The following is a 72089-nucleotide window of genomic DNA, read 5'->3' as shown; positions in this document are numbered from 1 at the left end:
TCCTGCCCCAAAATAGATTTTTATTTGAGACTCTTCAATTCAAACACTCYGGAGTATTGAAATTAAAAAGAGAAATTAAAAAATCCAAAAGACTTTGCAGGAGAAGGGAGGGATGAGTAATACATGAGCCGGCGTTACATGGGATGGCACCAAAAATATAAACTGCAAAATAAACTGCCAAGTTATGTTTCTTGACCCAATAAAACAAAATAACTWGTTCAATCAAGTTTTAATTCCATAATTCAATCATCATGAAAATTAAAATCAACCACTCATTCCCCAGTGAATATATATTAACTAAATATTTTAAAGTGAAGTTATCTAAAATCTAAATGAGATTAGAAACTCTTTCAAGAAAGATTGCCTTTCATCTAAGTTCATTCCATACCAGCATAGAGTCAAGTTCAGAAATCTCAACTGCAGACACCTAAAATTAAAGTACTGAAAAAATATATTAAAACCCTCAAAGCACATGATGCTGTGCTCAGGGAGTGACACCCATTATGAAAGGTTCAGTGAAATCCACAATGTATTTTTTTTGTATGGAATGAGCATCTCTTTTTCTTTCCACACTACTTAYTTCATTTTCTATTTGAACTGCATGACCAAAGTAGCTTTGCAGGACATTCAGAGCTTGGGATTGGCTTTGCTTAGAGAGCCTCAGCTGAGAAATTCCCTGGAAATCATCTGTGGCACCGGCCAAGCTGTAACCCCAGCACAGAGATGTTTGCCTGGTCAGAACATACACAAAATATCGAGTATTTAAAAGTTCAGGTGGAAGAGATTCACACTCTTGGACAGAGCCAGGATGGAAACTTTTCTAATCTCTGCTTATCCTTTCAGGCACACGGCACCTTTCTGGGAAGAGCTGGAGCAGAATCAATGGATTGACAGGCGGAGGAAGAGAAGCAGGGCTGAGGTCACTCAAGTGCTGGCCTCAGGCAGATGGATATGCCAGCCCAGGGGAGCAGTGGCATTGATCTGATTTGCAGTAATCACACAGCAAGGTTAAAACACCTCCACGGAACCCGGCTCCTGAGCAGGGAAAACATCCCACAGAGTTCAACTAAATCTTCATTTGCAGCTCCAGAAAACCCCGAGCACGTCACACTGCTGCCAGCGTCAACTGTACTGTGTTTCAGGATTTTGAGATCATAAGAGRAAACTCTCCAACTCCCAAACACATCCAATTTTGCAATGAATTGATAGAATTAGGGCAATACCGATTTACTTCCCTGCTTTAAGGAATAAAGGCTCTCTGGACTGTTTAGGACTTGCTAACATGCAGTGCTAGGATTACCATGTCAGCTTAAGCCTATGCTTCAAATCCAAAACTAACAAGAAAATACAAAGTATAAAGGTATTAATAACTGGAGTTTAAAATACATTAAAGGCTTTGTTGGCTTTCTTCTTTGCCTTATGAAATAGTAAGAAAATTTTTTTAAACTCAATATTTTATATGTAAAATGAGGCAGTGCCTTATAGATGAGCACTCTTCTTAAAGGTCTTCATAAAAATAACATTTTCTCTTCCTAGAGAGTACTGTGATCCAGCCACAGACTCAGGCAACTGAAGTACATGTTCATATTTAAAAAAATAATAAAATCAWATCCTCTTCATGCTCAAGAACACTCTAAAGCACTTACTCTATAAAAAGAAATCTGAGAGAGTACATACACCTGATTTATTTCAGGAACCAAACAAAAATAACAAGAGTGCCACCTATCCTTCATTAGGAATAACAGAACTTCTTGTGGACTGACCTTGCTGTTAAAARCCCTGCACAATAAAACCTGACAGTTCAGAACATATAAAACTCTCCATCTGGGCAGAAACTTGGGGGAAAAAATAAAAATGCAAAGGAGTGTTGCATGGAAGAGCAGGATTAAAAAGAAACACAGGAGGAGGACTTGGGAAAAAAAATAACTGCTAGGTATCAAGAGAATAAAATCCAAAAGATTAAAACCCAGGAAAACTAAAGGTATTTTAAAGCTTGAGGCCACATTTTGGGCTTCAGTAATGATTTTCTGAAAATAAGTTTATGTGTAACATGCAAACTTGATCCAGAAGAAGCAGCTGCCACTGAACAGGACACAGGGAATATTTATGCAATGCAGACAACTGGAACATAAGAGAGAAGAGTGGAAGGGTCATTATTTTCTCATTTTTTAAGATTATAGCAGACACAGCATTAATAGAGATGAGCAATCCTGGCATCTAATCCAGGGAAACGAAAAGAAATTATTGCACCTAGCAATAAACACATAGATAAATGCATTTTGTGAATTTAAAAAAGGAGGAAAGTCAGTTTTCCTTTTTGGTAAAGTGAAGCCATAGCTCATGACCTGCTACAAGTACGTGGATGAAGGAAAATCCATATATTTGCATATATTGAAATCCAATAGATATTTGTAGACTTTCCAAACAGCTCCGCACAAAGGGAGTCAAACCAAGCCACAAAGGGAGTTTGAAAACCAAGCCACTAAAGAAGGCCTTTGCTTTTCTGAAAAATCTGGTGAAAATCTAGGAAGCAGAAGTGAGTTGTCCCTGCAGTGGGCACCGGCAGAGCTGCCCAGGGAATGTGAAATGGCAAAGGGAGCAGCAGCCCACGGCAGAGCTGAGGGAATGTGCAGTGATCTCCCTGGTGGATGAAGAGTGGCAGCCAGGGAGAAGGTGAAGAGACCTTGCTGTGAAAAGACCTTTCCAGATGCAGCTGATCTTAAAGGCAGGAGGTGAAGTTCAACACAGCTTCCCACAAGACAACACACCCCTGAAGAAACAAACCCTAAAGTTACTGCTCAAATGGGGGACCCCTGAGCTGATTTCCTCCTCAGGGAAATGAGCCTGGATAAAACTGGTATCAAACATGGCCTTACATGGGACAGCAGCCCACAGAGCAAAAACCAGCCAAATGCTTGTCACTGCCCCTATGGAGAGAGGCTGGGAGTTGCTCAGCCTGGASAAGTCTCCAGGGAGACCTTAGAACCCCTTCCAGGGCCGAAACAGCCTCCAAGAGATCTGGGGACAAAGGATGGAGGGACAGGAGACAGGGAATGGCTTCCCASTGCCAGAGGGCAGGGATGGATGGGATATTGGGAAGGAATTGTTCCCTGGGAGGGTGGGCAGGCCCTGGCACAGGGTGCCCAGAGCAGCTGTGGCTGTCCCTGGATCCCTGGAAATGTTCCAGGCCTGGCTGGACATTGGGGCTGGAATGGTGGGAGGGGTCCCTGCCATGGCAGAGTGTGGAGTGAGATGATCTTTAAGGTCCCTCCCAACCCAAACCGTTCCTAATCCACAATCACTGCTGCTTGTAGGTTGGACAAAAATCTCTTGATGATGAAGCAATATTTTTTTAATCAAGTGGACAGCCAATGCTGACAGCTAAACAATCATTCACACTAAATTATCCATCCACACAGAAAATTGAGGTGTGAGACACCAAGCACCAGGAAGTATTGCTTGCCAAGCAGATCTTCCTCAGAGACATGATTTACAGGATAAACAAAATGCAGTGTCGTGTTGGAAAGTAATGGAGGTTACCTCAAACCTGTCAAAATTCACAACTTCAACCTCCCCAAAAGTATTACAACTGCTTTACTGTAGGAAAAAGGTGGGAAAGAGTCCAAATGAGCACTGCAACCTCTCCAAAGAACACAATGTGAACTCAAATAAAGATCATTTTGTCAAGTTCCCCAGCAGAAGCTCCACAGTGAGAGGCCCTTATGGATTGATTTACACATAAAACAGTGAATGGCAGTTTATCTACTGAGGGAGCTCTGCTCCAGTGGTTTATATAATATCAGTCCCTAAGCATAATTATAGCTATATAATCAATCAGGGACTACATGTTATTTTATTCTTGTACAGCACAGTTTGGAATCACATCCAAGACATTTTAAATTGTACTCCAGTTACAGCTTAAAAAATCTGCTGTATGGTCTCATCAGAGAAGTTTCAGAAGGATGCTATTAATAAGTATTGAGACAAATACAAAGAATGGCAAAAAAGCAGAAGTGTGAAAAATATTTCCCATTAACGTGCATATGGTTTCACTCAAAACAAATTTTCTTGCAAGAAACATGTTTATATAATATTATTAAGTTGTTACATTWCCAAACTGACTGTAAGTTTATAATGGGGCCATTTTGATTTAGGCACTGTAAAAATTTCAGCTGGAAGGCAGAAATTTCAAATGTATATGGAAATAATGGAAGTAAAGTCCTGGAGAAAAACTATTTGAGAGAAAAATGATACAGATAAAAGAAACAAAGAATCATTTTGAAGCTTCTAACGAATGSCAAAAGCCCAAGGAAAGAGGAGGGGAAATGGGATCCATCCTCTACCTCAAACACAGATGTGTAAGACAGATCCATAAATCCTGCATTGTACCAAGACTGAATGTCCTTTGACACTTCCAGGSATGGTGCAGCAAAGCTTCTCTGAGCACTYTATGTCAGTGCACTTGATCTTTAATTCTTTACGCAAGCTGGCAATTTTGAGTGATTTTAAGAAGCCCATCAAGCAGCAGGGGCCACCTGGCCCCAGGCATTGTTTGAGCACCCAGGTCCTTGTCAACATTACCAAAGCATTATTTGAGTAGCCAGCTGCAACAGGATTTTTAAACAATTTTTAATCCAGCTCCATGCTTGGATGAAATAAACAGTTTGTATAGAAGGTTCTGTTGTAAATGTCAATTTTTCTCTTGGCATTTACTCACTTTTGGGATCTGGATTAGCCTTCATGCTTGGCAGGACTGGAGCAGAACTGATACGTGATAAAGCTAAAAATGTAATAATGCAGGAATTTCTATGCATGAGCATTAACAGACRAGACAAACCCAAGGAAATGACCCAAACTCTGGGAGTKTAACACTTCTCACTGAGACCAACAYAGGCCTGTTATRAATCTCTCTAKTGAGGGCTGGGAGTTCTTCTGTTGGAGCACCCACAGCAGGCAGGAGATAATGGGGTTTGTTGGGTGCAGAGCTCTGGTACAGGGTGCCCAGAGAAGCTGTGKCTGCCCCTGGACACCTGGAAATGTCCAAGGCCAGGTTGGCCAGGGCTGGGAGCACCCTGGGACAGTGGGAGGTGTCCCTGCCCATGGYGCAGGGTGGCACTGGATGAGCTTTAAGGTCCYTCCCAACCCAGGGCAGCTCTGGGGTTTCTAAAGGCACTTCCGTGCTTAAACAGAACCATGCACACAGGCTGGCGTTTAAAGCCCTRCTAACCCAGCCTGGCTCGATGTAATTCTGGGATTTATGGCAATCAGGAGAGAGCAGGCRGGAAAATAAGACAAGGGCTCAGTAGCAAGAAGGTTCCTGCAGCTGTGAATAGGAGGGAGCACAATGGCACACCCACGCTCCTCGGGACACAGGGACACGCGGCTTTTGGGAGGCGGCGACGCTGCATGTTGGAGAGAAGGGAAAGAGAAAAAAATCTTCAGGAGGAAACGCTGAGGCGTGAACCCTCCCAGCAGGTGTTCAGCGCTGGGAGAAAGACAGGAACTCGCAGCACTGTCTCCTGCCACAGGTAAATCAGATTGYAAGAGGATTTGTCCTTATTTTCAGAGATGGGGAGGATCAACATGAAACCAATGTAACAACTTATTACTCTGGGAAACTAAAAGGGTACATTTGTCAGCAGCTATACACATACATTATTTCAGAAATGAGACATTAAAACGTGTGTTATTATGCTGGGAAGGAGCAGCACCATCCTGCAGCATCATCATCCAYATTGAAGCCTTCCAGGAGGGTGTCTGAGTAACTGCAGTCAAAAAATTGTAAGGAAAAATCCAAACCCATTATATTCAGTATTTATACTTGTTTATAACATTAAATATTTACTCTCTGCTTTCTGATTTGAAAATCAAAAATGCAACACTTTTTACTTCTTATCTAGCAAATACATAATAAAATAGATAAGATAAATCCCTCAATAGCACCCAGAGCAGCTAAAGGAAGAGCACAGACTCTCCATATTTATATAAGAACAAACAGGCACCAAGTTCAAACTGCTCATCTCCCTCCAACTTCAGCCAAGTTAATTTAAAAGAACCCTTGGAGGAGGAAGGAGTAGCACATGAGTAGATTTGCCCTGCGGATTTTTGGAAGTTTGGCACCATTTCCCTGGAAAAGCAGGGCTGTTTCCCAGCCCTGAGCAGCAGCAYCCACCCAAGGAGCCGAGAGCTCACTCACCCTCACAAGATTAGTCCAGAATCACCATGGTTGTGGTGCCTTCTCCAGGCTTTGTCACTGGGAGTGTCTAAAGCAGTGCTTCACTTCCAGCTCCAGTCTGGAAATAAACATGATGGATGAGGAGTTTCAAAGGTTCTCAGCACAACTGCATTGTGACCAAGGCAGTTTTCATCATCTCCTCCTTCTTTACAGCCATTTCTGTGTGCTCTGCAACCCTCCTTTATCTCACACCATAACCCAAAATCACCAATAAAGCACAAACTGCTCAGTGGGCTGCTGCAGATTGCCAAATGATGGCCTTGCAGAGCTCATCAGCCTGACTTGGATATTGTAATCACCAATAATAATTTAGATAGTTCATGCAAAATGCCATCCTGTTCCCCTCTCAGAATTACCAACCTTCAAAATCGCCCTTCCTAAGCCCATCTGAATCAGTCAGAAATAACAGGTTCATTTCTTTCCAATTAATTCAACCTGGCTCAGGAAAAAAGGCAAATTTTATTTGCCTTTGAAAGGCAGAGACTGTTCCAGGCTTCTAGTACTTGAAAGAGTATCTGTACAAGTAATAATACTTGCCCCAATGTCGATTCCTTTAAAATTAGCACCTAAAATTAAAAAACCAGCTTCCATATCCTGCAGGATTTCCTTATGTGCTTAACTCCTCAAGGGTTGGCTGTAAATGAGGCGAAGAAATCTCATAATGGGACATATGAAAAAATAACCCAGGAGGAAAAGATTTTCCAAAGGTACATGGCAGCAGTGAGAGCAGCAGTGTGAGGTGTCTCAGTTCCCCCAGGCAGGAGCCCAGAGTGGTGCTCTACGTGCAGGGAGCAGAGAAGATCCCCAGACTATCAGGTTGTGTTTATTTCCAGCTGGCACGTGGAATATCCTGTCACTAACAGGCTGTGGCTTTCCCCTCTCACTTCCATCTTCCTGGGAAGTGCAGCTGATGGCCAGCTCTCTGAGCACTAGGGTTGCTGTGTTTATCAGGTCAGCGTGGCTGGAGTGCAGGGGGAACATGACACACCAGCTCAAGGTGGTACAAATGTGACTCCCTGCTTTCTCCAAGGTGTCCATCGCTGTCACACAGCAGGGAATATCAAATCTCTCACAGGCAATTCCAAAAGCAATTCAAGGACTCACTCCTAATTCTCTAAGCAACCCCATTTCCTTGCAGAGAAGGTTTTGTCTGGGAGTTGTCAGGCCTGCATTTCTCYGCAAAGGATTTATACCTGGGAAGAAAAGACAGGAAGGTCATGAAGAAAGCATTCTCTGGTGAAGGTATCCAGGCACCASGCAGCCATTTGGGTACCAGAGAAAACAGAAAGGAAACTGAAACTGTTCCCTGTGAGGGTGGGGAGGCCCTGGCACAGGGACCCAGAGCTGTGGCTGCCCCTGGATCCCTGGCAGTGCCCAAGGCCAGGCTGGACAGGGTTTGGAGCACCCTGGGACAGTGATCTCTGGGAGGTGCTCCACCCCATTCTAGCATTCTGTGATACCACAAACTTCCCTCCTGAGCAGGAACATCTCAATGCCRAGATTTGCCCTTGGAACCAAAATTCTGTTCACTAGCAACCTTCTCTCATCACCGTTTATTGCCCCTCACTCCATTCTGCTCTCACAGTTTTGACCCAGAGAAGATGGATTTCACATAAGAGTGAAAGCTGGAATGGAAATAGCCCTTTGCAAATGATGGATCTGCATCACACCCTGACAATTCTTGGAAAATGAAGACAGCTATGGCTACAGGCTGAGGCACTGGATGGATTGAGTGAATGCTGCCAGAGTGCAGAGGACTCAAAAGGACAGGACAAATAGCTAAAAAGAATATGAGACAATCACGTTACTACTCAATTTTCAACAAAATGAGAATTTCTAATGTACAGATTGTGTATTATTAATTTCCAACTTAAAGATTAAGCAAATGCTCAGGAAAACAGGTCCAGTAATAAAAACCACTTTGCTCTTCAGACCAATAAAGCAACCAAACACTGGAGTCCTCCATCACCGCYGCCCCCAAGGAGCTTTGGGCTCAGCTTTGCTGGCAGAGCTGTGGGCAGTTACAGCCCTGACTGCTCACACCCMGCTCAGCCAAATGCAGCCCAACAGCCTCGTGCTGCCAGCTCTGAGCAGCCAGAACCACAAGCCAGGCTCTGTCCTAGCCCTAACATTCATCAGAACAGCAATCTAAAACATTCCTATTTTTATTCTGAAGATTGTCTTAAAATCGTTGTTAAACTAACTTAACGCAAGTATTATTTTTTAATGCACTCCTAATTTTTCCTTATCAAGGTCCAAGAGAATTATTTCAAACAACTCTACAAATACAAGCCTGGCTTATTTAAAACCAGAACAAAATTGACAAATCATTCCCATCTAATTGCAAGTGGCAGTAATAACCATCAKGGAAAGAAAGCAAGGCTTGGTTTGCTTATCAGGAAATAAAGCAATTCACCAAACATCTGAAAACGCAAAAATGTGTCGGGAACGATACAAAAAAATGATCTTAATTGAAAAATAATGGCTTGTCTGAATTTTATTTTCTTTGCATCTTTTAAAAGAAAATTTAGACAGCTTTGCACTCATATTGAATCTAAACATAATTGCAACACATCATTATGGTTCTCACAGGACAGAGGACATATCAGTAGCAAGCAGACYCTGATGTGGATTAGGATAATGGGGAAGACAGAGGGGGAAGAACAGAGCTCTCTCCTGCACAGCATTTTTCATGCACACTGTACATCGCCACAATCACACACCACAGTCACCTTGTTGAATAATGAATAGCAAAATGAAAAGAAAATTAAGGAGCGGCAAGCAGGGGAGAGAAGATTCAAGCTGACATTTGCAATGAGAGGAAGTCACCGAGAGGTTCACAGGGACTGCTCCAGATGGCAGCAGCTATTTTGGCCAGACTACCTGGCTAGGACAGAGCTGCACTTAGGTAAGCAGAAGGGGGMAGGAAGAAGGAAAAGAACAAAGGGAAAAAAACAAGCACTGAAAATGGGATTTGTAGCCTGCAGGMCTCCTAATTCGGAACCTTGTGAATAAGAGAAAGTTACAAAATAAAATAGTAACTCCCAATGACCATTTAGGAGAAGGAACCCAATTACCACTCGGGATTAGACACAGAAATTCCTTTTGGCCACTGTATGGATTCATTATCTCTCCCATGCCTGGCTTTCTACAAACATAATTAAACTGACTATTTCTTATGAGTAAATCTTACATGTGCTTTAGGCCAGAGAAAGCATCTTGCCATCTAATTGTATTTTTCATCTGTACTTTCCCCCATCAACATCCCTTACAGTACTGGGGGAAAAGGAAAAGCCCTTCTATATACATTCATCTTTTTTTGTTTGTTTGCCTTAAGGCTCAATGCATATTCTAGCTGTCAAAATGATTCCCCTGCTCACTGAGCAAATATTCTCAACAAAGACTTTTTTTTATTTACTACTATTAAACAATGATTTTACAGACACAGGTAATAGAAATGCAGGCAGGTCGGAGTGCATCAAAGATTTATCTCTGGGCAGGAAGTCAAGTTTCATTAAATATAAAAATGAAGTTTACATAAGCAGAACACAGGGTTGCAGCAAGTTTGCTTTGGGACATAGGTGACAAAGTTGCAGCTAAATTCTGAAAAACATAACAAAAGGCAGTAAGAACCTTACATGACCCTAAGCCTGTATGGTAGGTGAATATTCCCCTTCCAGAAGACTGTTCTAAACAGTATATCAAAACAGACTTAAAGACCTGAAACTGGATTGAGTTTTGTGTCCTGATGCCTGATCAAACCAAATTGTTTGTATTCTCTAGCACTGGGCATAGGATGAGAAACAAAGCACAGAGTAAGACAACGTGAATCAAGTGTAGAAGTGTAAGGCAGGTTTGTGTCTGACTGAGGTGTGAACCGCGTGCCAACACGAATAGAAACCCCAGCAGAGCTGACAGCCAGACACAGGTATTTGCCTCCAGAGTACCCAATCCAATTCCAGCACAACCCCAGGCTTTTCCTGAGGGCTGGATTTAGGGGCCTGGATGGAAATGATCCCAGGGGTCTCACAAACCTGCTGGAGCACAAACACAGAGAGGCACAGAATCCATAAGAGGAAAGGCAGATCCCTGGGTAGCTCCTGCCAGAGCAGCTGATGTCCTGCTAAGAGCTCTCCTGGTGAGCAGGCTGATGGTGTAACAGCATTTACAGAGCTCAAAGRCACAGCACTTCAGAGTTTTAAATTATCCAAACAGAAAATAAGGAACGGAGGATTGCTCTAGAGGTGAAACTGAGCTGGAGGATATTCTTTAAATGCAGCCAGGAGAAGCACAGGCACGTTTTCATTTAGGAACTCAAACACCACTGGCTTTCAGCAGGCCTTAGGAACAAATTGCTGGATACCTGMATGTATTTAGGACCAAAGAAGCACTGATTACAACTTCAAATAATTGCTGTATTTCTTATTCTAAACACCAGCTATCAGCACCTGATGTAGCTGAGCTCCATCGYTTGTCACGGTTCAGGGTCCTCACTGCGAACCCCCCTAAACCCTGACATGTTTTACAAATGCTAAATGTACATGGAAGTTTGTACAATCAAGAGAGAGAGGTCTTTGCAAAATAATCTCTAAAGCTTMTTTAAAACCACACAATGTCTCAGCAGTTGTTGTAAGTGAACTGCTAAATAGAATTAAAATCCAAGCAAGATCAGATACCAGGAAGGATTATATTCCCTAAAAAGGCTGAATAAAAAACTCAGAAATATTTCACGCAACCCTTCCCATGTTCTCTCAACAGCATGACAAAATAATAAACCAGAATAGGAAAGCAAAATATCAGGAGAATTTAGGAAATTGAGGATGGGACAAGGTGAAAGACAAACAGCTTGTCAAGCMCCAGACATTTCCCACATGTGAGCAGTGACAAACCTCCAAACTCCWTGACATGATGCAATTTGGAAAGTGTCTGGATGTCAAAAGATACCAATGAGAAGGAAATTGGGTGTTTGTTTAATGGATATATGAGCAATGCAGGCAATACCTGCATCCTGWCACTACAGAATAATGGTGAAAATACCAGAAAAGGGAAAGCACAAAACAAATATGGAGAATTTGTAGCTGCTGCCAGTGTGYCAGAATTTTGAGTACAAAACCATGGCTTTCTGTTTCTTTAATTAGTTAAAAAATAATTAATCCATAAATAAAAGCCTAAGGATTTTTAAAATTAATATTAAGCCATGTGTTTGGGTTAAACAATTCTAAATACAAAAAGAAATCAGATCAGATTTGTTAACAGAATTATAAAACACTTGTGTTAAGCAATCAAGCTTTCACATTTTTTTCATTATTATTGAAAAACAGTCAGTGGAAATGACAGAAATAGGAAAAGTGCTCCCTGATAGACAAAATGTTAGGATCATTAAAGAAATCCAAATTTGTGCTAAAACAAGTTTTTGCAGTTAAAGGCCAGAATGTACTCTAGATAATAGGAGATCTGGAATAAGCAAAGATACAAGAGAATACATGTCAGGGTACAAGCTTTCAAAGCAAAAATAAGTAAAATTCTGATTTCCAATATYGCCAAGAATTTCTAATTATTAGGAAAGCTACAGACCTTCCATGGCTTTTGCTCCTGAGGACACAGAGCTCTGCATTCTGCTGCAACAGCAACAAGAGTTCGAATAAATAAAGTCAAGCTRAGTTAAAAGTTCAGCCAGACAAGAAGGGCAGTAATGAGAAGCCACGGAGAAGAGACCATGAATGGGGAATAGTTACACAACCGAGAGAGGAAGGAATCAAGAAACCCCCTCTGTGACTGGCTGAGCTAATGAAGCCTTGCTTGCCTCTCTGCTGTCTAATTGTATGCAAGATTAAAATGGAGCTTTCTTCCCAAATTAGTGACATCTCAGGAGATGTTATTCCCCRGCAGCTTTTTGGTATTCACCAGGGATCATCAGCCTTTTCCTTAGGGCTTTTTTTCCCCTCAGCCTGGTCATCCGCCTTCCCTGCTGGCAGGAACTCCCTGTTTTCTGTCTCTACCTGCCTGCCAAATAGACTCCCACTGCCCAAGGATTTAAGAATTATTGAAGTGGGGGGAAAAAGGGATGAATGCAGAGACACACCAAGAGATTTGATCTGAATGTTTCCAAGGGAAGCCATTGCCAAGTCTTTGCAGCTCCTCCTCAGTCACTTCAGCTCCTCACTTTGCATTTCCCCCTCTCCWACCCCCACTCAGAAGCACCAAGTCGGGAAAAGGAATCTGGGTTTGGGGAATGAATCACCTTCTCAACACTTCCCTTCATGAGACTCTTTCCTCTTTGGAAACTCAGCAAGAAATCATACATATGCAACAGAAAACCCAACCAGCTYGATTTATTTTAAGCCCAGGGAAGGGAATTAAAAGACAAATATTTAGCACGAGTTAAAACTGAGCCATTTGCTAATTATTAGCAATGAGGACAAAGAAGGCAAATGGTCACAATGAACTTGTCAAGCCCTCCCAGCACCTCCTGTGAGGGAAGCTACCCTACTTTCCAGAGCAGTTTTCCTCAGACTCATCACTTTCCGCTAACAGATGGGAAGCTGAAGATAGAAAGAGGCATAGTTTATGCCTAGCACCAAGGGGAGGGAAAAAATTATCTCAGCAGGAGATACTTAAAAAAATTTAAAAATCAGCAACTGTCCTTCTCCTCAGAAATTTGGGGAGGGGAGGGGGAAGTGTTAGAGACAAAGGATCACAGACATTTCCTGGTGCTGCCCATGCTCTGAAAGCCAAGCCAAGCTCCTCCAGCCTCTCCTGCCCTCTTTGCTCCTTTTCCCAATCAYCCATCAGTGCTAATGTTAGAGTAGGGGAAAAGGTCCTTCAGAATTCTAACAGAAAGACTTCTACCATCAAAAAAAAAGCTTCCTCGTACTCTAAAAATTGGGAAACGCCTTTTTTTTTCTGTAAAACCCAGAACATTTCAGCTAATCCTTAATCCCAAATTCCTATCTGGATTAGTTTCCTCACCAAGCAGTCAGGATTTCCCTGACTCAGAGAGGCACTAATGGCGAAACACTCAGAGCAAATCCTGAGATGCACATTGAAATATTGTGCATTGGAATGCTGGGCTGTACATTAAAACAGACTCTCCGATGCAGATTGGAGTTTATATTTTCCCATTGAGACCCACAGATTTCTTGAAGTTGCGATGTTACAGTAAAAATCTCACCAGTATTAAATCACTTAAGGTTTTAACGTTTTCTCCCTTTCAACCGCTATGGACACATGAGAATATTTATCAGTATTAAAAAGAAAAAATAATCTCAAACAAAATTCCCCAATAATTAAGCTGAACTAAACAGCTTTAAATTATGATACTTTAACACTCAAGGGGAAAAAAAACTAGACTAATTCAGCAAGTTTACCTAGTGCTGGAAAAATCCTACAAAATCCTTTTTTTAGCACCGTTTGTCATAATTTTCTAGATGCCAGCRCACACTCCATTTATATTTGCATGTGTTTGTGCATGCACATGTGCCCATTTATGTGGTTACATAAAAATGCACACAGATTTTGGAGARAGTGTCACTGGAAGAATTCAAATTGAAACCTAAACCAAAGAATTTGAAGCAATTCTTTCATTTTCCTGACTAAACTGAATAGGAGTGGCCTGTGAGGGTGGGGAAGCCCTGGCACAGGGTGCCCAGAGCAGCTGTGGCTGCCCCTGGATCCCTGGAAGTGCCCAAGGCCAGGCTGGACGGAGCTTGGAAAACCCTGGGACAGTGGCAAGACATGATGATCTTTAAGGTCCCTTCCAACCCAAGCCATTCTGGGATTTCCCTTTAGCTCAAATTTCAAGAGCCAGCTGAGAGAATGCAGGGATTAAAAAAATGATTGTATGTATAGTTCCAGAAGGGAAAAGCTTCCATTTCTCTGTTCCCTAAAAGAAAAGAGGTCACCATAATCAGGGTGAGAACGTTTCCAAGGAGGTTTGCCTTTGAMAGGGCAGGCTTGGAGTTGCAGGAGTGATTCTTACACAGGAGTGTGAAGATAACCAAGTTCTAAGAAGGCTAAGAACTCACAGGAGGGCTATACACACACATAAACCCTGAAACAACGGAAGATAAACGTTTAGAGAAAGAATTCTTGTCTCTGTTATTTCTGAACAAATACCAGGTGCTTAACAAAAAAAAACAGAATACAAATATAGATTCACACATACCCAGTTACACACAAAACCAGAAGTGAACCATAATGGTTTATCAGACATCAGAATATCACCAGCTAATTAAGTGCATCTTCTCCCTTTCAWGAAGATAACTGCAGCCTCTGCAGAYTCGAGAAATCCACATGGATTTGGATGAAATATGGAAAATGAAACTTGAGCTGCCTTAAGTGTCAAGTGATTGTAGGAGGAGATTTAATTTCTGTTTGTTGGGGGGGTTTGCTCCATGATGGGAACATAAAAGGAACTGCACTACAGCAAGTTCTCTGCYATGGGCATCAGGCACCATTTTATCTTGGAATTTCATTAGACCATCAATTGAGACAAGCACTGACTGAACAAATCAAAGAGAGGTATTTATCTGCAAATAGTGCAACAATTAAGTTCCCAATAATTACAGATATAAAATAACAGTCTAGTCGAGAATGTGGTTTTGTGAGCATCTGTGTTGTTGGGAGTTCAGTTCTGTACCATTCTTACAGACTGTTCTGCAGAATCATCATAAAGAAAATTTAAACCACTTTATCTCATTTCCCTAAATCTTACTGACTATCCTTATATATTCCTTGATTTATAAAGCCTGTGGTTATTTACAGATTTGCCCTCCATCATCCTGAAATGAATTTTCCTWGAACGTTCACTTCCTGGCTGAAGTCTAAAAGAAATACAAAGAGAACTTTCAAGAGKAACCTTGACTATGAAATCGGTTAGGGGAGCCTTTAGTTCAGAGGATCCTTGTTGAGACACTACTACAGGTGGCAGAGTGATGACAACAGTGAAAGAATTCTGGACAGGTCTTCAAGCAAATTCTAAAAAGGTGAGACTCAAAATGAGCATCCTCACAGTGAAGACAAGCCTCTCATCACAGATTTCCTTTAATTCCCYGAAAGTCTCTGCTTTCTAATTGCCACTATCACACTCATTGATTACAAAGATTTTGTGAGTGGCTGGAATTTCCCCAGAAATGTTTCCAAATCCAGTCAAGTTCCCTTGGCACACGAGGAGCTGTTTACAGAAGTGATTATTAATGGAGAGCTGAGCAGAGTCCTCTCCTCAGTGATCAGGGACACTCTGCAAACAGCAGACCTACCTCACCCCTCTGGTGCTCTCGCTGTGCCCCAGGTCAGCCCAGCTCATGGGCAGGACCTGGCAGTGCCAGGACATGGCAGAGTTTGGCCTGAAAGCTCTGCTCAGGGAGGGCTCCAMAGCTCCAGCCTTCCTTAGGAAAGCTGAGCAGCAAAGACCTGTGCCTTCCCTTTTTACTCCATTTAAAGATCCGTGATTGCTGGGCATTCAAAACAAGCCTGAAAACTGAAGATATTCCATGCTGAAAATGGAAGGTTTTCCATGCTGAAAATGGAAGGTTTTCCATGCTCACTCATTAAACAGAGCAATGGTCACCACCCAGACTTTTCTTCTTTCACACAAACCCTCAGCTCATCACAGCTCAGCAGGTCTGGGGCAGCCACTGATGGTCAAGCTCCAGTAGCAACATGATGAAGTTAACAAAATTATTTCATATTAAAAAAAAAAGAAAGAGAAAAGCCTGAAGTGGTTTCATTTGACTCAAAAAGGATGCTTGATATGCAGATTTTTCTTCATTTACGATTAAATGAAATTTGAACACTATTAAGGAGTCCAGGTGGGAGTTGGAAGTTAAAGCGAACCTGAGTTTCCAGCACTGCACACACCAACCTAAGATGATTTCACATAAAGCTTGAGGAAATTTTACCAAAAGCTATGAAAAGAAGATTTAAATATTGAAAACAAAAAAAAATCCTCTTATTAACTAGTCTGCCATACAGTGTTTAGTTTATATGTTATCAAAATAGAGGTAATTAGGTTGGCATTAAATTACAGTACATGAAAGCTGCTGAAATTTTCATTTGCAGAGATGTTTAACCATCATTTTCTTCACACTTTGAAAGTGAATATAGACAGTCTGTTTAATGTCCTCTTATGTAACATGCACCAAATGCAACAGAAAGTAATATGGAATAAAACATRTCTAGGCATTTTCAATTTTACTTGTATTTCATACATTACACATTACACTTGACAAGAAAAAGGTAATAAGAATAAAAGTCATCAATTTTAAATAGTATTTTTCAGTTCTAATCCTTAAGCTATTAAAAAATGTCTAAGTTTCCATGGAAAATGGAACAAAAAGAAAAGAACAGAAAAATAATTTTCAAAKAATAAATCCTGAGCAATAGACTTTTTAGCTACTAGTAGGTGAGAAAATACTGCTGTCAAGTGACTAAAATAAGCATTCAATTTTCTAACAGTCTGAAACATAATAGATTTCACTACAATATCGAAATTCACTCAGGTACATGAAATACATGACACAAAGGACATTCACAATCACATTAGAAAGATTTTTGAATTTATAGTCCCAATAATAAACCTCCTTTTTCATGTACTTTATAGAGACAGTAGATATATGGAACTGCTGTTTTTATGCAGCTTGGCACAAGCCATTCCCAAGAGGGAGAAAAAAAAAGTATATTGGGAAGTGCTGTTTAGAGTTCTGGTGAGAAGCCTTTTTGTCTTTAATGTCGTGATCCCGCATCCCAGAGCAGGAGGCAGATGCAAATTCCTAACACCTCCATTTCCTTAAATAAATGAGAATATCCAGTGCTGCGGGATAGTATTAAGACTTTTTCCACTACTGAACTGTGGTGTCCGGTTATGGGGACTGTAGCACAAACCATAAAAAAMCCCAGCAGATTTAGCTGCTTTTCCTGGCCTGGGAAATTCGTGTTTCTGTCARGAAGGTGGGTACTCTTTGCACCTGGAAAGGAAGCACAGCAAACTCCCCCACTGGTATCCCTACAGCAACATCATCCCTGCTCGGATCTCCTGAAGTCAAGGCTTGTCCAGGAGAAAGGGCTGTTTGTCAGGACATGATGCAAAAGCAGTTAAAATGTGCCCATTTTAACATGAGAGAATGCCTGCACTGTTCACAGCACTTGAATATATGTCTGCCCAGTGCCCTAAAGATACCTCAACAGATTTCCTATCAGCTATCACTCCTGGATTTTATTTTTTGTAATTACCAGCCTCAAAAGCAAACTATTATAAAATATCCTGGCACAGGCTGACCACAGCAAGAACTAAATRCCATGTGTATCTGCGAGTCTTTTATCAGAAAATTCTATTTTTAATAGGAGACATAATCATCATTCCAGAAGACATCAGCAGCATTCACAATTCCAAATTCTTTTATATTGGTTGGAGCACATCACATTGCAAAACAGGTGGGGATAAGTGTAAAGATATATATAAGAAAAAATAAAGTATATATATATACTTGAGTTAGGTGTGGACTACAGCAGTCAAGCAAATTCAGGAAGACACAGAAGCAAAAGCAAGCTCAGGTGTGTGTTAATTTACTATCATTTTACACACTCTCCTTGSAGGTTATCCTGTCCTAAAAGCAAGGTGGCCTCAGGACCACTTCCAAAGCTGTTACAGACTAAAGAGTTGCTACTAATTTTAAAAACATCACATGGATCAGCTCCAAGAMAGGTACCGTGACCCACTTTGAGAATGTAAATGTAGACATGAAAAAAACATCTAAATGCTCTCAAAATGTAGCTCAAACTTCCTTACTCTATACAATAGAGAAAATGTCAACTTGTTTCTTCTTAATTTTTTTTTCTTATTTTCGTTCCTTTCTTGGCTTTGTATATCCAAGAATCCCAAAGAAGAAAAGAGAATAAAAATGAAAGAAAAAAACCTCACAGTAATTATTTTGACGATATAATTGTAAAGCAAACTTGATGATGTTTACAATCACACTTGCAATATTCATTTTCCATGTTGCACTCCCAGCACTTGGATCTTAAAACCACTATTGGTCCATGCATCATCTGAAGAACATTTTGAAAATAACAGATATTTGATTTTGTCTGTTGCCTAAGGATTGAGAAGACAACACAGCAGTGACAATTTCATTAGAAAACTCAAACTTCTTCATGTGAAAACCTAATTTTTGTCTTTAAAATCTTGAAAAATTATCCGAAAAGAAGTTGAAGCATGCATTAAATGCTGTTGYTCATCTCAATGCCTGCTATGTACAAGCTCATTTGCCAATCCCCACTCAGGGAGAAGGAAATGCATTTGAGGATGTGCCAAAACAACATTTCCTTGCACTCCTAAGCATGGTGGCCAACACTCTGGGGCCAGCTCCCTTCCCTGTGTGACTGGCAGGACCTGTTGGAGCTGGAATTACTATTGGCAGCAGGAGTTGCCTCCTCCTCTCCACAGCTTTTGGATAACCAATTCATTTCTTTCCAATCATTCAGGCCATAAAAGCRAATTCCAAGTATCCCACCTACTATTTCATGTTCATTGTTCACACGCACGGATGCTGTTCCGGAACAAAATCCTGACTTTCTGTCAGGGATCTATGGCTGAGTCACAAGGCACAGAAAGAGGCTTTAGAGGAACTGCTTTGTCCCTGGACTGTTCCTACAAGTATTTATGGCAAAAGCAAGCTGCTAAAATGGTAATGGAAAAGGAAGGAATTKAATGTGGGACACAACAGAGGCGATGCTATAACCATGCTGTAAAAATTGCAGCAGGAACCTTTCCTGCGCAGACATTTAGAGGAGCCTTTTTTGGTTCAGATATTTGCTCCAGCTGAAATATCAGACACATAAAACAYTGAGACAATGCCACCAGCAGAAGCATCATTAGAGGTTTAGAAGTGGATCAGTTGTCCATTTAATTATCTCTCCTGGCTCCAGCAGTGGCAGTACCAAATGCTTTGGAGAAGAAATGCTCCAAATAGGAGGAATCAGAGCAGTCTGCATTCTGGTAAAATCYTTCCACATGGAAAGGTTCCCTGAACTCCTTTCTAGCTCTTCCTATAGAATATAAATAAGTCAAACTTTAATTACTGTAAGCTTTCACATACTAATGGAATATAAGGAGATTTAAAGAAATTTGGAAAGCAGCAATTTACTTTGGAGTAATGTAATTCTACTTAATTGCCTCTAATTAAAATTATTCTACAAATGTAAAACAAAAATGTCTATTAATTCTCTGCATAAACTAAATTTAGGTATCAACTGAGTAGCTTATTCACAGTATTTACTATAATTATTGCAATACTTTTGTAACTTTGATGATTTAAAAGTTTTGAGGCTTGATACCAAATAATGGTTTCTGCTGCATAAAGCAAAATAATCTTTCAAACTCCCAGTGCTTTTGTACTTTGACTGTGACTCACTAAATTTACATTTTGTGAAAGTACATGTAGGAGTAAAAGCACTTATGTATTATCAAGAAATATGACATTATAATCCCATGAAGTTACTACTTATAGAAAAAATAAAACTGTTCTCATTCTCTTCCACACCGAAGTGTAAAGTGAATATCTTCCATTAACTTTACCTTGGATTAACTTTATAAAGAAAAAGGACACTTAATATTTTTGCATATATTTTAAACTTCGCTTTTAACACAAAGTTTTAAAATCAGCCATGAAACATGAAAAATTGGAAATATCTTTCCATAAAAGTTACCTCATSTGAAAATAATTATTGTATTTAAAACTATTCTGCGATTTGTGTCAAATCTGACAAAAGTTGCAGCCAAAGTTGAGGTGGAATATTAAACAAAAAAATGTGAGACCATTCTGCAAAGTTTTATATTTTTKAAATAGATCAAGCCCAGAAGCAGTAATTGCTTTAATTTCTTCCCTTCATTTGTCTTCCTTATACTCCATGGTTTTGCTACCTGGTTTTTCATGTGGTTCTTCAAACACCAGCAGCCCAACAAAGCAAATGCAACAGGAACAATGCACCATTTTGAGGTGAAATTTGCCAACTGGAAAACAAAACCAGTACTAAATTCTATTTTCTTCATGCAGATAAGTCACTGAATTCTCCAAATTGTTCAACACTCCCAAGTGAGTGCATCCCAAGAGAGCCATGCCTGATTTATTTATGGGGAGGTTGTGTTACCCCCGGGTTCTGCCCCCCATGGAGTTCACCCCACTGACACTTGAGCATGGACCTCCAACAGGAAATGGAGAACCAGGATAAACAAACCATACCCAGAACTCCTCTTTCTGATTGGAATCATGGAATGGTTTGGGTTGGAAGGAACCTTAGAGCCAACCAGTGCCACCCCTGGCATGGCAGGGACACCTCCCACTGTCCCAGGYYRCTCCCAGCCCCAATGTCCAGCCTGGCCTTGGGCACTGCCAGGGATCCAGGGGCAGCCACAGCTGCTCTGGGCACCCTGTGCCAGGGCCTCACAATGAAGAATTTCTTCCTAATATCCAACCCAAACTTCCTCTCTTTCAGTTTGAATTCATCCCCCCCTGTCCTGTCACTCCAGTTCCTGACAAAGAGTCTCTTTCCCRTTCCCTGTAGCCCCCTCAGCTCCAGGAAGGTGCTGTGAGGTCTCCACACAATTTTYTKCTCTCCAGGCTGAAYATTYCCAGCTCTCTCMRCCTCTCTCCATAGGAGAGATGCCCCAGKTCCCTCACCAACAYTGTRGCYTCCCMTGGACTTGCTCCAACATCTCTTTTGTTGGAGGCACTCCTTGAAGACACTTCCAGAACCTGGCAAAGCCATGGAGTGYGGAAATCAAGACTCTGGGTTTGTTTTTAAACTTGAGGGGGGAAGAAAATGTATTTCTGTTCAGCAACAATTTTTACCATTACACTCCATTACCAAGAAAAACCGGTTCCAAGAGCCTCCTAAGGAAGTCACAGCCTGCCACCTTTGGGCACAGATGTGTCACAGAAACATCTGTGCAGTGCACGGTCAGCATTTCRCTATCTCGGCAAGATGGAATCTCTCCATCAACCAAAGGGCATTTCCCTTGCTTAATGAAGTTCAAGCCAAATTACTGCCAAAGCCCAGAAAATGAGATCACCGATGTCATGGCAAAGCAGCAATCAAACTGAAATGAAATTGTAGTGACAGTAGCACCCAGGAAACAATTTYTCACAGGAATTTACTTCTTGCATGGCTGTGTGGCACCGAATATATTCCTGCACTGCATGGATGCCATGGGAAGGAGATGGTTACACGTTTTTAACCCCAAGCTCACCAAGCTTAAAAACAGGCTCTTAATTAAGAAAAGATGAGGGAAAATAGACTTTAGTAAACAAATGGGTTACATGAACACAAAATGCAGAGGGCATGTTTAAAAACTAGCCAAGATCAAAAGCAGGAATAATGAGTTAAATTACAAGAACAATTATTAAAGTGTCTGTTTGGAATATCTGAAAACAAAAACCTTAAAAATGCACTGTTCYAGGGAAAATTCTGCAGTGGCAGGAAGAGACTCGCAATGAAACTTGAAGTTTTTTTCTTAACTTCAGCGATTCACTAACAAATCATCATTAAAGCCTTGATCCCCAGGGCATCCTAAAAGCACTTTTGCAGCATTAGTAATAGGCCATTTAATTCCCCCACTTTATTTCTAATTTCTAATTAGGTTTTAATTCATGATATATCCTATCCTCTCATTGTGATAGCCTGTATTCTTAAGGAAATGGGAATTTATCTTTCTAAGCTGTAAGTTTTTACAGTCAAGATTGCTGGATCATGGTGTTCCTTCTGCTTGTTGGCCATCTCCCTCAAACTACCSTAAAATAAATCCAAGTGTTTATTATTGAAAGATTCTAGTTTTCCCTTTTCTGCTTGTGCTTCTCRGCTGGCATTTTGAAAATGCAGGAATTGGTGACATTCCATGTATTGCTTCTTCCAACCACATTGAATGGTCTTCTGTAGCAGGAGCCTTGTCTTAAAATAAGGTTACCAGCATGGTATACCTAACCCTTAAGATTTCTTTGTGTCATTAAAGAGAATAAAGATCTGGAATTAGGGTAGAGCAAGCACTGGATTAGAACAGAGTAAGGGAGGAATTGGGGTGAACCGGAGTTAGAGCAGAGCAGAACTGGAGCAGAACCGAWTCCCTGCAGCTGCAATGCAGCACATCTGAGCTCTCCCTCGGTGACTCTGGCAGCAGCAGCAGCAATCTGCTGAGGGTGAGAGCCATCAGCTGCACCTCGGCAATGGCTCCTGCACCCACCCATTCTGTCCCTGGAGAAACCCTCCCAATGCCTGTGCTGGGGAGAGGAGCAAAACACTGAGAAATATTCCTTGGTTCTTTGTCAATTGGAAGCCCGAGTTTATACCTGATGCCCAGCAGATTTTCCTGTTGTGGCTCAATTTAATTTGTTTGCTTCTAGAAACCAGCAAAAGACAGAGCTGAGAAAGAAAAAAAMCAGTAGAATTTGTCTCCCTGAGGTACAGCAGAGCCTGGCTGGAGCTGCCAGGTGATCCACACTCAGCCGAGGCTGAGAAGCACTGCTGCACTGCAGGGTTTGCATTTCCAGTCCTATCAAACCTTCACAGCAGCACAGGCACCCAAAATCAATCCCAATTCTCTCAGTTTATATTTTCTGAACGAGCAGCACACATAGATCATGCTAAGAGAGAGGCTGGTTTTCTTTAGTTTGCTGATGTCATTATAAGCAAATACAAGGGCAATCTCATTTTATCGGCCACAAAACAAAGAGTGTGTTTGYTTTTTAACATCCAGCCAAAACCTCTTCTGCTTATAATTTGAGTTTAAACTTATACAGCACGTTCATTACCATCAGCAATCTGCAAAATGGCCAGAAAACAAACTCCCCCCTCATAACCTGCCATCAGAAAACCCCAAAGAAATAAACATCGGCATCTCAGCTTTGCTTTCACTTTGCTCTCGAGGCTTTGGAAAGACCAGCTGAGATGTTTTCCTTCCAAATAAACTGAAGGTTTTAAACAAACCAAAGAATGCTTCCAGATGTTTTTCTTTCAAGCATACCTTAATAAATGACCCTGAATAAAGMAAACTTAAAGGTAGATAAATAGTGTCGTGGAGGATAAAGAATCAGGAAAGGGCTCTAAGTATTGCAAAATTATACTCATGTTTCATCTCAATTGATTTTGTCCACCTAATCAGTAAAATCAACAATAACTTGACCTTCTTCTTCAGGAAAGAGAACGAAATATTATTTTAAAATATGAGATAATTTCAATTTAATAAATACTGCATGTGCAGATAATGGGATTTCCATGAAAAATTTAAAAAGCATTGCTCTTCATCATTAAATTCAAGTTAATCAGCACATTCTGCTGCAGATTCAATTAAAAACCAATATTCTAAATTTATTACTCAGTTGTAAATATCAATTCGGTTTCCAAGCAAAACAATATAAATCTGCAGTAAACAGTTCAATCATTCTGGAAGTTGCCTGTACACCAACCCCAACAGCAACAGAGAAAAYAAACACAAGAAAAGCCACAGCACTTGGCTTCTCCAAAATCAGAGATGCATGGTACAACATATTGGACTTTAACACACCAACAGAACTGACAAAAAAGGGTGATAGCCAACAGGAACAAAGGCTGTTATTTGGTTATCAAACGTTATCAATTATTGTGATAAAAAGATGCTAATTTGGAATGCCATATGGGAGATGGGAAGGGTCCATCAGAGCCCAGTCCTGATGGAAATCTCCTAATCAAKCTTGACAGAAAACCAAATCAGAGATTGACAGCCAGCAATTGCAGATGCCTCATTTCCCTTGGAAAACCAGCCTGGAAAAAAGRGCTCATTGACAACAACCACAACATCCCTTCCAGGGGCTGTGACAGCACCCACAAACATCAGCACGACAAATGTGATGGGCAAACAGTGAATCCAGAGAGCACAAGCCCAGAGAGCCAGCGGGAGATGGATCCAAGAATCTGCCTCCCCATCCTGTGTGACCTCCTTGACTCTGTATAGGTGTGTCCTGCCTGCAGAGGAGCAGCTCCAAAAGCTCCTGGTGGGAATCAATTCCCCTGGATAAAGGGAGAAAGCACAGGGATGGGGGCAGCGAGGGCACGGATTGAAGGCAGCCTTGTTAAACCTGATCAACCTAGTCCTGGCTTTCCAAACCCAATCCCAGCAGCTGCTCCGAAACTGCAGCCACAGGAACAGCCAGGTTTGGCCACGCTGGGGAAAGCAGGAGCTGAGGSAACACTGGAGAGAGCAGGAGCTGAGGAACGCTGAGCTCTGCAGCAACCCTTAGAACCATTGGGAACATCTCTTCCAGGTCCAACGGGTGCCCTAAGTGGAAACAGACCCCACTTTAATGTTTCCCTCTTCTCTCCCATAAGTTCCTGCTCATTATTTTCATATTTTCTGTTTGGCRTATAGGAACAGAATAATACCAAGTTTGAACTAAATTTCTCCATGACTATAAAAATATATTTGATTAAACAGATGTCAGCAAAATTTTATGGAGTGAAAATTGAGTAACAGATGGTGAGGTCTGTGGAGTTCAAAGAGGCTGTATTTTATTAAATAGGAAATTTGAAGAAAAGAATTATTTTGCTGGAAATATTGATGCAGTGTTTAGGCAAATGTAAAAGTATTCTTAGTTGATAGGAAACAGTAAGTTAAAAAAAAATAGATAGATGTATTCATGCTGTGAACCTCAGACCATTATAAAAAGGGATTTTTATTCCACCTTTTTTTTAACTGAATACAACACAACATCAAGGTCCTCAAAGAAAAATAATGCACTTCTTGGGGGAGGAAAAAACCCAACTATCAAACMAAAAATAACAATGACCTTGATTAAGAATCATGAGAAAAATACATCCTTTGTGTGATACCCAAGCTATTGTGAGAACAAGTTTAGAAATAYAAGACCACAGGATAATAAACAGTTATACCAAACTCATATTGTAAGTATTAAACAAAATGTAGCAAATAAWGTGCTACAGGAAATGAGACAGAAGGATTATAACTCCTGACTGCYATTAATGTATCACCTCTTTTCCAGCTTTACCACTTGGAATGGTAGGAGAACATTGCCACTGGTGGGACACAGACAGAGAGTCAATGAAATGAAAAGAACATCATAAATGTAATTATTATTGCATAATATGATTTCTCTCCCTATTCCTATGGCTCTCAAGTCTTTTCTTCAAGCTGATATTTTAAACATTTTATTGCATCATTGTGGAAAAAAATTCGAAGGGCAGTAGTTTCAAATTCATGACCAGGCTCCTTCTGCATCAAAGAGAAAGCTCCAGCTCCCCATGGAACAGCAGTCAGGGAGCTGCCTCAGATGTCCAGAGAAGAGACTGGAGCAATGGAATGGTTCCCAAGCACTAAACCATGCTGAGAGCTGCCTGATGTCCACATAAGCCTTGTGCTGGTTCACAGGCAGGAGACAGCTTCAATTCCAGCCCAACAGCAGCTCTGAGCTGACAGAGCCCAGCTCCGACCTGCCAGAGGCACCAGCCCTGTGGCCAAACCTGCACCAAGAGAGCCCAGCTCCAGCCAGAGAGATCCACATCTCCCCCTTTCCAAAAACCTGCTGGGAGCTGCCCGGGGCTCTGATCCTCCCCTCACACAGCTCAGCTCAGGGTTTGGTGCTCCCTCGGAGCAGAGCTGGAAGCACYGACGTCACTGGCAGTGAAACCATCACAAACACCCACCAGGTATTTCTGACCTCGTGTCTTCATCTCTCAGTGACATTTCCTATCAGATGTTGAACCGTGCTGTCAATATTCCCACCCCTCAGAGGGCTGGAAGCTGCTCCATCCTCTTGCACGGGAAATGCTGCTTATTTTTCAGAAGTGTGCAACRAGCTGAACCCTGCCAGACTGTGAATGCAGAAGCAGAGCTTCCACCTCACCAATCTTTGTGGTTTATTAACTAAGATCATGTCTTGTTGGTGGGTTTGGACCTTGACTCCAACATCACAAGAAGCATTTTGCCACAAAGACTGCATTTTAAGAGCTAAACAAAGCAAAGCTTATGTTTGACAGAGTGATAAAAGAACCAACTAATTCAAGCCTCCACCAAGCAAAGCTCCCTCCTCGAGTTTGCACTTCAGGGGTCTGTGCAAGTACAAACTCTTCAGGAGCCATGTTTAGCTTTACAGCTCATCCATCATTCCTTCCTCTCTATTGATCCATTTATCAGTCACATCCAGGTGTCCTGGACTTGTTCAGAGGCTCCAAATAAACACTGAAAGAGTTCCTGGCTTTACACCACTAACAGAGTAATTTAGATCGTGTTTAGCACAGCCCTCCAGCCTTCCCAAGGAATAACTGATTGGAGTTGAGCGTGTTGGAAGCACATCTATGTTATCTGAATTATTTTCACATGCTTTTAGACCTAGAAATTTTGTGTTCAAACAAGCAGAAAAAGGAAACATTGGTGGTGGGTGTTAATTACTCCTATTTACAGGCTTCTTTTAGCAGTTTCCCATATTGGTTAAAATTGAAGTTTTATCTTATTTTTCAGTGATTCAAAAATCAAGGCAAGAGACAGAAATTAATCAGAAAAATCAGAGACTACTTTTCCAGAGATATAAAAGAAAATGCAGCTTACACATCTCAGGCAACAGCTTTTAGATCTAGCATTTATCTTCCTAAGGCAAATGTGATGATCAATCTACAAAAAAATCCTGAAATAGTCACCCAAAAACCTCCTCTTAATCTTCAGCTGTTCAAGGATTCTGTAATTTTCAAAAGAACTCTTAAGTACAGGACATTTTGGAGTTTGAAGTACTCAGTGTTAAGGGCATGGAAAATATCACTCAAAACGTTTAAAAGGGATTTCAAAGCTTGACCCAAGTTGATAACCCTGGTTAAGATTTTCATTTCTGGATATTTAAGATAAAATGGCTGAGGACTTACAGAGAGGAGAAGCAGTTTTACAGCAGCATTTTAAGTTGTGATAAGATTCCTAAATATAAATGCCCAAAGTTAATGCACCRGAATGTTCACTGGGTATTTTTTAAAGGAAGGGACAAGGAATGATCTTAAACGTATATTTAACCTCTACMCAAGAGGCAGCTCAGTATTTAGAGAGATCTGAAGGAAGGTCTTGTTCTCATCAGATCATTGTGTTTCAGTCTTGGAGGAAGAAGTGCTAATTTCCATTCTTCCCCATTTTCTGATGTGCTTTAGGATTCATTGTGAATGTGGAAAAAGAAATTATTTGACCTCTTGAATAGAAGGAAAAGAGAACTGGAAGGTCCTGTCTGGAGATCTCTGCTCCCTGTTTCAGGTCAACATTATGGGGCCTCAGGCCAATTTGTCAGGGCCAAATCTGACAGCTACCAAAGAGGTTTATTCTAAAATGAGAATAATTCAGAAAACTATTCTTGGGATAATCTTATGGAATCTTCTTTATATTCCTGCAGTGATAGGCAGGRAAAGTCAATCTAAAAATACAAGATCATTTACAAATGGAATCAGAAAAACAAAACATTTGTGCCRATATGTGTAACACTCCTCAAACTGAGTGTACTCAATTAGAAATAAATCCAAYTTGTTAAACCACTAGTCTAAGGGGCTTTTAAATACCTCAAAGTTAATTGTTACTGTACTGCAACCAGAAGGGTCTGAAGATGTGCCTGGTGACCACTTTCACTGACAAGTTACTGTTTAGATAAAATCCCATGTCCACTGACAGGTTTTTTTTGTTGGTATTTTCAGAGAATGCTGAGCACTTTTTCAATAATCACTTTATTTACAGGAGCATGCTCTGTGCCTTGGAATGCCAGCAGATCCTTGAAAGTGGTGCCCCATTCTGACACTCCCCAAGACATGGAGGTGACAAGGAGACAACAAGGGAAGGGTCTCACCATGGCTTTGCACTCACAGCCTTCTTTAATGCCATGAAAGCAAACTGCTCCAGATGATAATTACAAAATAGAAATCAAACAGTTAAGGGCTGTCTGATTAATTGCTCTACTTAGCTAATTTGATAAGCCCTCCATCAGTTTTCCATGCCTCCTTCATTGGCTTGATCTACTTTGTAAATTAATCTAATTATGAACACCTGCAATCCAAAGCCCCATCTCTGCAGAAGTTCAACAAGTTCTTACCTACACACTGAAGTTTTCCAAAGGCCAGTTCTAAGCCCCATCCTGCCCCAAGAAGCCTTGCTGGGATACCAGGAAGGGACACAGCAATGGGAATACGCAGTGGAGGATCCACTCTACCTCACTAATGCCTTATTCCCACTGTATTCAGTGCTATAAACTGCATTCTCCAAGAGAACTCCAGTAAAAATTTACAGCAGACCAAAGATGACAAATGARTCAAAGTCATCACAGTCACAGATCAGCCACACACCAGGAGGGGAATGATAACGCCAGGTCCAATTCAGGGTGCCATGGGGAGCTCCAAAGAAACCAGGGATTGCACAAAAAAAAACCTCCACGGGTTTACACCACACTGGAAGCTGCAACCTGATAAAAATATTTTGAAAAGCTCAGTGTCATCTCGAGAGAACATATGTTGGATAACAAAAGATTAACTGTGCATTTATGGTGTAGATGCACGGCTTACCCTTGATTCCCCGAAAAGCCATTTCTGTTTGTACCAGTTCTTCATAGATGACAGAATTTTTTGCCAGTAGAATTCAAACACAAAACTTGTGCTGCAGTATTTTCAAAGTATGAACTGGTAACTGATTTTCTTCTTTAAAACCCGCTATGCTGATAGTTTTAATTGACCTCTCTGATTGCTACTTCATCCTCGTTTATTATTGTGAATATACATTAGAAACAAAAGGAAGCTCCAAGCAATTTTATCTGGCTGTAAAGATTCTTTTGCCACTAGATTTGCAATTCCTTTTCACAAAGTATTTTGCAGGCAGAATTTTTAATACTCTGTTTTAATTATAATTTTCTCCYGCTCAAATTCATTACAGAAAGATTGGACATCATAAAATGTTTTTTTCCATCAAAATCAGAAAAAAATTATAGTTCAATTCTTCTGGGRGTTTGTGCTAGCCTTGATAAAATGTATTTTAAAAAGACAGGCAATAACACTGTCAGACTTSCCTGACTCAAAAGCAATTTACATTAGTAAAATGTAACTGTAAGCCCTTGAGATAACAACAGTTTATTGTATTTGTTGTAAAAAATATTTTAGCTGAGCAATGCCAAGCTTGGGGCCTTATGCAGTAACTCTGGTAAGAAAAATTATCAACCTGTGCTTCAGAGAACCTCTGCAAAGCTTGCAGAGGATCCCTGCTAGATGGACTCCAAAAAGAAGGACACTYCCATCCTACCTCCAAATATTGGTCTAATATTTTAAACCTGAGAATATAACAAAGTGAAGTTATTAATGGAGCCATTAACTGTCCCTCTGGGGCTCCCARATTAATTAAATTTAGAGTCAGTGCKAAGACCCTCACAGCCTTTCCAAACCTCCAAGCAGGCACCTGCAGAACTGCTCCAAATGTCACCATGTTGTACAGGAGACTGTGGGGAAAAGTCATGCATTACATGGAAAAGCTGTGAAAATGTGAGAAAAATGTAGAAAACAACACCAAGGAAAAAGAAGGGAATTAAGGATTGCTGGCATTAAAAGACCTGACAGATGTTAAGCTCTTGTTCTTGCATCATCTCTCATCGCGGAGCACTGAGTAATTAAATGTGATGTGCAACTGAGCAAGGGCTTGTCCTTGGTCACGATCTACARAAGTTCCCAGAAATCCTCACCAGGGGCTGCTGGAGACCCTGCAGGCCACGGGCTGCCCCCGGGAAGTGGGAGTGATTACTGAAATGCCAGTGGATATCCCAGGATTGAACACTTCCCTTCAGGAAGCTGCAGCACATTTATGACTCAGAAATAGCAGAAGCTCAGCTGAACGTGCCTATTGATTACCCTGACAGCTTAATAAGGCAGATTTCCAATGGCTGACTCCAYTGAGGTGAACTAGGGAAGATTTAAAATCTGTGTCCCTTAAAGCCTTGGCCACCCCTCTGACATCCCAAATCCCATCAGTGAGGAAAAGCTGTTTATTAACTTCTGCTCTCAGAGGTGGGGGTCATCAAACAGCTCAAACATCCTTTGACAGATTAAGGAGAATTTAGGAGGAAAAAAAAAAAAGAAAAAAAAGGGGAAAAAAACCAAAACAAAAAACTGTGGAAGCACATGAGGATTCCAGCTACTTCCAGTAAAAAGCATGAGGGAAAAGAATTAATTTAAAAATATGTATCATTAAATCCAGAAATACAGAAGGTGTTTGCTACTTAACCCCTCAAAAAAGCAGAACACAGTAGGACACTATTTGATATATGCGGGGCCTAATCCCAAAAGCTGGTTTATTTTCATATCATAATAAAAGGGGTAATTTGCTAATATTTGGAGGAGAAGGGAAAGAGAAGGAACATGTGCTGCTGAGGAGGAGCACTGGGGCTTCTTCTGCCTATACAAAATGAGTTTATGAAATATATTTAACTGAGTTATTTTAAGAAGTGCCAAAAAGTTGGCAGCCACAGAGAATTCCTTAGCATAGCTAAAGAGCCTGAGGACTTGGAGCCAGGACAAAAAGGGATTCAGTGGACCCAGGCTGGGCCTTTTGTGTTCCTGTTTGTAGATCTGCTCATGTGGGGACTGATCAGGAATTCTGATGCCACTCCTTTACCTCAAGCTACAAAATTGTCCCTATCCTGTCCTGCCTGCAATTTTGACCATGTGTTGAAACTTTAAGGCCATCATCACACCCTCCAGAAATTCTTAAAATTCATCTTGCACTGGATGTTCTGGAAAACTGGAAATTCGTCACTTATTCAGCCAAAAACAAAGATTAAACTCATGTCCATGTGTTGGTGATAATTTCAAATGATTGACTGCTAATATAACATAATATCCCCTTAATATAATAATCCCTGGAAAGACAAGATGGATAACAGGAGGAAATCAGGCTTACCATGAACATAGTGCACAGGGTGAAGAGATCTTTGTGTCACAGCATGCRAGACCTGATAAAAATAAAGGAAAAAGTAGTTTACACTTTGGAAATACAAATTATGACTGGATATAATGAAAGTAAAATCAAAGAAAAAGGCAGTTMAATCATTGAAAAGCAGATGGTTTCATTTAGATCCAAATGGGTTTATTGCACAATTAATAAAATTCATCCCATCTCTTTTGTGTTACTCCATAACAGGAAATTTAGGACTATTAAAAAATAAGGTCTAGTACACCCTCAAAAATAAATATAATACACCTTCCATTAGAATTGAAGAATTAAATATTGCTTCATTCCAGAAAAAAAAACAAATTATAATGCACACAAAAGCTATGATACTTGTTACCACTTATAATTATTTTGTAGTAGCATTCAGGCCGATGAGCATTCAACAAAACTGATAACCYTAATTTTTCTCAGAATCAAATATCTTGAAGGGAAAATGTTTACTAAATAAATACATGCACATACAGGGCACATCAAAGTTTCCCTCCCTTCCTCTTGGAGATGAAAGTAAACGTATCTTCTAAGAGTTACCTCAGGACAAACACACAGGTATCTGCATATCTAATGCCTGGATTGAATTTTCTGYAAAGAATCTCCTTCAACCCCTTCTGGAGATGGTTTTTAGTAAGCAGGGASAGAATCCTGTGTGCAGCACGTTCATGGAGACACAACATGCTGAGCAATCACTCTCGTCAAACACAGCCCCTCACGCTGCTCAGGGAACATCTCCCTAAAGCAGGAGATTTCTGCAGGAACACAGCACTGCCAGCCCTCCCAGAGCTTTGGGACACACAGACTGGACAGCAATTCCTCTCCTCACTCCTCATAGCACTTTGGAACATCACAGAAGGATGCAGAAATGGAATGGACATTGCGCCATTAAAAGCCAAAAGGCAATTCCTGCGTTCTCCAGATTCCTTCACACAACCGCTCGGGACGGAAACTAAAAGGACAACACAACTTCTTCGAGAGCCAAAGCTAAGTTAGGGAGGTGACACATCATGAATTAAACTGAAATCTGGCCAAAAAAAAAAAAAAAGCCTAACGCACTTGATGGAAGTGCCACGTAAGTACTACAAGTGATAAAAATACCTCTGCCATCCTAAGCTAACAGAAGTGCTTGCAGCAGTTCCAAGTCAAACATCTTGTTCCACCACCTGGGCCACCAACATCACTTTAGCACATTTATTGCAGAGATTCCCCATGTGGAAATACACCAAAACAGCTAAAAGCCAGAGCTCTCTAATTCTGAACTGCACACAGTGATGGAGCTGAGCAAAAAGCAAGTCTAACTTCTCCACGGTGCAATCCATGTATTGAACACCATTCCCAAAAATCAGATGGTAACTCCAGAATCTAACAGCAAACAAGGAGACACACCAGGGGAAAATACCTAAATGCCAGAGCTTTGGAGCACAAATCAAAACCTCTCTACCAGAGGAAACGGAAATGGTGCAAAGTCAATGAAATGAGTGAGAATGGGACTCCCAGCCCAGAACTCGATGCACTCAGGGATGGGAACATTTGGCTCTGTCCTGACGAAATCCCAGTTCCAACACAGACTCTCGCAGGCCTAGGTTGTAAAAACAGTTTGTGCCCAGCTGTACAGGTATGTCCTAAAATCTCCTGCCTCCCTTAGCCTCAGCAGTAAAGTTCTCCCACTTCTGTGAGATTGATTTTGAGTATAAATTCAGAAGAGAACATAAAAGTGCTCAAACACTAGGATGATAAATTAAAATAAATGTCTCATCGGTATTCTCAATATATTTCTCTGGCTCTACAAAGACTCAGCATTTTCAGTCTGGGAAGGATAACAAAGCCAGAGTCCAGGAGTAATCAATGTTACTTTTTAAATTAATTTTTATTTTAATCAAGGATTACTTAAACCTTGGCCAGATCAATATTTATTTATTCTTTCATCTGGCATTCCCAGAGTTTTAGAACATTACAGCTGTCAAAGGTACTGCATATTGCTGTAAAATTCCCTGTGAAGGAGTTTGATGTAAGAAAGCCAGTCACTCGTGAAAAAATTAAAGTCATACAAAATTTATTGTTAAATAAAAACCTTTGTGCTTCATTCATTTCCCTAAATAGCTTAAACCCTTGCTGGAGCAGAAATTCAGTGTGCCTGCAAATCAGTCATTTGCTGCAAYTGGCTAAAAATATGAATAACCATAAAGAAACGGATAATCAAAGAATTTGCTAGAGAGAAAAGAAGCTTATTGATTCTTAAGACTGGTTTGGTGGGGGAAAGGTTTCACCTTCCCAAACTGAAGAGGGAATTATAACTGAACAGACGAGTTCCCATTTATCCAATATAATAATTTGGAAGAGTCATAGAGGTGGCAATGGTAAGCTCTTCATAAACAAACTATCTCCTATGAAAAAGAAAATGGATTGTGTTTGGAGTACAAGCAAAACTTAATTAAGTATTATTTAAGATACTCTTAAAGGGGGAGAGAAAGAAAAGGTTCTTTTTTCTGYCAGTCAGCTTTGGGATGCTCAGCTGTTGCCAAACCTCCTAAGAACTTTTTGTTTACTTTAAAAACAAACTCCCAGATACKTCTCTTTATTTTTGGGGCTGCTGAAGTGGCTTTGCAATGTAAGGCAGATCAGTTYCAGCCTCCTCCAGCCCAGAGCTGTTATGCTCCACATACCCAGAACCCAACACTACTTCTTACAAGCGAGGCAACAACAGAACTACAACAGCTCCAAGTTGAATTTGATGGTGATTGTTTGTTTTATTTTTTAAATACTGATGACCAAGGTCTAGCAAATATTTTATCATMTCTCAAAAACTCACGTGTAATGCTGCAGTCAAATGTTTGAAGTCGATTGTGTGCTGCTGAAATCATACCATTTCCCCAGGATTCCATGGCAATTAGGAGCAGCACTCAGTTGGGTTATTTTTAGCAAGTGCACCTCATTCACACGTTTTGCAGTGCTGCTCAGGGATCACTGATCTATATGCATGACTGCAGTGATAAAATCTGGCAACACTCTTTAATAACTGTTTAAACTGTTCTAGGCGTGTTTCGAGCAACGTACAATTATTCCAACACCTAAAAAGAGCTTTTCCACTTGCAGGATTTTCCACTACTCAGTATGTGCACCCTTGCAGTTGGATAGTTAAGATTTTCCATTATTTCCTYGATTTGATTTGCACCTTCTCAGCCACTGGACAAAGACGGTGTCCCTGTTCGTGGTAGGGAGCTGGAACTGGATGGTCTGSAAGGTCCCTTCCAACCCAAACTATTCTGTGATTCTGTAGCTCACAAAAGATACCTTAAATGGGATTGCAAAGGCTGGGATGAGAGATTCTTATCTTGATGTACAAATTCATGAGAATCAGGCTGAAAAATATGTTGTCCATCAACACTCATTTATATAAATATCAAGAATAATCATTGTAAGATCTTTATGATTTTGTTAAATTTTAGTCAGCATCAGTATTTAGCATGACACTGAGCAAAGCCAGAATTAATAGTGTAGCTTGGTCAGGTTTCTTTGTGTTTTTCAACTTCCAACAAATTCCTGTAACTTATTCACTGCATCACCACTGAATTYCTTTCTACTTTATAAATATCCTGCAATGCTGCTGCTATACAGTGACATTTCTTCAGGTAAACAAAACAAATTGAATTTATTGAGGTTAGCATGGATGGAGATTTTGAATCAAGCATAACACCTTTGGTAATATAAAAGGTGGCAGAGCTTTYGGGTGATAAATAAAAATCAGCTGTGTTAGGACATCTCCAGGAGGAGAAGTGTCCTGCTGGCCATGCTTCCATCTTGTGCAGTGGAAGAGGCCTCAAACCCTGCTCCACTTGGCTCTGGCATCCCAGGACAAAGTTTACTGATGCTTGAATACGGAATAAGTGTGGCATCAGCAAAAAGGCCGTGATGAACTGTCCAGCTACAATTCAAGTGGTGGAGAAATAGAATCACAACGCTTCAGAGACAGAGAGGCCAACAGGAAAGAAACCACACTGATACTTCGAAAATACATCACCATGGAAGGAGCAAAAATCACTGCTGCTTTAATTAAATGTTGTTTTGAGTATTTTGTCTTCCCCTAAACCCCCTGGCAACAGTGGTACAGACCTCTACTCCACCTTCACTGCTCCCACCTTTCATAAGTGCGGCATTATTCCAAGTTTAGCTTACAGTGTGAAAYGCATCTCGTTCTCCCTATAATTCCCCAGGATCTCAGTATCTGTAATTACAGCATTACAAAACAAACCTGACAGCCAATGTGTCAGCTCTGTTTGTCAGACAGGCAGGCAGAAAGCCTCGGTGGCTGTGCCACATCCAGTGCCAGCTCTCATCGGGTGGTGAGCTGAAAATCAGCGAGTGATGGCTTCCCTTGTTCTATTAAACCAGTCAAAGAAGTTCTTCTAAAGAGGCTCTTTTGTCTCTCAGACAGGACCTCACTGGAMATGTGAGCTGAAAACACTGCCCCACAGCATTTAGATTTTGAAACATGCAAACCTGGTGCTTCTTTTATCAAAATTRCTCACATTAAAATAGAAGTGACACCCCAGGCACTTTGAGACCCTCTTAGAGCTAGAAAAGGATGGTAGGCACTAAACAGGCAACACTGCTGCTCTGCTTGGTCATAACATTATAGATGGTTATTTWAAATGCTCCCCTTTGCTCTGTTTGCAATGCTGAGCTGACTGACGTCCTCCTTTCATCAATGACCTGAGCTGGTGGGAATGAGWGAGCAGCAGAGCTGCTGATCAAAGTGTCACTGGGCAATGTCCCAGCACAGCTGGCTGTGCCTCTGCCTCAGGGTCACACACGAGTCCTGACTGTCACAACCCCATGTGCTGGATACTTCTCTGGGAACGTCTGCTCAATGAAAGTGTTACTTTGATGGAGGAAAGGGGCAAAAAAGGATTTGGGATTGGGGTTTTCTGTTGGGTGGGGTTTTCCACCTCTTCCTGCATTTCTTTACCTTATTTTGAAAGTGCAGAGTTTGAATGATAAAAAAGGCATTCACCACCTAAGAAACTTCACTGACTTCAATCTTCAAGTATTTCATACTGTGACTATTCTGTGTGTTAATCTAACATAAAATACATGAATGAGCAACCCTATCCAAATCATACAATAGATGTATTTGGTGTTCAAATTTCTTCAGGCATTGTGGAGTTTGCATGTTGATCTGTACTGTCTTTGGTATGGTTAGTGGTTTAAGACATGCTGGTTTATCTATTTTATCTAKCTATTATGAATTCAAAACAGGAAAAAAAAATCCATATAAGGATCTTTCAGACAACAAACATCTCTGTTCCCCAGAGGTATTCAGCTTTAAAATAAATAATGAATCAGGGATTTAAGATTTTAAGTGCTGGAATCAAAGCTTTGTATTTCAAAAGATTCTGGGTGATGTCCAACCTTCATTTGCCTGCATATTGCTCATATCCCAGGAGATCAGACTTTTGTTCTCCTGAAATTGTTTTTGTTATAAGAAAATTCAGTAGCTCAAAAGGCACAGTAGTATCTTTCTCTCAGTCAAGTCAGTCATATATTTTCTAAATATTCCCTTTTATTTCCAACAAATGGGGCTGGGTTTGTAGCACAACTTGAATATCAAAGAATATGATACAATTACAACCCAGCTTATCTGCAAACTCCTTCACAGGCTGTATTTACCAGCACAATAAACGACAGCTAGTGCCAGCTCCTTTAATAATTTKGCTTTCCGATTCCAAACTACTATCTGGGCTAAAAGACTCCTCAGATAGGAACAACTATGTGATTTAACAGAGTTTTATAGCTGTATTTAATATGGATAAATAAACATTTTCTCTCAGCGATCAGTTCCGTGATCCAGTGACACTTTCAGACAGTTTACGGCTGTACAGTAAACACCTCCTAAAGACTGGTTCAAACAGAAATCAGAACCAACTCTTATAAGTCTGAAAAACCATAAATCATGTTTGAAAAATAGCAGGGGTTATTAGGAAAGCCCACGTATTTTGCTATTTCTGAAAGCACGAGTCCAAAACAGAAGAAATGCGGCATTTCCAGCGTTCCCAGGTAGCGATCCCTCATTGCTGTCCTTGCAGCAGACAGGAGATCCATCCCTGCAGAGTGCCAGGAATGGGATTGCTGTGCCCAGCTTTAGGGAATGGCAATGCCTCTGAGCAAAGGCTCCCCATGGGGGATGAGAAAACACAAAGAGCTTGATTTAACCAAAAATATCAGTTGCTCACTTGTTTCAGTCAATGACAGGTTTAGTGAGCGGAGCCACCAACAGGTATTTGATTTTAGGCAGCAYTTTGAAATAAAACTGGTTCTGGGAAGAGGGAGTCCATCATTCTCCCTCTCAGTGGTCTTAAACTCATCAGCCAGGAACACTTCCATTATCCCAGCCCTGTGGAGAAGCTGCTTCATCTCATTTATAATCTTTCAACATCTTGCCACAAATCACAAGGATCATGCCAGGGTCCAAATAGTCTTTCTGCTGTAGCCATTATGAAATAGCAAATATTCCTCCCAACTTCCTTCCGGTAGCACTTGCCACTGGTATTTATGAGCTTTAATTCCTTAACTRTCTAATGAACATGGCCCCATTCTCTCCTTAATATATGCAAATGTACTACAAGAATTTCCAAAGCACCGAATAAAACTTGATATCAATTTCTAATTAGAAATCTCTGCAGCAGCTCTGGAAATCTCAGCCTCCTCTCTGTGATTTTATTCATAGAAAAAAAAATCCACGTAAGTGGTCAGAGAAATGTGTATTGTATGAATGTATTTTTTTAATTTATTCATGAAGAAATATTTTTAAAGGCTGCTCGGTGACAGAGGATTTAACACAGTGTTATGCAATAACTGGTTCAACAGCTTCCCCCACCATGTACTTCTCTCTGCATGTAAATTTTTTGAAGTTATTTCTAAGGCAATAACTCGATATCAAAAGTTTAATTTCAGAGTGTGACAGATAACAAATATCTTCTCCCTATTTAAGTGCTCCCCCCACAGTGCTATTCTAGTCTGTGCAGAATATAAATGACCGACTGAAGGAAAAAAAAAAAAAAAAAAAAAGCCAAAAGCATTTTTCAAGGTTTTTCATTAAAATCCACATTTAAGAGAGAATTAATGAGGGGGAAAGAAGTTACCCTCCCTGAATGATGCTGATCAAAGTACATTTCTTCAGAAGCTTTAAAGATTTKCTGAGCAATACATCACTCATGTCCCCTCCCAAAGAAGAAACAAAATTTGTATTGAAAATTTGTGTTAGCTACAATTTACTGTAAATACATTTCTGACAGCACAACAAAGAAACGCTGCCATGAACACAGGTAGGAAAATTCCTGCAATGCTCTTCTAGTAAAAACCACTGCACTGAGTTTAACAAGCTCAGTGTGTGCTCAGGTGCTGAACTTGGCCATACCGCAAATGCTTGCAGGGCTGCAAGGCTTCACATAAGAAAGATGAATCAGCCCTAAATTAACCCCAAAGTGTGCAGCGAGGCACTTGACCTTTTCAGTAATGCAGAGGAAGAGATTTCAACTCCTGCTCTGTTCTCTGTTCCAGCATGGGTTCACACAGCCATACGTGACTGCTTGGGCCACGCCTTGAGGGATTTGGGGTTGGGCTGGTACTTTTTATTTAAGAACAACAGGAATTCTCCTTTTTGTGCTTCCTTCTGCTTCTTCATCACCAGGAACATTCTCAGGTGACGCAGACAGGAAAACAACTTCATTCAAGAGAAAATCTCTCTCAACCATCAGAGCAAACTGTGCATTTGCTGTGAGTCAAGSCCAAGAAGAAAAAGGGCTCTCCCTCAGTTCCCATCTCATTTTGCTGGGTAGCAGAGTGTGGATTCTGCCCTGCAAAGGTCACATCCACAGGCAAGGCCTGCCAAGGGCTGACCTGCAGCTCAGCTAAACACCTTCTCACAGCAAAAAGCCATAAAGCAGATTGCAGCTCTGGCAGGCGGGCAGAGCCCAGCCCCGATCCCATGAGCATCTCTCTGATGCAGAGAAGCATCCTCAGCTTTTCCCACAAGGCTTTAACACTCCTGCTTTTTTTTCATCCGTACACCCTTCTGGAGGAATAGGTACAAGTGCATCCAAACATCCTGGATTTGAGAAGGGTTTAACATGTCTGTGTTCACATAGCCATGGTTAAACTGCTTTTATGACAAAGTTTTACCTGCAAATTTATTCATTTTCACTATTAAGGTGYTCCAAAGAACCAGCGAAGTATGATGACAGCATTTCCTGACAAGATAATTTATGCAAAGACTATAACATTTTCTCAAACTAAGATTAATGCTGTTGGGATAGCTGGTTTCCCCATCACTTATAGTAAACACACACATTAATTATTCAATACAAATCGTTATCAATTACAAGTGCTACAACTTGAAGGTATGTTGCAAGGTACCTATTTCAAGGTATCTTGCCAGTATAGTCCAGTAAGTAACACAAGTTAAAAAAAGTTTATTTAAATTTTCTTTGATTAACAAACATACTGAAATTATTTCCAYGGCACATCCAGAAGTGGTACAAGGGGATTCTTTTAATTCCAAAGCAGACAATGGGACATTTTATCAATTCAAATGTAATGAGATGCCCATGAAAAAAATTTCCCAGCTGTCGACAGGTAACTCCAGTCCTAAACTAGTCCTTTTACCTTCAGTGGATGGACCTATGAAACAATGCCTACAGGAGCTGTTTGAAGAATATTGGTTTGTTTCTGGGATTTTAAGTTGCCTCAAACTATTCCCTGCAAGATCTTTATAAAAGAACTCCCTGGAGCACACCACCAAACCCGCTCTTCTAAACCAGGTGATTAGAACTGCTCTGAAGGCAAAGCAGGGCTCTTTCAGCATAGTGTGAAAGAGAGGTATTTTAAACCATTTCTCAGCTCTCAAGACTTCTCCTGCACAGCTTTCCCCCACACCATTGTCACAAAAAGGCAAYGCTGACAGCTCTGCAGGCTCCAGCAGGAAGCCACCCACTCGCAGATCCAGAAAAGCTCTGCCTGGCTAAACTGGGCTCTCCTGGCCAGGCCCYGCCGTGCCGTGGCAGCTCTTCCCACACTGTGGCACTGGCAGGATCTCCCTCTGGGGACCCAGCAGCTGCCACAGGCAGCACTTGGCACCCGGAGCTGCTCCAGCCCACGGAGCTGGGGCTCTGGGAGCAGGGCAGGCTGCAGCACCTTCCACCCCGCTGCAGCTCCTCCCTGGCCTGCCCTCAAAACACGTTCTGCTCTCTGGAGGTGTTCCCCACGTGTTCCGGGAGCCAAAAGTAGGACAACGGTGCTGCTTCCCCTCTGAGGGGGACGTTAGATGGGGGTTTTGCTATATTGCAAAAGGAGAGAAAAATGGGAACAAACAACTTTATTCCTCGGGGTAGGAGCATGAATGATGATTATACTACCTTAGTTTCCCAATAATCACCTTATCTCAAGATACCCATCAGTCACTACRATTTTCACAACCATTAGAACACATTTTGGCTTACATTTTCTCTGACAAGCAGGTTTTTTACCTCTGTAAAATGTCTCAGTTTAAAAAAAAAAAAAGTGCTCTTGTTATGGATTAGAGATGCTTTCTTTCAGTTGAGGAAACAACACTAGTTTTCCTTATTATGGATTTGAGCTTTTGGAGTTTACTGACTGTCTTTGTGCAGGGGAAACACTAGTTTAGGGTACATAGGAGCATAAACCATTGTTCGAGATAATTTCCAAGCACATGAACAAGTGCTTGAAGAAATAGAGGCATAAAATTATCCCGTTTTAAATGTTCTAACTCAGTAATATATTTGTCTTCTTGTTCTRATAAAGTATGCATGTTGACAAGAAAAAAATGGAGAAGGGATCTTAGGGAATAAAACCCCTGCCATCAACTACAGAAAATGTAACATGATTTCAGTTGTACTAGAGATTAAACATATTAAATGCAAATACATGCAAAAATGCTATTCATAAAGTGATTTGGAGGCCTTGAATAACCTTTTTAAATCAAATGTGTCATTCACAGAATAAGTGCTGATATATTTCATTGTGAAATGTGATATAATGAATTGTAGGTGACATTAAATTTTGGAGAAATTTTTAGTCCTCATTTGAGACCATCAACATCCAGATCCCAGAGGCTTTAGCACACACAGAATCTTGCAAAGGCTTGTACAGGCTGCTCAGAGAAGTTGATCACATCAGTGATTATATGATGAAAATGCTTAAAGATTACTGCAAATGCCACTTGACGCCAAATATTTAACTTTACACAATGAGCACCCACATGCCAAATTAATGAAGCCAGARAGCAACATAAAACATCATTATTAGTCTACACTACATGGAGAAATGAGACAACAAATACAAGCTGGTAAAACATCAGAACTACTTTTCAGCAACTGCAAAGGTAGAAATGTACCAGGCCTGGAGCAAGTAAAATAAACTGGAACCAAGAATTGTCAGCAAGACTCAGACTAGAGCCCCTGCAGACACTGCTTATGTTGCTATGACTGGGCATTACCTATTATTTATAAGTAATGGCATCATTATGATCCCAGGTTTCCCCACAAGGATCCCTCCAGACCACAATTCAAGGCCTTTCCCCACCGCYGTCACCATTCCTTCAGTTAATGAGCCATGAAAAACGCTCTGTTCACAGGTACCTCTAATCCATGTAATGTGGAACATAAGCAACATTTGGGTTTGTTTTGCCGTCTGGCCTGATTCACTGCTGAACTGAAGATGACTCCTCAGACACCTCCAGCACTCCCAGAAAAGCCATTTCTCCAGCCACTAAAAGGGTTACAAAGAGACCCCAAAGAGCTGCTTTTCCAAGCAGCTGTAACACCACTGCAAACTGCAGCTGAAAAGCAATGCACAGCCTTTCTTCGCTCCCACCAAAAGTCATTTTCTGTAACTCCATTATCATTTCCATCTGGTAACTGGGAAASCTCTGTGCATCATCCTTCGCTGGGCCCAGTTTCACAAAAGAAGAGCTGCCCAAGAGCCCAACACTGCTGGTGGATTCTTCTTCCTCAGCCAGGCCAAGCAACAAGAGCATTCAACAGCCATGATCTGTCCTCAGACAGTGAGCTCAGAGAAGCAGCAGGATGGAATCAGAGAAGGTTTTGGCTTGAAGGGACCTTAGAGATCACCAAGTTCTCTCAAGTCCCACCCAGTGCCATGGGCAGGGACACCTCCCACTGTCCCAGGGTGCTCCCAGCCCCAATGTCCAGCCTGGCCTTGGRCACTGCCAGGGATCCAGGGGCAGCCACAGCTGCTCTGGGCACCCTGTGCCAGGGCCTCTCATCCTCAAAGGGAAGAATTCCTTCCCAATATCCCACCTACCCCTGCCCTCTGGCAGTGGCAAACMATTCCCWGTGTCCTGTCTCTCCAGGCCCTGGTAAAAAGTCTCTCTCCATCTTTCTTGTGGGCTCCTTCAGATACTGAATGACACAATGAGGTCTCCAGGAAGCTTCTCTGTTTGGTTTTGGAGTATAACTTWAAAAAAAAATAAAACAAAAACAAACCACAAACAGAAAAGCACMAAACTGCTCAAGTTGTTTAAGAGAAAACCGTAAGTACAAATTGCCATGGTGGAAAAAAGGCAACAAAATTTGTAATATTTTCAATCTTAGCAGACTTTCATAATTACATGTTCCCTTAGCAGTAAATCTTACTCCCAAACAGTACCTCCTATATTGTGTTAAGTGCCAAGGACTCCAAGGAACACATTCCCCCAAATATTTCTCATATGAATAGCACATTATATTTACTATTTGATACATTTATAGTGGCACACTAAATACACAYTTATGAAAGAGGCTGGTTTTATTTCCAGCATATAAAAGGCCATAAAGTTTTCCATCCATAGGGAACCAAGGTAATCATGGTCCATTCCACCACTAGACTCAAATRTTCCTGTCAGACAGTTTGATTATTTCCCACTGAGGACACATGGCTCTTGTGTCCAGATAAATCTCTCACGTGAGTTTAAYGAGTCAAAGGGTTAACAAGAGCCCAGGTATTCTGAAACGAAGGCATATTTCTTCACCAGTCCCATTTCCACAGACCAAAGTAACATATAAAATTTCCCACCAGAATCAYACATAACAGAATGTTCCACATTTCAAAGCAAGGATGCATTAACTTAAAATTTCTCTGCTCCCATTTTATGTACTTACACATTTAGCCTAATAGTGGACATTTTCTCTTTCCACACTCCACTATCACTGCTTGAGACTGAGCTTCATTCAAAAATGGATAAAATGGCCAATTTTTGGGTGAGCAGGGGAGAAGGTGATTGTTTGGGGTTTTTAAGTAAGTTCGTTTTCAACTGTCTCAAAATGCCCCTTTGAAATCAGTAACAACCTTTAGAGTAGCCTCAGTTTTCATATTTTCATTTACTTGCTTTTATTCCCCTCAAACTAGCAAAATAAAAAGCTTGCAGGGATTTCCAAAGTGACCCATACTCATYGCTGCCAAATTAAAAACAGGTATTTTATTGTAACATCCTGTAAMCAGGATTCTGTTGCAAAGGAATACCTTGTGTGGAGCGTTTTCCCTTAGAAGCAAAAAAAAAAAAAATCCTCCTTTTGTCTTTTTTTAATGCAAACTCTTCCCTTACAGTTTGTGTACCTAATTTGTGTAATGTAATAATAAACATTGCCTCCTCAGAGAGCTTTTCTGGAGCATCTGAAGATGCTTTTTATCATTCTTTACAAAATGTTGTTGTTTTAGAATCAATGCAAATATAATACAATAATRTAGTCAAACCCAACAGCCAGGTTTTCACCCCCAGTGGAACASAGAAGCTGTGACAGGGGACCAGGACACAAAGGCTCTCTCTCGAGCAGCAGCACAGCACAGCACAGCTGTGGGGAGCAGCCTCCTCCACACCKGTATTTGTGACAGCAACTGTTCACTGAGAGAGTACAGAAATAAACAGTCTGACCTCTCTAGACACGGAGGCTCARGATAAGAAACCAACAGGAATCATAGAATTGTTGGAAAATACCTCCAAGAGCAAGGAGTCCACACGTTAATGCAGCACTGCCATGGTCACCCCTAACCCATGTCCCCAAGTGCCACATCCACACGGTTCTGAACCCTCCCAGGATGATCAGCCTGTTCCACTGCCTGACCGCCCTTTCCGTGAAAAAAAATCTTTCCTAATATCCAATATAAACCTCCCCTGGTGCAACTTGAGGCCATTTCCTCTTGTTCTATTCCTTGTTATTTGGGAAAGAGACCGACCCCCGCATGGCTGCAACCTCCTGGCAGGGAGCTGTAGAAGGAATCCGTCATTTATCGGGGTAAGACAGTAAAGCTAACACTGAGCACGAAGACAAAGCAGGGATTCTCAGAGCAGCAAACTGTTCTCCAAGCCAGTAATTTCTAATTCTATAGGACACAGATCAATACTCTTCAGCTTTATGAACTGATTCACTCGAGTTATTGTTCCTGCTGCACCTTTAGCGCACAGCAGAGAGGTTTAAATCAAAGGCGGAGAACAAAGGAGGGCTGATGTGCCGGCGGGGAGGTCGGGATGAGATGCAGGCTCTGTGTGTGTGTGCCTGCAGCCCCCCGCTCAGGAGTGCTCAGCACCACAATGAAGCAATCAGCCCTCACTCCACCGCCTCCAACAGCTGCTGCCACACGAGCAGCACGTTCACCGTGCTGAACGCAAGGACTGCACCACAAACGTTTTATCAGGTAGGGAACAAGACAAAGGAGAAAGAAGAGACCACCTGAAATCTCCCAATTCCTTCTGGAATACCAACATTTGCATGTAACACTGCCCTCAGGAACACACAAAGCCTGGGTGGTTTGCACACAGCCCAAAGACAAAAGTAGTAGCACAAGCTCCTGGGAAAAGTTGCTGAACAGGGAAAGAGAAAAGGCAAAATTAAACATTATCTTAGATAATCCGAGCTKAATATTGTTAAAATCTTCTTTCAGCTTTACAATAACTTGCTGCTTTTTTTTTTTGTTTTGTTTTCATTTCAATGGCAGCTTGCAAATCTCACTGAAGTGTAATAAAAATTATAGTGTTTCATGAACATAAACTATTAAAAAAGCTACCATTTATTAMTACAGTGAAACAAGAAATGGAAACTCTAATGTATCCCATCTGTCTAAGTGGTAATGAGCCTATGCAAAACTCATTGCAGGGTCAGAATCCAATATTTCCCTTTGGATCATTCAGAGCAAACAAAGTTCATGTCAGCTCTGGTTCCAACAGCAGAAAGAGGCAAAATCAGCTGCAGCTCCCCAGATTTTATTATGCTGATCAGCTATTTCTCAGGGTTTGAATGTTTTTCAGTGTCCAATGTGATTTCACACAATCAGGATTTGGACTGGAATGTGTTTGCAATTCTTGTTTCTCAGAGTGCTGCTCACCTGCTCAGAGAGTTGCTCCCAAGGTACACGGGCTTGACTCACTCTGMAGTGGGAACGTTGTGGAAGTCAGCRCTTGCATTGACTTCAAAATTCAAAGTGCATAGCTTTTGTAGAGCATTTTATGTCCTTATAAAGCTTTTTTAAACCTAAATGTACATTTTAAACATAGAGTTTAGTAATGCTAACTGGAAGCTTTTCTGAAATCAAATCAGTAACTTTTACATTCTGAAGATTTGATTGCCAAAGCTGAATGATCAGGCACACCAACTATCTACATGCTTATCTTAACACATCCGACAGAGATCTAAGCAGCTCCATTTAAACAAAACAAAACAAAAAAAAAAAGGAAGAAAGGAAACCAAGTAGACAATATACAACATCTTCCTTTACAAAAAAAACAACAAACAACAACAGGCAAAAACCTCTTCACTTATTTTCCTACACTACTTAAACTGATTTTGAACAGGCAGGTTTATAGAGCCTGAAAGCAAAATGAGTATTATTTGTTTTCCTTTGCAGTGCTGCAGGAACAGCATCCAGAGCAGAGCTATGCTTTGGCTCAGGTTTCTTTGATCCTGGAAAACCAAGTTCTGCCAAAACGTTCAAACAGCCCTGCAGGCTTAGGGCTAAAAAGCAAGTGAGGCTCATACATATTCAGCAGAGCTGAAGGCTCTTCTGCTGGGAGCCCAGAGCAGACCTTCACAGATGCTTTCATGGCCCACACCTCTTGTGATGCATCCACCCACACTGGACTTGCGTGATAAGCACCAGCATATCAATGTGTGATCAATTAATTAATGAGTATTTAATATGCAAAGAAAGGTCAGCTAATTCCCTCACTGAGATTAAGAGAATTTTTATCATTAKTGGCAGCTCCAGGTACATCTGCAGTCCTGCAGCTCCAGCAGAACATTTTAAGCCCATAGGCACAGCCATCTACTAGAGCTGCTCACAGAAGGATGATTTATCTTTTCATACTCACTTCCCACTAATTTTGTTACTGACATACCAGTAATTACTGTTTCTAAATGCCTTCCCTACCTTCTTCAATTTTAATTATACTGTGTCAGCACCTAAAAATGTACAAACCATGCACAAGACAAAGAAGATGCATTTCCTACAGAGGCTGCAGAGCTTTCAGAGAAGGAATACRAGAGCAAGGCCCCAGTAGGCAGAAGTCACCAGCTTTGCATAGGGAGTCCCAGGTAGGCAGAAAAATAAACTTGAAGTTTTGAAGGGCTGGAACAGAGAGCCATAGGGCAAAAAGAGAATTGCAAAAGATTTTTCCTGACTCTTACTTGCCCTTCTTCTGAGACTGTTCCCCCTAAGAAATGGCCAAAGAAAAGGTTTGCTTGTCAAACCAAATAATACAAAACTAGGGCTCCCACTCAGCTTTTAACCGCTTTTTCTGTCCTGTCCCCTCCAGCACTTGTAGCACATCTGTATTACCTCMCAGGGCCCATTCCAATAACAATACATCAGCATTCACAAAGGAAATTACTTCTCCTTGCAGACCACTTTCCTGAATAGAAACACAACAGTGAAGGATTTATCCCGCATCCAGCTCCACCTTCAACCTTCTCCATTGCTAAATGAGCAGGTGAGTTGTGCACGTTCAGATTGTCTGAAATGGTTTCTCATTCAATACAAAGCAATCTACCCCTGAGGAGTTCCTTATGAGGGGAACATGAAATGATTTCTAAGAAGAATTCTGGTGGATCARTAATGATTTGTCTTTAAAAGTAAGCCAAGGTCAGAGAGCCAGAGTCACAAGGAAGATGGAATGCATGATTCAACTTTCTCAGCTGTGGTAAAGTTAATAAAAAGCTTCTCAATCAGACTCTCACCTGCTTCCCACCTCCAGCAAACAGCGTGACAATCCAGGGGCTCTGACAGGGCCTTTTTGGAGCCTGTTTTCTCTCTGCCTGTTAAATAAGGTTGCCTTCCAATCCTCAGCTATTAAGAATTCATTCCTCTTCTCGTGTGAGAGGGAATTACCTAATTCATCACAGCTCAGCCTCACTCTCATAATAGCACCTACAATTAGGGCATGTGTCTGTAATATCTCCTCAGCAAGTTAACCCTTCTCCCCCTAACCCTCAAACCCTTAATTCTTCAGAAAGAGCTGGAGGCTGGAACCCAGAGGGAACTAAAGCCCTACTGGGCAAGGCACAAAACCTGAGCCAGGTTTTACCTCTGGTCTCTGCTCCCCAACAAAAGCACAAGTCCTGTTTTAAGGACACAGACTCCCTCTGAACGAGGGATGAATGAGGATACATCAAGAGATACCAGGAAAACACACAAGTGTCTGTATCTGGAGTTCTTTCTCAGATCTTAGAAACTCCCCAGGAAGAGGCACTTCTTTTTATCAGGATTTGTTAAACTTTCCAGACATGAGGGAACRTTCCTGAGATTAATTTATCATATAAAAGGAGCAAGGCCTCGATTTTTGCCTTCAGCCCTTCCTATTGCAGCTCCCACAGCTTTGCTCAGTGCTTTGCTTCTTCCCTTTATCTGGAAGATAAATGACATTGTTCTTATTAAAGCAAGGCTGATACATGAAAGAGTGCAGAGAACTCCTGCAATGATGTTTAGATGGCATCCACCTGATGGAGGGTAATCCCATGTACCTGTATTTTACAAATAAAAAACATAACTGGAAGAATGGGAAGCAGAGGAACCATGTCTCACTAAGGAGCTTTATTACTAAAGAGTTCTCTGATGGAGATTYGCAGATCATAAAGTAATATTTACAGGAAAGTAAAATTTACTGTTTTGCCCACCAGTGACATTCACTACTTACACTGTTCATTATTTATTTTATAAAAGATTCCAGAGGAAAGAGGGTAACTATTTTGGTCTAATGCCATTTAACATCATTTTAAAATTCTGTTGTTGTCGGTTAGCAGTGTTACCTACACACTGAGGATACATCAATTACTTAAGAGATTATACAAAAAATGTCTTGGTGGGAGACTTTTTGTCATCTACTGAAGATAATATTTTTTTTTAATCGCCAGAATCACCTTTTAAAATATAAAACACATCCCTGATTCATTAGGAGTGTACTATACAATGACAATTTAAAAGCCAATGGTTTCCCACTTTAGGTCTTACAACATGGAAAATGTAAGTACTTCTCAAAGCCTGGAGATAAATCAGGAAATGTTTTAGACCAGCATCATTTTTGAGAGGTTTTAGCAGCTAAGATTTTAATAAAGTAGCAATTAAACTTTTCTCTATCACACTTTAAAATATGTAGAACCCAGCTCAAGGTCTGACTTCACAAACATCCCAACAGGCTCCAGAAATAAAGCTGTTGCTAGCTTAGAAAAACTGCATTTCTYCTGCAAGGTTTCAACACTGACACACAGGAAGTCAAAGGCTTTTGCTGGAGGGTTTYGCTCCCCAGCAAATCAAAAGAAGCAGGCCCCAGTTCTCATCTCCCTCAGCACACTGCAAATGCAGCTCCATTAGCATTCAACACACTTGAGCTCAAAAAAGGAGGATTTTTGTCTAAGTATTAATTATGCAAATTAAATAACTATATGCTTTTAAATATCTCTAATGTATGGAAATGACCCAAAGTTATAACTTCACTTGAATTATTGTCTAATAATAGAGACCTGCTGTTGCTGCAGGTACAGCCTGTGGGGTGGCATCTTTGTTGTGGTCAACATTTTCAATGAAGTGAAAAGACAAAAAGGGCAGAAGAACAAGAACATTTTTCATTGCTAGTTTGGCATCAAACCTGAGATAAAATGAGCTGAAATCTGTGCATTATTGACCAACACTTGCACGACTAGCTGTGACAAATACAGATTTAAATGTACTCCAGGCATCATCCTGCAGCACAGCATCCTGGGTGTAGCTATCTGATTCATATGCTTGAGCTGCAACTTCAATCCCCCCAAGATGAATCTGCTACAGCTCTGATGGTGCTCTGGCAAAATCCTAAGAAGAAGAAGAAAGGGGGTGGTGGAATAAGGAAAGGAAAGGACTTAAAGGTTAAACACTCAAAAAGGAAAGAAATAAGAGACTCAGATCATAAACACCTTAGACGTGAGAATCCAGCTAAAAACACTGATTATCCAATGACTAGTATTGATYCAGTCTCTCAGCAGACCTGGGTAGAAAAAGAAATCTATGATGAGAAAACATAATTGATCTTGAGAAATATACGATGGAGGAAATAATTCATGGGTTTGCCTTAAACGCCTTAATGGCCCAGAAATAATTTTAAAATTAAAAACAAAAAAAAAGTTTACTTTTAATTATTCTAATTAGAAACACTGCTTTCTAAAACACATGAATTGATGAACCTACCATACTGCCAATTTAAAAATTATAATAGAAAGAGCAAAAAAAATATTTAAAAGTTTGGTTTTAAATTACTAAGTATATAGATATTTTTATTTACCTCTAACTTTGAGGAATGAGTTAATTATAAAACACAAATGCAAGCAAATCTAGGGAAACATCTGCTTGGGATGACTTCACTACCACCCCGTGATGGCTTTGTAAGGCTGTGCCACAAGTGTCACGTTTTGGCATTTCTTACCATGCCAACCACACTGTTCAGCAGGATTGCACGAACATTTYCTTGCCATGCTGACAAACTCTGCTACCAGGATGCAACACTTGGTGGGTGGAAAGCAAATTTTTTCCTTCACACTCTTCTGGTGATAAAGGCCAAAATAAAATTTTTGAAAATTCCCCTTCTGTTTCTCCGGCACCATGGTTCCTGAACTGCACGGTCCTATTATCATGCCAGAATCCTTTTTCTTCCAGGTTTGACAGCAGCTTCCTCTCCACGAGCAACATCCCTCTGACTGCAGCAACTGTCACGCAGCTCCGAGGCCCAGGCGAGTTTGATCAGCCAAAATAATTTGACAGCAGGAAGAGATACCTCACTTGTTGGATGAAGATGTGCTGTGCTGAACATCACAAGGCATTAGATGATCTTCTACATCAAAAAGCAAGAGCTGRGGGAGAACAGCTTCTCATCCATGAATAAGAAGATAGCTCATTGCTGTAACTTGTTCCATATTTTTCAAACAGTGCCTCCCGCTGAAAAAACGACAGCGCTGTTTCTCAAACATTAATGTTTCCTCTTTTCCAATAATCAGGGAAAATGTAGTGAAGAAAAAATAACACTTGCCTTTACTCAGGGGGAGAAAAATAAAAAAGCCCAGTGTCCTAACGCAGATCTGAATTCTTGTTGATTATAAATGTCACAAGAATACTTTGACTGTTACAAAACTGCTAGGAAAATGAAATAGCAATGCTATGGGATTACTCACACGGAACAACCAATCCCCTGCTCTCTGAGKGAAAATATTAAACTWAGTTGCAAGCTAAATAAAAATATGTTTTGAGGAAATAATGCATTGATATAACAGCAGGAGTGAAGAGACACTGTTAGAGATGAGTGGTTTTGTGCTTTCAAGCATTGGTTCAGATTTGCCTTTAYACCAGTTAGGCTTCTAAACAGGTCCATAAAATGGGTGACCTTTGTCATTCACATGGACCATCAGGACAGCATCTGGGAGAAGGAACGCCAGGAAGCAAACAGCTTTGGCAAAGAACCCTCCAGATCAGGACAGTCACAGCAGAGGGGCAGGGGGAGGTGAACTTGCAGCCTTTTCAGTATTTTTTCCCAGTTTCTGAGAAAAGACTTTGCCTTGTCTCTGACATGGATTCCTAAATCATTGCATCCTCCCTGCAAAACAAAAATGGTGTTCCCTGTCTTCTCCAAGCCATGGGGTTTAAGGYTCACCTGAGCTAAATTATTTCAGGCAGCACAATTCCAGTGGCCCCCACCCCTCTCCAGCTGTGACAGTTTGGATAATTGACTTCCAAAGCAGGATGAAGCAGCACAGTAACATAAGCCAAATCTGTCAGTAGCCAAAAAATCAGCTACTAAACTGCTGTCAACATAAGCAATAACCACCTCAGCTGAGCACAGACACCAGGCAATTGGGCTGTCCAAGAATTTTTCAGTTTGAATTTTGCCATGACAGCAACTCCTGTATGGAGCAACAAATGACAGACAGGGCCCTCTGACCCCACTCATTTTTTAGTTTCAATGAGGTCAAGCTAAAAAGTTGAGCTGTGTCTTTCACACACACAACCCACCCTCTGCTTCCAAAAGAGCTGCAAGTGTCTGCAGAGGCTGAAGCCAAKACTGGTGCTGCAGAGGAGGTGGTGGAACACGAGCAAGACCTGGGACAACCAGGACAACTACCCAGGGTAGCCTTCAATTGATGCACATAGCTGGAAATGTTCAGTGATGCCACAGTAAAAGTGATATAGGATACCACAAAGCTACAGTGGAAACAAAAGCGAGGTTTTTTTGCTTTAATCCTTAAGGATATGACAGAAGGGTCCTTTGGAAGAACAGAGCTTCATCCTCAGCAGCACCAACAAAAAATTCCAGTTTGAACTTCTGCTGAAGGTTATTTTGCCATTAGAAGCAGCGAGCTTGCCTTGTTTGGTTTGCTTTTGTTTGGTTTTGGGATTAGGTCAATATGGTCTGTAAATAGTACAGCAAAAAAAATAAATAGCTCTGAAGAAAAAGGAAAGCTCTGTTACACTGTTTTAGAAGCCAATAGCATTCAACACTCTCACTTCATCTCAAGGTTCCTTGAGATGTCTCTGAAATAACAGGGCACAGGAGCTAAGGCTGACAGATCAGATCCACCTTGAAGTGTTGTTCAACTCCAAAGAGCTGGCTCAACAAAGACATTTCTAAATGAGTACAACCCTTCCACTGATGTAGGGTATCAGATCATACAGAAAGCAYTACACACTTCAAAGGGGGGAGTTTTCATGTTTCCTCTTATTACAATAATAGTAATTATTGCTGTCCTCATAAGACATTTAGAAGCTATAGATATCTGTGAAATTTCAAACCTGCCTGCTAAGTACAGAGAGCTAAAAGCARTTCTAACAGAGAGGTCCTAGTGAAACAACCTGTTTTATGAGAGCTCTCCAAAGATTTGTCATCTCTGCWGGCTTTTTCCCTGGGTTAAAACCTCCATGGTACATCTGTAGTACAGATGCATAACACATTTCAGTTTGAAAGGTGGAAAAGTCATGTGGAATTGCTTTTAAAACTGTTCTCATACTGACTTCACTGAAGTCAGCAAGGCTTTTAAACAAGAACAACAAAAAATTATACCAAACAAAAGCAAAAAAAAAAGGCTGACTCACCAGGAAAGGCATTTCCAAATCAAGCACCAGTGAAATATGGTCAGAACACTCACATTAATTTCTTCCTTCACCAGACTCTACTATTTTTCAAAATGCATAACTAAGTCTAATATTCAAACACTTCTATGATCACTTCGAAGAAGCTGGTAAACTCTAATTAACCAAAATAATATTGAAAAATAAATCTAGTAAAACACGAAAAGAAACAGTCACAAACAGAATTACAACTCCTGGAATATGCAATAATGAAGGAAAGGAACAAGGTGACAACACCAGAGAATTTAGAAAAAGCAATTAAAGACTAAATATTAAAATCCCTTTACCTCTGCATATCTTGGGATGCTTTCCAATGTGTGCTCAAATCAACAATAATTACAGTCAAGACAAAAGTTCATTAGCTGAGTTCTACAGTCAGGCATGTGTATTTAGTACCTGAACCATGACATGCTCCTGTGCTTGTTCCCATATGGAAAAGCCTGAAAGACACAAGACTCTGCAGTATTTTCATGTAAATGAACCTCTACACCTGGTAAAAATATTACTTCAATGCTAAAAAAAATTTGGAACTCCTAATGCTAAAGTACTGAAAAGTTCATATAAAAGTTTTTTTTTAAAACCTCTCAGCTTCTTGCTTTACTCCAAGCAGGTCACATTCACCCCAGTCTGTCTCTTTAGTAAAAAAAAAAGTCCAAACAAAAGCCATTAAAGGAGCACCTTCCAGCTGGGACTTTTCCAGTTACAACATCAAATATTCAGAGCAGTGACGCTCACTCTGCCACATTGAGCCTGGTGCAAAACCAAGTTCAAATAGCAGAAGGTCAGTGTTTGGAAAACTTACCAAAATATTCCAGAAACACATCACCCCAGGAGAAAAGGGTGTTTCTGCACRAATACCAATGGGTTTTGGTTTCTCTGAACCCAATTTCTGTATGATAAAACATCATTGCCAAGGGACATAACTCTAGTCCATATGATTCTGGCTTTAGAACCTTTTCATGGAGTTAAACCACTCTCAAAATAATGAATTCAGAATAACTGGGATTAATGTGACTTTTATGCACTTCAGTCACACAGTCTTCAAGTAACAAGGTGAAATTATTGTGGTTCAGGGCCAATAATGGAGCTGTCACCTGCCCACTGCCTTGTGTCATTCTGAGTGGCCTCACAGGTCACTCCTGCTCCMGTCATCCTTCCTCTCAAAACAAATCTGTGCATGGGACTGAATCATATGAGTAGAGAAAAAATATTAAAATAACATAATTCAGCTAAGTCAGAGAGCACGAGTGTTATCACTCCCTACCTCATTTATTGACAAGATTTGCAAAAGAAGAAACAAAAACTTAATTAAGCAAGAAATGCTGAAAAATGGAAGACATACTGCAAAACTTCCCAAGGGAAAGGAAATCAAAATAGTTTCTGAAAAATATGACAATAAAGGCTTGGTTTGTAAGAGTCAGCAGCGGCTTCTGGGCACACCTGGCTTTCCCAAGGACTGAGGGTGGCAGGGTGAAAGCAGAGCAGGCTCAGGCTTTGGGAGGTGCTGTTGGGAACCAGGGAGCCCTGTCCTGACACCTCCAGCCAAAGCTGCCGGGGCTGGGATTGCAGCAATGTCATGGAGGCTCTGGGTGCCACTGCCAAGCCAAAGCTGAGACAGCAGGAAACAGGCAGTTCCAATGGGMTGGTTTATTATGGTCTCAAAAGAATACATTTTCACAAACACTTGGGATCACAATAAATTTGAATTTTTCAGCTCAAAATATTTTGTCACAAGTCTCCACCATTCCTGCCACCAAATTAAAAAACATAAAAAGAATGAATTTGTTGTGCAATTCTGGCCAGCTGGATTCTTCCTCTGCAGCTATTGCAGAATTCTTACATGACCTGGGGCCAACACAATTTTTCACTGATGCTCACTSATCGTGTGCTGTTCATTTTGTGTATCCAACCTGAAACTGCCAGATGAATGTCCCAGCTACAACTGCAAGGTGGGTGTTGGAGCCCCAGAAGAGAAAAAAAAAGTTCTGTTAATACATAAAAACTTCTGCAAGGACTGACAGCATTGCAAGTTAATGCTCTTGACAAGGTGACACTGTTCTGCATTCTGAGTCATAAAAACTAGATTCTCTTTCTTACCTACCTCATGATTAAAAGATTAAGAGAAATATACTGCCACTGACCTACTGACACCTCAGCACAGAAGCCCTGGTTCCCCRGCTTTGATGTTGCACAACACCCACACAACAGAACCACGTCAAAATACCTTCTTGCTAAAATAAAAACGATAAACTCAGATTCCCCTCCTGCCTGGAGAAAAGGTTCTCTAACCCTGCTGGAGAAAGTGTTACTGAAACTTCCAATAATTATCCCTTGCTSCTGGAAGAAACTAAGTAATTCAGAAACAAATGAATGACTTTCATTAGCACCATTGATTAGCTTTGTGCAGGAGGAATCAATGCAGGTACTGCTGTCCCTGCTGCAGCCATGGAAATTGCTCAGCTCTTCACTCACTCTCCAAAGACAGGTTATTTGCCAAGCTCAGGGTAGCAGAGTGTTTCCACATTGTGCATTTTATGCAAATTAAGCTTCACAGAACGACCTCCAAACAGAGACTAAACCTGGTGTCACTGCTCCTCCCCAGCCTCYTCTCAAGCACCACCCAACCAGAGCACAGGGAAACACACACTGAGTAATTATTGGAAGAAAACCTTAAATCCACTCTTTCCCAAACTATTTACTTCAATCYCTAACAGCTTTTCCATTAGGGAAGAGATGTCAAGTGGAATATAAACCATTATGACACATAACAGTTTGGTGGAAAAAGAATTTTAAAAGGTTAGTCTTGGTTCTGGCAAGCATGAAGTATTGGAGTAATTAGTTATTATCAGGGTAATTGGTGTCAGWGAGACCCCACCTGGAGCACTGTGTCCAGCTCTGGGGCTCCAGACACACWCAGGGCATGGAGCTGTGGCAGTGGCTCCATGGAAAGTGCACAAAGACACTCACTAGAAACTGGAGCCCTTCTGCTTTAGAGCTACGCTGGGAGAGCTGGGGGCCTCCAGTCTGGAGAAAAGAAGGCTCCAAGGAGACCTCAGGGCCCCTGGCAGGGCCTAAAGGGGCTCCAGGAGAGCTGGAGAGGGACTGGGGACAAGGGATGGACGGAAAGGACACAGGGAATGGCTTCAAACTGCCAGAGGGCAGGGATGGATGGGATATTGGGAATTGGGAATTCACCCTGGGAGGGTGGGGAGCCCTGGCACAGGGTGCCCAGAGCAGCTGTGGCTGCCCCTGGATCCCTGGCACTGCCCAAGGCCAGGCTGGACACTGGGGCTGGGAGCAGCCTGGGACAGTGGGAGGTGTCCCTGCCATGGCAGGGGTGGCACTGGATGAACTTGAAGTTCCCTTTCAATCCAAACCATTCTACRATTTCCAACCTCAACTGGAAGCTACTGCTGATACACAAAGTTCTAACTCATTTCAAAAGAAAAATCTTTTCTCTCTTTGTAGGAACTTAAGGATCTCCCACTTGAAGCAAACATGATTTATTAAAGCATTTAATAATAGGAGTAGCATTTATACTTTCAGCTTATACATAATATTGACATTCCAATGAGACAACTGAAAGCAACAATAAAACAGAAATACAACTGCATTTACTTATCTGTACTAGCAGAGAAGAAAACTGATGTTGCAGTCTCTGACACTCCATAATGTAATTTTTTAGTGTATTCCTTTGGTTTTAAAGTAATAATAAAGCTTCTCTTMAGGAAAATCTTCCCATATAGAAAAAAAAGGTTTTACAGAGAATTTCAAATACTCAGCCTAATTTACATCTAATTACAATAAGAATAATAATCTAACAGTAATAATCCAAAATCATCAGTGTGATACCTAGGACCTCTGGGTTCCAAAAGTSACTGGAGATACAGAATACAGTATTTGACTCCCCTTTGAAACAAGACTGTGCCTTTTGATGTACCTGCAGTTCTTTTGAAGTGGCCAAGACTGAGACCACAGCAAGTAGCCAAGGATTGTGCTGAAGGGTTCTGTACCCTGCTCCAATACCTGCTCCAGATTCTACTCATGACACAGGAGCTCCTTCCTGATGCTCCATCACACAACTTCTGCAACAAAGGGGTTCCTATCCTTAAAAGACTCTCAGCTTTTCCTTCTCCCAAAACTAAGGTGGTCTGAAATACCAAGGAAAACAGTTTTAAAAAAATGGAAATTCCTCTCAGAAAAAATATAGTCACTGGAACTCTGAGAAATCAATTTTTCATGGGCAGAAACCCTCATTTTCTGTAACAAAACAATCTTTGGAGAATGTTTTGACATTTAAGCAACAGCTGCAAGCAGAGAAGATGTGAGGGTTTCATTCTGGACTGCAGTATCTGGGGGGAACACTGGGTAATGTTAGGAACTGGATTTTACAGAGATTCTATTGTGAGTGCTCATTCCCCAGCAATTTGGGCTCCCTGCTTCCTTCCTGGCCCTGCTCTCCCAAAGCCAGCATTGCCATAAGGAAGAAATGAAGAAGGGTGGTGGTACTCAATCAGGATGYTTTTCCATGGAAGGAGTAACAATAGAACTATTTTTACTTTTATTCATTTAATAAAACTTTGCTAATTAGAAGAAATAAATAATCGAAACCAACTACCTTAAATAACATTTTAAATTAGTTACGAACAGCCACCCTTCCTCTGCTCACTTCATCCCAATTGCAAAAGTACAGATTCTGTCTCAAGAAGAGAAAACTGCCTGGAATATTTCCTTTCACCAACTCAGAATTTTAGACAATACAATAATAATTTCATTGAACATTTTTTTTTAATTTGATGAAAAAGAAAACAAGATTATGGGCAAAGCAGAAATAGGCCAGCTGCATTCACAGTCTTGTGCTGTGTTGCTCATTTTGTTGTGTGTCCCCTCGGTGCTGCAGCAGCCCTGACCCACAAACCCCTGGCACAGGGAATGACTCTGCCCTGCTCCACAAGATCTCCTGATTTCTCAAGTGATTGAATGACTCATTTTGTCTTTGGAGACAGGAGTGATTCCCCTGCTGCTCAGAGCTATTGAGACAACATGTCACAATATTATGGTAGTCCCATAAATACTGGTGTAAGTACCAAATACAACAGAGTGATAACGCTCACTTCCACTCTAGGATCTCCCAAAAGCACCCAGCTCTGTGTTGGAGAATCCCCTAAGGAATTAGGATCAGTTTTCTTCAGGACTCTATTGTAGGATTTTTTCTCTTAATTACTGAGGTACATGATCCAGCTTCCTGAACAAAAAGCAAGAATTGAGATGCAGATGTAATCACATCCAGTGTGGACCGACCCTAACTTCTATGATCTCCAARTCTTCTTCTAAGTCAGAATCCAGATATAATTCTCTTGTTTTAAAAGCAATAATTAGATCCTCAAAAACCACATTCTCCTCATTTTTACATTGACAGAAGTCATAACCATTTGAGTGCCTCCTGCCAGGTCAGCCTGAAGCCATTGCYTTTTGTATGGGTTTTGGAATGTTACCTCTTCATCTCTCCAAATGTACTGAACAACCATTATTRGAATGCTTTTGAATTTGTCTAGAAGCTTGCCTTTATGAGAAAAAGGTGGATATAAAGAGGTCTTCTGCCTAAATGAAGCAGTCATTGGACCAAGGTTCTCTGCACACCCATTTTATGTACATGGACTGTTGGCACGAACTGCCCCAAATACTTCTAGGATCCACTGGTATGAAAAGAGTTGTGTCACTTCACAYATTTTTCACATTTCAGGTTGATTCTTAAGCTACTTCAAAAACTATAGTTTCACATTATATAATAGTCCCTTTTCAGACTTTTGAGGTTTATATCTACAACACAGGAGAAGAAAAAAGCTCATTTTTCAGATCATCTTTTTAATGCCTTTGGCTTCACACACTTGAAATGCTCAAAGTACAGCGTGGAAGAAAGCTTACAGAATGTGCAGCCCTGCCATGGCCAGGAATGTACAGGATTAAGACAAGCAGCGCTAAATCATGCCTGCCAATATGTTTCCAGGGGATACAGCTCTGAACAAACTTGACTCAACCTTCAGCAGTTGTGTTGTAAAATAAGGTCCTCCAAAGACAAAGGACAAGCTTTGAAAGCAGCTGAGACAGTCACCTCTAAAAACAGCAACTCAGCGTTCATTAGTGACCTTCTTAGAATTGTCTTATAAATCCTTTTGCCTCTGGATGCCAAAAATCTTTGGATTCAACACCTAAGGGTACCTGCTGTCAAGGAAGAAATACCAACAGCTTTATGAAGTGCAGCGTTAAAARGGAATTCTTTGAATATCTTCTAAAGCTTCAGAGCGGCAAGTAAACAACCTTACTTTACTGCTTGAAAATCCAAGGTACAATCCCAGAATTTGAATATATTATAGTCACTGACTCCATAAGAAGATTATAAACAGTTAGAATCCTTAAAATCTATTTCAACTAACTAGTATTTGTTTAGCTTGAGACAGAAAGGCAGCAGCACACCACATGCAAAGTATGATCTGCAGGGAGAGGAAGTATCTTTTGTGAGAAGAAATTACATACTTTGGAATATAGGGTACAAGTATTGTTCCTTTCAGCTACTGATGAGACATGCAATTATAATATCAATGGGGTTTTTTTCCCCCTAAAGGGAAAAGCAATCAATGCTTTTCCAATTAGATCAAAGCAAGGTTCACAATACATGCAATGTTAGCATTCAACTTCCCCAATAAGAGAGAAGTRGGAAAATATAATTCCTGAAAATAGAACTGAAGAGGTCAATTTGACGCCATATTTGTGTGAACTGCATTCAGAGCACTCACAGCTCAGTACAACTACTAAAAAGGGTTAATCAAGGTTCTAAAGTGCTAGCAGATAAATATKAAGCCATCCAGTCCTGGTTTTATCCGGCAGCATTAGTACCAAATACATAAACTATACATTGCCCACAATAAACAGCAGTTTCTAATGTTCTTTCAAAAGAAAAGGGAAGAAATTGTTTCAGATAATAAGCTAAGCCTTCACAGTTWAATCTAAGATTTGTAGGAGAAGCATTAGCTACTGTACAAAACTGGAGAAGGCTAAAAACAAAAACCAGCATATGCCAATTAATCTTGCAGCATGACGACACAGTGCTAAAGTCAGACTACTAAGATACAAGTGTAGGCAGAGAAATAATTTGTCTTCTGTTCAGAGGCTTTTTTTCTTGGGGGAGGGAAAAAGGAGAAAGAGATGCAAAAGCCCAAATAGAAATAAAAAAAAAATCTTCCCATGCCCTTTTCCATCCAAGGTTGGAAGTATCCCACAATCTTCAAAATAAGTAGAATTTGCTAGTACGAGCTAAATTTAGTTGCATATGTTTTTCGCAACATATGCAAGTACCACTTCCCTCTTCCTCCTGAGGGCACACACTTCGCTAAGCCATCGTGCACTCATTAATCCATGTTCTCTYCAAAACTTCTGAGGAATATTCCATCATTTGGAGAGAGAAAATCCATCTCTGATTAAGCCCTGGAACAACATTTTTAAAACAAAAAGGCAAAAACTTTCTCCTCACTGTCCYCTCCCCACAACTTCCCCACTCTGGCAAAAATCAGTATCAGACAAAACGTGCCTGTTCTCACAGTTGTGGCTGGGACAAGGCACAAGCGCACAACAAACCCCTGTCTGTCTTTGGAGGACGATTCCTGCTACAATTCCATTTCTCATTTGGGATGAACAGTTTATCTATTCCATCACCGAATGGAGAGAATTAGTACTGACTCCTGATATTTGCTTTTGTCAKTCCAAGGATACCAACAATGTAATTATCCATTCCCCTCTTTTCCAGGATGTTGTTAATCATCTTTTTTGAATATGAAACTTGAATTCTACCTGTAAAATATTTCATCTGCATTAATTAACATTTCTAGAATTAAAACAACACTAAGTCCTTGTCTCTCATTGACTTCTATAGCTCCTTACCTGTTTGTGATTTCCTGATTTGTCCCTGTGTTAATGCAACAAAGCAGAGTTTCACCTTCTGGAAACCCTCAGTGCCTGTGTCTCAGTACAGCTCCCACTGTCTCAAGGTTTCAGTGCAGCGAGTATTACCTTCCCGTAGAAATGCTGACACAACCAAAGGCAGGCAAGYACAATTCCTGCAAAAAAACCTTCAATGGACAGTGGAGGTTGAACTTGGTAACACCATCATGAGTAAGAAATCAATTTAAAACAAATGTGACTTTCAGAATTACTAAGGAAAGCAGTAAACTCACATTTTAGTCCCACTKCCATGACTGAAAAAAGTGATGGTGCACTTTTTATCTTTACACAACCATGTTTTTAAAAGATAAGAACMAAAAAAAAGAAATATATCAGAAGTAGCTGCAACTATTCCTATCATTATCAAGTCCTATTGGCTAGATTTGAGGAACTCTATAGTAAATGCAAAATAGAAAATACATTATTAAGGATAATTTTAAGCAATAGTCAACTTAACACCCATCAGTGACATCATGCATGAAAATAGCATTTGAGAAGATGAGATCATAATCCTTACTGATGCTTCAAAATGTTGCTTATAAGGAAAGTATTTCTGCTCTAAAGAAAACAAAAACCTTCAATCAGTAAGCAGTGAAAACATGGGCAGCAGTGAAAGTTCCCCATCCTGGCAGCAGAGCAGCTGCCCAAAGAGGAAGGGAGCCCCTCCTGATGCAGTGATTCCAGCCCAGAGCTGTGAATCTGTGCTCAGGAAAGAACGCCACTCTTAGTGCTATGCAGAGGGACAATATGTACTGCTGTAGAGCAGAGGTGAAGCTGCTTTCCTATTACTATCCAAAYTAGAGGAGTGCATTTGTTTTGTTTGCAAACTCTGCAAATAATAAAATCATTCTGCTGTGCCTCATCCATCGGTACAATACATCACAGCTTTCACAGCAAGGTTGGCACAAATCTCTGCGTGTCCCTTTAGATCAACCTGTGGTGGTTATTGCTTGCATCCTTGACCTTCACTCATAGGCCAAGAGACCAGAAAAAGTGAAATAAAGTACGAGGGAACCTTCAAGTGCCCAGACTCAACTCAATCTCTCAGCCTGTCAAGCAAAGCCAATGGAAGCTTGTATTTTAKTCACAAACCCTTCCCCTTTCCCAAAGATCCTTTCCTCTTCCCATTCTCTTTCACACAGTCACCAGAGGTGAAAAAATGTTATCARTGACTTCTGAATGTTCCCAGTCAGCCCAGGTTTCTCTTCCTGCACAGAAATACTCTGTAGAACTACAGAATTATTAAGGTTGGGGCAGACTGTTCCCATCAACCCACACTGAGGTGAGCAACGATGTTAATGTGCAAAATGTACCTGGGAGAGTGGGGACCACAGGTAATTCAGAAGGAGCAACAACTCTGTCTGCTGCCTCTGTGGTTCATACAGTAAATGAACCAGAAAAAAAAATTAACCATGTCTTAATACCAGTTTCTATTTAAACTCTACAGATTCAGTAGAGCTCCATTCTCCAAATTTGAATTCTTCAAATGTTGTGAGAACACCAGCACGATCAAATCCCATCTCAAAGTGTCTCCTTAGTCACCCAAAGTGAAAAGCAGGCCCATTYCTGCCAGTAATGCCAATTACAACCTGTAGACCAGAGTCAACAGGAACTTCCAAGCACAGTTGTAAAGTAAAARTACATTTTCACCCAAAATCCAGCAAGCAAGACTATGACATTTGTGTCCTTTATGTTCTAGTAAGGGGGAAAAAAACACTGGAGTAGGAAATTACAAGGAATCAATAAAAAGACTGTGCAAGTCTTGAGAAAATATCAGCTATATCACAGACTAAACTATTTTTTTTTTAATTCAGACAATTGCAAAATCGTTGTTTTGAATAGCATGGTATAGAGKGTGGTTTAAACACAATGTGGGTAACCTGAAAGTTGAGATGAATTTTCCCTTAACAGAACCAATAAATATATTGCAAAATCACTAAAAAATAATTATTAAAATAACCCTGTTGGGAAATTTTCTTTCAACTTCACATTTTATTTGTAGGTAACATTTTATCTGCAGATAAGAAGCAGCTTTTAAATTTTTATGGGTTTTGGTGTCTGAGTCAGAAATATTTATAGGTCTCAGACACTGACACTAGGAAGTATCAGGAAGTTTGAAGCCAATATTCACTTCTTTGCAAAAGTGATTTTGGGAATTGTGGGAAAAGAGGAGCCTCTCCAAATAAAGAGAGTTTAAGAACAGCCATAATTATTTTGCTATGAATAAAGGAAAAATAATCTATGTGTAAATACACATACAAAATATTTAGACTGTATGGACACAAGCACCCACAAACACCRCTACTTAAAGTTTCAGGAAGGAAAATAAAAGCTTTGTCTCAGAAAATATAAGTTGAAAAACAAAACTGCAATAGTCATTCACCCGCATATTTTATGAAATCATTCCMAAAAAACCTTTTTTGCTTTCTATTCTAGCTGGGAAAGTCACTCAGAAGTTACTCCTGGGCTGAATGAAAGAAAACTCTAAAYGTTAAGATAAATATTGCAATTGCTTTCAGAGAACTACTAGGGAGAACAGCAAAGTCTTTTAATATTCTCAAAAAGATCAGAAAATTTTGAAAAGGAGTATCCAGAATAGCTGCTTCCATGACTGTTTTAATCAAAACATGGAGTTTTTAAGACTATGTGATTTGTAGACCATTTAGGACAAGTTCAGATTGCAAATTCTATGGGACAGCAAACGCTAGAGAATATTAATTTCGAAATATGCTGACCACACCCATCCAGCCCCATGTTTTTTTCAATACATATTATTTCTAACAAATATTATAGTTAAGAAATAGTAACATTAACTAAGTGTCAATACAACCCCCCCAAACACATCAGAAAGATTTGGACAGAATAGATAATTTTTACCATTCTTACAGTGACATTCCAGCAAAGGAACCACAAAATTCCAATCCCCTTTAGCTGAGCAGGAGATTACTGATCTTTTCTCACAGAGAGAAATGAAAGATTGTGTAAAGCAGTCACTGCCCAAGTCTGACTTGTTTCAGAAGCACCTTGTAAAAGCTTCCCTCTTCCCTCAGAAGAGTGTAGATGAGAGACCAATCGGTTTTGTTGTTATAAAATTACAGATCACCACTTTAAAACAGCTATAGATTTGCTTACTGAGTGATCTTGCACTGTTTACCAATTATTTTTCTTTCCCTCTTACATCAGCACTTTTGGCAATTTATTTCTGACAGCCTTTTTCGGAGGAATGTGGCACTAACAGGAACAGGTGCTGACCTCTGTGGTGAACCCAACCCAAAACCTAATTTAGCCTGAAAGATCCCTCACACAACCTTTATTATTACTGGGGAAGATACCYTCTGCCAGAATATATGGACACATGAAAATGTTTCTGCCTCACACGAATGATGTACATCAAATGYATGGAAGAGATTTATTCCTTTCTGACACCAATTGACATTATAAACATTTAAATAGCTCCAGGTTTGCCGGCAATTCCTATTTGTGTCCACAACAAACTCAGAACACTCATTTTAATTTTCATTTTTCTTCATTTGGTTCATTGGTTGTTTTTTTTTTTTTTAAATGTTATCCTTCACCCTTGACAGACATTGAATGTTTCCCTGAGCTCCCTCCTTTGGAAAGCACAGAAAATTCCAAATAGAAAAAAAAAAAACCTATAAATATAAAATAGTTCAGGATTGCTGCCTCAGAGAATTCCAAAGGACAAAGGCAATCCACTCACAGAACTGCATTTTTCATATATATTTTTAACTACAGCAAAGRAAAAGTAGCACATTTTATTTATGTAGGTTGAACTCTCAACTCTTAGCATTGAACCATGTAAAAAACATAAATAGAGCTGAAATTGAGTCCTCCACATTTCAAGCTCCTCCACATTGGTTTTCTCACTGCTTAATATTCTGTATGGGTGAAGGTCAAGCAAAGCACTCGRGAAACCATTGTCTGCAGGGTTTGTACAAGTATCTGCTGCAACTATTTCAGGTATTACAAAAGCCTCAGGAGCAAAAGGCCACCAGGCAGCTCTCACGGTGCTGCTCCTTCTCAGGAATGCAAAGATATTGAGGGAATTACAATCAATCTGCCCCACCTGTCCATTCTCTTAACACCAAGGGTTAGGGTTCAGGCTGATTTCAAAAGAGCTGCYGAGTTTTCTTCACATTTCTAAGTTTGTCTTTAAGGTAATATGCTGAGCATGAAATAAGAATTTGCTATTTGTTAACATTTTGTCAATCATCTCCTTTGTCACTGCTCCAAAGTGAAATCCCCAAGAACAGCTCCAGATATTGGGGACCTATTTGCTTTTTCTTTCCTGTTGCTCTTTTTCTCCACAAGTACCCTTGCTTTAGGTGCAGCACACGAGCAGGATTATGCCTAATTTAACAAGATTGCTGAAAACAGATTTTTCACTTTGTCCTAAAGCATAACATGCAAAGGCAAAAGGCCAAGTCACAGTCACATGAGAGATTTTAAATGTGAAAGTAGTAAACATAAGGGTAACTTGAAATAAATAGTTTACTTTGGGTCGTTGAGCTGCCTAATTAATTTTTGTTTGACATTATTAATATATAGCAGCAAGCAGCRATTTAAGCAGCTGCTTAAACACAGATCATACAAATATATGAGTTTAGGCTAATGGAAAGAATGGCATATTTATTTAGATTAAACATTCCTGAATGATTTAAATAAAAAAAATGCTCGGATCACGAGAACTGTGTGGCTTTCTGAAATATGCTGCAGAAAAACCTGGCTTTGCTGCTTTGCATGAGGGAGAGCAGCAAATGGAACACGGTGAGTCCAACCAAGATTGTGAACTCGTTATAAACTGTTAACAAACCTCCTTTGAAAAGACTTATATTAAAAATAATTCCTCGGCTTGCTCTTTTTTTAAGCACATAACTTTTTTTATTACTCAGGCTAATTTTCATCACCAAAAGGCATTGCAGTTTGCTTTGATGCTGCGTAATGCTGCTTCTATCTGTTAAGTGGTACATAATTATATTCCTCCCCTTCCCCCAACAGAGATCATAAATTCATCATCTCCTGACAGCTTCAAACAATTCAAACTTTCAAATATGCAGGTGAGGCATATGGGTTACAAGTCAYGTGAAGCTGTTAAGCTTTCAGATGACAGAAGGGGTCTGAGTGTTATTCAGCGCTGAACTCCCAAGCTGAGAAGATCTGAGGAAAGCATCAGAGGCCCCTTTGGTTTCTCCAATACCTGAAACAATCCATGGAAATCTAAGGCAATATCAGCACTCAGTCCTCKGACCTTTCAGTGCAGCAGCAGAGCCTCAGCAGCGTGAACAAACACAGAGGAACTTCACGTGGAAGTGCTGTCTCATTGTCTTGGCTCATTTGGACTTTTGAAAGTAAAATGATACAACTGTTGGATGCAGCAGCACTTCTCAAATCTGCAAAGAACATTCTAGATCCTAAGGGGTAAAATTCAGATCATGCCTGAAGGTTTCCCATTATGCCCGTGCAGAGACATTTTGAGGAGCATTGTGCCTGTATTTGTGGGGATGTYTTTGCACACAGATGGCTCCCCTTCCTCAGGGAATATTCTCTTGCTTTTCACTTAAACCCCTCCTGTAAAATGGTGGGAGCTAAAGGGGCCACGCAGGAAGTGCAAGGTGAGGTTTGCTCACATGGTAAAGCCAACAGACCGGGAGGAACCTGAGTCCTTTTGCAGAGCTTGGGCAGCAGAGAGCAGCCTGGATCTGCCTGCTGCTGTGCCCCAATCCTGCCCAGCTCCAAGCAGAGCTCAGCCCTCACCTCTCCTCCTCCACCCCACTGGAATCTTCCCTGCAAACTGAACTGATGACATTTGTGTTCTGCTTCTTGGAGCACAGAGAACAGCTGACCATCATCCTCCTTTCAGAATCCCTTATTTAAAGAATTGTGTTGGCAGCTGATGGTTTTCTCTCCCAATTCTCTCAGGGGTTTTTTGCCCCACAGAGMACCTTCCCCTGACATTTTATTCTTCCCTTATCCACTCTACTGCCACAACTTCTCCTTGGCTTTACCTTTTCCTTGACATTTTTTAAATGCCCAAAATTAGAAGCTAAGAGGGTCTTCATTAACTGGTGCACATTACATAGGTAACTCCAAACATTCCAGATTAAAAACTCTGTAAAACACAACACTGTCATGCTCAAAGCCTGCTATAACCCTAAYTCCTGTTCCTTCTCACCTACTAATTGAGCTCTTGTTTTAGGTTTTTACTGTAACAGTAATTAATAAATTTTCTTTTTTATTTTTTCTTCAGTGGTTTTGATTAATTTCACATTTCTTTGTAAACATCAGTTTTAATTCTGCCCTGCAAATGCTTGCATCTCCATCTATTCTGAAGCATTAAAAGTTGTACACTCTTTTCTATTTTAGTGCCAACTTGTTAATRATAAAATTACACAAAATGAGGCCCAGAAGATATTCTTGAGTGACCCATTCTAACAAGAAACTGAGTAACTGAGAACTCTGAATATTCTTCTAAACTGGCTGTTCCCCTAAAAATGCCTAATTGTCTTGCAGTCATTTCACCTCAATCAGAGTTTTCTTCTAAAAATGTCCTAACAGACTATATCAAATGCTCTCCTGAAACCACATTTGTGTGTTTCCCCTCTTTTGGGATCCCAGCCCATCTTTCAGAACCATACATGAAGGTAGGTTTTTGGTAAAATCTGACCACTCTAATGAAATCCATCCTTTATGTCCTGTCAAACTCWCTTTTTAAAAATCTATTCTAAATCTTTCCAAATCTTTACCCTCCTACAAAGCAAAGCAATATTGCTTCCCACCCACCCACCCAGCTTTCTGGGAATTCTTCCTCTAACAAATTCTCTGTGTCAAATGGCAGTAAATCATACATYACTTTAAAGAATTCCTTAAATAGCAAAGTATTTTCATTGGGCCTGATCAAGTCAAATTAATCTAAATTACCTAAACATTTTCGCACATGTTCTTACCTTCAGACATGCAATACTAATTTGAAATTGCATAAAGTATCTAATTCTAGATAATCTTTTCTGGATTAGTTGAGAAAATAAAGATATTCCATGCTCCAACTTTGTCCAAATCATCTGCTCTTTTCTCTCACTCACCAGAAGAAAAAGACACCTCCTTCACCGTGGGCCTAAAGATAGCAATCATTCTGGTTTGACCAGACAGTGCCCATGGAAAAAAGTCCCAATTACCATCTCCAGCCTTTTTAATTGGAGCACAGTTTTCTCAAGTTAATTAACAGCTTGTAGGGAACCAAAACTGTTGAACCTAATTTTGAAGCAAATCGCTATAACTCAGAACAACACACTGTCAGTTAAGTGCCTCTAATATGTTAATTTTGCCTTTTGGCAAACATTGTCTGCAGCTATTTACACTACATTGACTGGATGAGATTTCAGATTCTCCTTTTGACAGCTGACACACACACAGGGTTTTCTAGCAATATCTGATTTCTTTTCTTGAGGATTTTGCAGTAATCCCCCATTAGGTCCTTAGGCAAAAGGACCCCAGCAATTTGTGTGAAAAAYACACCCTTAATCAAGTATTTCTAAAAGGATCATGAGTTTATAAAACCTAGACAGAAATTTCATGATTAACACAAGTTATTCATGGCAAACAGCACCAGAGAATTTCATTTTCCTGACATTCGTACAAGCCGAAAATTCAAGGATCTATGTATTGAAATTAATGAAGTTAACACCGTCAAAGTTCAGGAAGGTTTGCAATTATTTAGAACAATTCATAAACTGTTCTCACCTGTTCATATCATTACTCTATAGAAAATTAAAAAATAAAAAAATTAAAAAAAAAAAACCAAACACACAGAAAAGAAGACTTAAAATAATGCAGATGATATATACAGAGCTTTTAATACCACAGCTCTTATTCTTTGCTCAGACAAGCTGCTCAACAGACAGAAATTCCAGGCAAGAGCACCATTGCAACACAGTTAATTCATTTACAAAAGCATCTATAAGTGGAGCTGTCAGGAAGCTGCAGATCCATGATCTAAACTTTCCCAGCAGWGGGATGGAGCTGTAGCTATTTAAGCAATGTTTGGCACTTCAAACAATTTCTTATCAGAGACAAAAATCAGAGATGTCTGTTTCCTGCCTGCCTTTTGCACACATGCATCTGACTTCTGAATTTACAGCCTGGAGCCCTCTATCACTTGTACTTCAGTTACAAATCATTTCCTAAATACTACAGAATATTTTTAAATCCTGACAAGTTAACTTTCTCTTAAGTCCCTCAGATCCTCCCCAATGGAACGAAGGCTGGAGTCTCACTCTCAGCATAACCAGAACCTGCAGAACTGTTGCCATGCATGGAGCTGGAAATGTGTCTGTTTTCACAAAAACCAGACAGTTCAGACCATTATTTTTAAATTATCAGTTAATCTAAGGCAAACTCTTCCATCACTAGCAGTGCAGCATTATCTCCTCAGTTCATGTTACACACAAACCACCTACCTCAGACCTCAACCACCACTATAACATTAATTTGGTTCCAAAGGATTGGAACTGAGTTCCAGTGTGTAAGTGTATCTTCTGTGCTGTGCAATAGTCAAAATACCTCGATTTTTAAAATTTATTTAAATAAATAATACTGTTTTATTTATAGCAAGTTTTGGAGCCTGTCTTCAGAGGTTTTGAATATCCACTGAGTTATTTTTTTGTTCTTTGCTAATTAACAAGGCCAACTACACCGTAACTCTCTTCAGTTTATAGGCACTGAATATTGCACATCACTACAAATACACGGGTTTTAAAAATGTGCAWTTAAAAGAAAAAAAAATCCAACTTTGTCAGTGTTTTGTTTCTCTTGTTCCAGAATGAATTCTAACTTCTGTGCATTTATAATGCATTCCCTGCACAGTAAAAAGTGATGTCTAACCTCAGCAGCCTTTTTAAGAGGACAGCTTCAAATTTGGAATCAGAGTAACATTTAGCATTTAGTCAGACAAGAAAATCTCTTTTCAAAAGCACTATAAATCTCTTAGAGCATTTTAGTCTGTGCAGCTGGATTTGTATGGAGAAGGAAAGCCATTATTTATTATCAAGTGAGTTTATAATATATATAATTTGAATTACATTAAATTTCTCATGATGTAAAATGGTTTCAAAAGAGAGTGTTTATCTAGAGCATATAAAGGAATAATCCAAGGATTAATTCATGTTCTGTGTGCCTTTTCTAGTTCCTTCTGGGTGGATACAGGAGCCAGTTTTAACCAATAACTGGCAGGAGTCTCACAGAGAAAAACCCATTTGCTTAAACTTCATATTCTGGAATGAGGAGCTTAAAAAAAGCCATGTATTGGTAAGGATGCTGGTGTAGAATAACTCAGGAGTCCTTTTTGTCTACCTCATGAAGAGATTTCTACAAATACAGAACAATAAATGATGCACAGATGTTGTGGCAGCTGGTTCTGAGTGCAGGAGCTCCCCAAGCCCATGGTCCCTTTTGCCCAGCAGGTGACAATGGGGTGTCCTGTGTATAGGGACATAGCAATCCATAGCAACGGATTTTGTCCAGGGTCAGAAGTGAAAAATCAGTGCAAAAAGYCATGGTTCCCTACTGTGACACTACAAATGCTGAAAATAGAAACCCAAGCCATCATCACTGCATGCAAATCCAGGGAGAGGGATTAGTTTAGCAAGCCTAAGGACATGGGGCAGGCACAATGAARTTGTGCTTCTCACAACTTTGCTCCTTTCCATCAATCATTATTTTTAGCTGCATGAAATTCCCCAAAGCACATGAAATATTTTAGGACTCTCTCCTCCAGACTCTCAGAAACAAGAAGAAAATAAAGAAATGCCTCTAAACAGATTTTCAGGATAAAAACCATCTAATACATGATTGACTACAAACTATAATACTTTATGATCTTCCCCTACAGCTTCCCAGCAGGATCTGTGATAATGCTGTTTCCTTTTGAACATCACTGGGTTGGARCCTCACAGCGAATGCAGCTGGAAGGGCTGGAAAAACAAATCCAGACTCTGCCATCCTTCCGCCCCCGCTCTGAGGAATTGCTTCACCTGCATAACTCAGGGACCACACTTTGGTGGGGACAGAAATTCTTCCTCCTGGCCTTGAGGGCTGAGTAGCTACGATGCTCACAGGTTGTCTGCAAGGTTCTGTGTGTGCAGTATCACGTACAAGCACAGCTTGGTATGGAGTTTATAACTTACAGGGTAAGATTCCTGAATCCTGAGATAAACTGTGCAAAAAAGGCAAAAAAAAAGAAAAAGAGCAAACAGAAAATAGAGCTTATGGTTTCACTGGGAGCCTCAACAAATGGGCATTCCCCTTGAATAGAAATCCACTAGAAATGAGGAAACATGAGACAAGTTTTCCAACACATGGAAGCAGGGAACAAAACCAATGAAGTTGGTATTGAGAAGACAGACAGTGAAGCCTCATGATCATCTTTGGTGAAGATGTGCAGGACTGTGATTCTCCTGATAGTTTTAATGTCTTACAATGAATGAAAAACACTGAAAACACTGCTCTTACCAAATCTGAGCTGAAGCAAAAAAAAAAGACACCCGAGAGAGAGGTGGGGAGGGATCCAATGAGAAATGCTGGCCTATTCCCCATCTGCAGGTGTTTCAGGACCTGGGAAAACACCCTAGCATGGGTAACTTTACCTGTGTTTAACCCTCACACACTTTAAAACTTCTAAAATTTCACAGTTGCCTTGAAATAAGCACAGACACAGAAAACACAGACAAAAGGCACCCTTTGCCCTCCCAGATGATTAATAAACCTTCTGATGATGATTGCAAGTCATTCAAAATGGACAATAAAAAGTAATAAGCTTTTAGGTATAGAACAGTCTCCAAAGAGAGCCAGTGCTGTGCCAAACACTCAATCACTGTTTGTTCAGGACTTGGGTCAGAAGGTCCTTTAGCACCTCCATCTARATTGTATTGTTGCTCAAATATGAATACAGAGCCATTGCAAGCCACAATTTTCTCTATTATACCCAAATGAGAGATCAATAAAATCAGATACAGAAAAWTTCAGGAAAATGGGCTCCTYTTTTCGTGCCAGAACACAGGTTTTGGTGCCWAAGGACAGACATCCCAATATTTAYACCTTTAACTATKTAATAGCTGAGCATCAATGAGAGGTTTGAAGCTACAGACTGGTGAAAAATGGAACACTCAAAATCTGATTCTGACTTGAAAACCAAATCCTCCTCACAAAAATCCAGACAGAGATGTCCAGGAGAAA

This window comes from Malurus melanocephalus, unplaced genomic scaffold (assembly GCF_030028575.1).
Source record: "Malurus melanocephalus ecotype Western Australia unplaced genomic scaffold, MMel_1.1 scaffold_87, whole genome shotgun sequence".
NCBI classification, from domain to species: Eukaryota; Metazoa; Chordata; class Aves; order Passeriformes; family Maluridae; genus Malurus; species Malurus melanocephalus.
Note: the sequence above shows the minus strand (reverse complement) of the source record.